The 72,089-nt window shown below is 47.2% G+C and overlaps 1 protein-coding gene across 1 annotated transcript; it reads right to left on the reverse strand.

Annotated features, from left to right (window-relative positions):
* Positions 1–20,667: 20,667 nt before the first annotated feature.
* On the reverse strand, positions 20,668–51,554 carry LOC149369829 (uncharacterized). The gene is made up of 5 exons (XM_089576538.1): positions 51,471–51,554; positions 27,115–27,222; positions 23,744–23,791; positions 21,334–21,478; positions 20,668–20,768 (listed from the first exon to the last, which is right to left on the reverse strand). Exons 1-5 carry the CDS (start codon positions 51,552–51,554, stop codon positions 20,668–20,670), a joined length of 486 nt encoding a protein of 161 aa, XP_089432664.1.
* Positions 51,555–72,089: the final 20,535 nt, after the last annotated feature.

Genomic DNA, 72,089 nt, shown 5'->3' on the forward strand with positions numbered 1-72,089 from the left:
GGGCTGTGTGGAGCGCTTCAGTGGTGGGCTCCGTATTAATATATGCGACCTGGACTTATTTCACGTGCATTGACATACACAGCACACTAGTGCTTTTCTATTTCGCCTCCACTGAAATGCGGCTGTCGTAGTGTGCATCGAAAAAGCGATCATGAGTCAGCGACCAGAAGTCCGGGTGCCGCGGTGCCGAGGCCTTCCTGCCCACGAATAAAAGATTTCGTGATAGACTGCACATGCATCGGTACCTCGTCCGTACCTGTCACAACATGATTCCCGCACAGTCTCGGCGTGCTAGAGGGTGCAAGGGCGGCTACGATCGTCGAGTCGGCGAACTGCTTTTATCCACGCTTCGCGTTGAAGGCGGTCCCGGGCAGCGTTCGGAGAGCGAAAAAATTCGACTTTGCTTCCCTTTACATATAGGGCATTGCAGCCGTATGCAACACATGTCGTAGGCATCGCCAAATGCGTCGTGCTGAGCACCCGAAGGCTGCAGCAAAGCACCGCGCCGCGTAGGAAGCCGGTTTGTTTACACTTCCAGTATGTTTCGCGACACCGCCGCCAGGGGATGGGCGCATGCGCAGTCGCGTCTTGAAAAAGGCGGATTGCTGAAGGATAGCAAGCTGACGTTTAAAACTGCCTGCGATATCGCTAGGAGTATTGAATTGGCCCGCAATGGAAGTCAGGATTTTGAACTCAACGTGGGGCAAGGAATAGTCAGCGCTCTTCACCGAAAGCGAGACGGAGTGAAACGCCCGCCGCGTAGTTGAGAAGAAACTCATGCGGTGCCCGCTGAGGCAAGGGCGACGAAATCGCTTTACTGTTTCCGATGCGGCTTTGAGGATGAAGCATCTATCTGAAAATTTCGGAAGTATCGTTGTCGGTTGTGTAACCGTGTTGGACACTTAGCGAATTTAAGCAGAAACAGAAGTAGTGACTCTGCGAACGCCATAGCTGACGATAGCGATACGTGTGAACTGGTGCTGCACAATATTTATTCATCTGAAAGGCGCATTGGACGTTACGACATGTTTCTGAAGATTGAGCAGAAAAATGATCGCATGTTCGCTGTATCTGTTGTACCAGAAGCAATGTGCAAGAAATACTGGCTCACCCTAACCGAAGAGCCGTGCAGTCTAAAGCTGAAAACTGGAGGCACTCAGCTGCCAGTAACCGGGACGCTAACCGTTTCGGTAGAGCACAATAGTCAGCACAAGCAGCTTCCGTTAATTGTTATGAAGACGAACGAGAATACCTACACTGTGCGGTTGGCACGTGGCAGACTGGCGGCAGTTACGTTAGACTGGTCTAGTGTGCATGAGGTTTTGCTTCGACAAAGTGTCGGCATTGCTTGAAAAGTACGCTAAGGTTTTTGAGCCTGCTCTGGGCCTGATCAAGAACAGCGCGATTAAATTGGGGCTGAAAGAGGATAGTGCATCAGTCTTTTCTAAAGCGCGATCGGTGCAACTTGCGATTAGGGATGCAGTGTCTTCAGAATTGCAGAATCTCGTCGAGGCAGGAGTATTAGTACCTGTTAAGCAGAGTTAGTGTGCGGCGCCCCTAGCGGTCGTGCCTAAACCGATCAACCAGATCAGGGTGTGTGCGGACTTCGAAGTGACGCTAAATCCATGCCTAAGAACGTATAGCTACTCCGTTCCCGTTATGGAGGATCTGCTTGTAAAAATGGCAAGGTGTAAATATTTTATGGTGATTGATTTGTCTACTGCATATTAGCAGCTGGAGGTCCATCCGCAGGCGCAGTCGCTAGTCGTGGTCAACACACACCTGGCATTTTTCAAGTACACGCGTTTACCGTATGGTGTTAAGAGCGCGCCTTCAGTCTTTCAGGCTTTCATGGATGACGTGTTGAAGGGAGTTGGTCGTGTAGCGTGCTATATGGACGACACGCTGATTGCAGGGGCTACATTTGACGAGTGTTTTGATAAAGTGAAAAGTGTGCTGGGATGGTTTCAGGACAGAGGCATACGAGGCATACAGGACAGAGGCATACGGTACCGTCCACGTGCAGACAGACGCCCATATCTTTTTGGAAGAAGCCGAAGCGTAGCATCGTACCTGAAGATATCTGCGCGCCGCCGATTGGACCAGGCGCTGTGACGTCGGTGGGCTTCGGCTACAAAAGCTCGGGGGCGACGTGGACTGCTCTTCACATGGCGGCAGTGGCGTGAGCAGCGCGACCGACACAGAGGCTAACCCAACTCTTTGCTTTTGCTGCAGCCACGCCGGTACCGTCCACGTGCAGACAGACGCCCATATCTTTCTGGAAGAAGCCGAAGCGTAGCATCGTACCTGGAGATATCTGCGCGCCGCCGATTGGACCAGGCGCTGTGACGTCGGTGGGCTTCGGCTACAAAAGCTCGGGGGCGACGTGGACTGCTCTTCACATGGCGGCAGTGGCGTGAGCAGCGCGACCGACACAGAGGCTAACCCAACTCTTTGCTTTTGCTGCAGCCACGCCGGTACCGTCCACGTGCAGACAGACGCCCATATCTTTCTGGAAGAAGCCGAAGCGTAGCATCGTACCTGAAGATATCTGCGCGCCGCCGATTGGACCAGGCGCTGTGACGTCGGTGGGCTTCGGCTACAAAAGCTCGGGGGCGACGTGGACTGCTCTTCACATGGCGGCAGTGGCGTGAGCAGCGCGACCGACACAGAGGCTAACCCAACTCTTTGCTTTTGCTGCAGCCACGCCGGTACCGTCCACGTGCAGACAGACGCCCATATCTTTCTGGAAGAAGCCGAAGCGTAGCATCGTACCTGAAGATATCTGCGCGCCGCCGATTGGACCAGGCGCTGTGACGTCGGTGGGCTTCGGCTACAAAAGCTCGGGGGCGACGTGGACTGCTCTTCACATGGCGGCAGTGGCGTGAGCAGCGCGACCGACACAGAGGCTAACCCAACTCTTTGCTTTTGCTGCAGGTTGGTCATTTTGCTTTACATATTTCTGTAGATTGCAAACTGCCACGCCGCTGCTGCCATTTGTAAACTGCTACCATTGTGATTTTTGCTGCAGCTTGCCTCGCAGTATCATGTCCAAAATCAGCAAGGAACTAGCGCTAGCACTAGATGAAATGAAGAAAGAAATCAGGGCTGAATTTAAGGCTTTCAGGGAATCTCTTGAACGCGATGTTCGCAATGAGCTCAGAGAAATAAAAACCAGCATGTCATTCATTAGTGAGAAATATGACGAGATGAAGGATGACCTCAAGAGCACAGTCGAGGAGAATAAGGAATTGCGCGAACAAAACGCAATTCTAAGAGATCGCTGTGATTCTCTTGCTTCCCAGATCAAATTGTGTGAAGCACGGCTGGTACACTGTGAACAGTACTCGCGGAATGCAAATGTAGAAATCAAAGGGATACCTGTGAGCACAGATGAAAACTTGCTTGAAATTTTGGGAGAACTTGGTGAAAAAGTGGGCGAAAGTGTTTCGCCTTCCGACATTGACGTATGTCATAGGGTAGCTGTTCATGGAAGCAAAACAGAAAAGTACATAGTCGCACAATTTGTGCATCGAAGGAAGCGAGACGCTTTTCTTGAAAAGGCGCGAAAAACGAGGCTGTCATGTACAGACCTTGGTTTCCAGGAGACGGACTCTGTGTACGTGAATGAGCACTTGTGCCCAGATCGCAAGCGCTTGCTGGGGCTTGCTGTCAGTAAGAAGCGTGAGTCACACTGGAAGTTTGTCTGGGTGCGCGGAGGCCAGATCTACGCACGGAAATCTGAGAACAGCACGCTGCTAAAGATAACTAATAGCAGTGAAGTGGCCAAGATGACCTAGGAAGTTATCTTTCATCATGGATTCCTATCACTTGCTTGCTCCAGAACAGTTAAATAAGCTAGCTAGCACAAACGCCTTAAAACTTTTTCACTTGAACTGCCGTTCAATAAATAACAAAGCTGAAGAAATAGAAGCCTTGTTATCTGTTTTTAAATTTTCTTTTGATGTAATTATGTTCACCGAGACCTGGTATCAAGATGACGCAAACTATTTAGTTCTAAGTAACTATACACATTTTGTTCTTAATAGACCTCGGCGCCGGGGTGGCGGTGTGTCGTTGCAGATATTGAACACACAACCTGCAAAAGAAAACAAACAATTCACAGTTTCTACCGCAGATATTGAAATCCTGACAGTTGAAGGTGGGAATGATGTATTTGCCGTTCTGTACCGTCCTCCTGATGGAAATTTGAGAGGGTGCCTGGACGTTCTCGAAAGCCTGTTTGATTACGTAACAACAAACCAGCAAGTATTATTTTTATCGGGTGATTTGAATGTTGATACGCGATGTCATTCAGCAGCACAACAAGAATTCATAAGCCTACTAGATGCATATGGCTTTTTAAATCTTATCGAAGTACCTACACGCATCACGTGCTCCACATCTTCCTGTATCGATATTGTAATCACGAACACCGAAAAATGCGAAACAAAAGCTGGCACAGTACTATCCGACTTAAGTGACCATCTCCCTGTTTTTGCCTACGTCCCAGCCGAACGCCCTTATCAAGTTCCCGCAGCACCCTCTCCACATTTTCGACGCGTTGATATCACCACACTTGACCGTTTTCGTTCGATGTTATATGACACTAGTTGGGACGATGTGCTGTCTTTAAAAGACGTGAATGAGGCGTATGATGCATTTTTGTTCAAAGTTAAAACTGTCTATGATAAATGTTTTCCACTAGTCCGTCCGCGCAAACGCAATCCAAAGAAGCCGTGGGTTACGCAAGAACTGCTGCGCAAAATAAGGACCAAAGAAAAAATGTTTGCGCAATTCATGAAATCACGGGAGCCTTCCAAGCTTGAGAAATATAAGAAATACCGAAACCAGCTGAATAGAGAATTGCGAACTGCTAAGCTAAGCTATTTTAGTAATGCATTTTCGGTGGGGTCCAATAGAAGTGTTCACAACCAGTGGGTCCAACTGAACAAATTACTAAATCGCACCTCAAAAACAACTATTACGACAATAATGAAAGATGGTATACCAATAGGTGGGGAGGAACTGTGTAATGAATTTAATAATTACTTTGTTAACATAACCAAAACGTTATGCTGTCCCTCCGACACACCTGTGGGTTACGCGTATAATACACCATGTATTCCGGAATCCCTGTTCATGTATCCCACTGATGAAGGTGAAATAGTGACAGTGTTTAGGAATCTAAGAAATAGCAGAGCTGAAGATAAAGATGGCTTTCAGGTCAAACCCTTCAAATTTGCAGTTGACATACTAGCTCCAATACTAATGCATATCTATAATCTAGCCATAGAATCTGGCGTGTTTCCAAAAGAAATGCAGGTAGCAAAAGTGGCTGTCATTCACAAAGGTGGTGCTACCTTAGATATGGCTAACTACAGGCCTATTTCCATTCTTCCTATATTATCCAAAGGTCTGGAAAAGATTATTTATGTGAGAATAAATACTTTTCTAGTCAAACATTCAGTTTTATCAGAGAGTCAGTTTGGTTTCAGAAAACAAAGGTCCACGGAAACGGCACTAATTAATCAAAAAGAAATAATAATAAATGCGTTTGAGGAAAAGCTCCTTGTACTAGGAATATTTGTTGATTTTTCCAAAGCATTTGACCTGCTTAATCATGCTTTACTGGTACATAAACTCAATAACTATGGAATTAGAGGTAACAGCTTATCTTTAATTGAATCATATCTGAAATATCGTAAACAAACGGTCTCCCTTAATAACACTATATCAACCTCGCAAGCTATCCTCTCTGGTGTACCACAAGGCAGCATTCTGGGCCCCTTATTATTTAATATTTACATTAATGATATATTTTCTGCTCCCCTTCCTGTCAACATAATAGCGTATGCAGACGACCTCACAATGCTTTCCTCAGGTAACACAGAAAGAGACCTGCTAGAACACGGCAATAAGTTCTTAGAATTCCTGCGTCAATGGTCCTCTAAGAACTACCTAAGGGTAAACATCACGAAGACCAAAGCAATAATATTCCGAGCTAAAAACAGAATGGTGCGTGCAAATTTTGACCTTTGGTTAGGAAACAAAAAAATTGATGTCGTGACAGCTGTGAAATGTCTTGGTGTTGTTTGGACCGAATCACTTAATTGGGATAAACATACTGAGAATATCTGCGCTAAAATAAACAAGATTAATGGCATCCTATGCCGCCAGAGGCACACACTTCCGCCTAGAGTTAAATTATTAATTTACAATGCATTTATATTGCCACATATAACTTATTGTCTCATGGTCTGGGGGACAACAACCAAGCAAAACCAAATGAAAATTCTAATGGCGCAAAAACGAGCAATTAGATTAATAGCTAATGTGCCATGGTGTACTCATACGGCTTCCTACTTTGCAAGGTTCAGTATCATGAAACTCTCAGAGTTATTCCCATTCAAGTTAATCTCTATGTATAAAAATGCTGTTTCAACTAAGAATGATCCCCTCTTATCAAGTTTCAACCTCATTCGTTCGATTCCATCTTATAACACACGGAACAAAATGTCATGGTCCGTACCTTTCTGCCTCACTACATACGGTAAGCAGTCAGTGACGTATAGTCTACCACACTACCTCAATATTCTGCACAAGAACAACATCATACTTGAAAAGACTTCACGGCATAAATTAATAACACTTATTCCTTTGTTTGAATGTGTTTGAATGTGTTCCTTTGTTTGAATTGCATCATTTTGACATCATGATTAGAACATATATATATATATATATATATATATATATATATATATATAGCTTTGTGTATCTTCTTTCTACTTGATTTGTATCTCGGTTGATTATAAATGCGTTTCCTGTACATAAAAATTTTGAGCAGTTTCTTTTGTCCAATAATGTCGAGTGATAACAGAGGCATAACGTCATGCAAATGTTGATGTATATATTTTGTGGCTGTATTTTCTTTTGTGCTTGTGAGTGCGCTCTTCCACTGCGGTTGTGATTAGCTGCCAGGCGATACCGCCGGCAGGGGCGCAGGGTGGCCCTCAAGCTGCACCAACGCAGCTTTTTGCCTTGCGTCCTCTCTCCTCTGTTACTGATGTAACCTTGTGAGAGTTAATAAAGATGTATGTATGTATTGAAGAATGAAACGTGCAAGCTATTTCAAACATCGGTCTCGTACTTGGTGCACATTGTTGACAAAAAAGGGCATATGCCCGTCGGATGAAAAAGTGAAGGCGATAAAGGAAGGGGCGGGCACCAAAGAATGAGGCACATTTTCGAGCCTACCTGGGCTTTATTAACTTTTATTTAAAGTTTGTTCCCTACATGGTCGCAAGGCTGAGGTCATTGTACGACGTTGTAAACCACGGAAAAGGCTTTATGTGGTCACGCGAGGCAGAGCAAGCGTTTCAGGAAAGGGGAATGTGGCCAACGAAAGATAAGGCTTCGACATCCGGCGATCACACCAAGGAGGTAGGGCTTGTGAGTGATGCAACCACGTAAGGTTTGGTTTAGTTTGGTTTATGGGGTTTAACGTCCCAAAGCGACTAAGGCTATCAGAGACGCCGTAGTGGAGGGCTCCGGAAATTTCGACCACCTGGGGTTCTTTAACGTGCACTGACATCGCACAGTACACGGGCCTCGAATTTCTCCTCCAAAGAAATTCAGCCGCCGCGACCGGGATCGCACCCGAGTCTTTCGGGCCAGCAGCCGAGCACCATAGCCACTGAGCCACCGCGGCGGCCAACCACGTAAGGCGTTAGCGCCATTCTGTTTCATAATATTGGTAGAGAAAAAAAAAAGCCAATTGCATATGCGTCGAGGGCGCTGAGCAAAGCAGAGCAAGGTTATGCTCACCTTAAAAAAGAGGCTCCCGCCGTGGTATTTGGGCTGCAGAAGTTTCACAAGTGCCTCTTTGAGCGTAGTTTCATCATTTATTCAGATCACCAGCCATTAGCTAGCCTTCTGCCGTACGGCAAGCCCGTTCCAATAATGTCAGCGGCACGCATGCAACACTGGGCTTTGCTGCTAGTGGCGTACGATTACAAATCGGTGTATTGTAAGGGCAGCGATGTTGAAAACGCTGACGCGCTCTCGCGATTGCCGTACGCGAATGATCACTATATCTCACATTACGTAATTTCTTCTCAGTTGTCAGTGAACTTCCCCTGTCCACGAACGTCATTGGGACGGGGACGAGTACAGATAGTGTGCTATCTAAAGTGTTGATGTACACGATGAGTGGCTGGCCTACACATGTAGCTGACAATGAATTGTCCCCGTACTTGGTTCATCGGCATTAACTGTCCGTAGCCCAGTATTGCGCTACGTGGGGAAATCATCTGATTGTTCCCCACTGCTTCGGCAAACAAGTGTTGGCAGTTTTGCACGAAGGTCACCTCGGAGTTACACGTATGAAAATGCTCGCGCGTAGCTGTCTGGGGGCCTCAGTTAACCGAAGATATTGAGTGTGTTCAGGGTTGCTGTACTTGCCGGTGGACACGAAGGCTCTGCCGAAGGCCCCACTACAAGCTTGGGGTTGACCTAGCCGCAGATGGCAACGACTCTACCTGGATTTCGCATTCACACACAACCAGTGGCTTTTTGTGTTATCGGATGTCCTCTCGAAATGGGTAGTAGTGTTCGCGATGAATTCTACGACAGCTAGGCTGGCTATTGAAAGGTAGGCAGTGTGTTCGCATCGTATGGTCTTCCGGACAAGGTAGTTGCGGACAACGGGCCACAGTTGACTGCGAAGAACTTCACAGAGTTTGTGCTCAAGCACGGAGTCCGTCATAAAATCCTTCTTCCCCATCGTGGCCTTCACTGCTCAAGCATATTTCTCTCTCCTACCCTTTTCAATCTCGCTATGGCCCCCGTCGCCTCCCAGCGAGCTGAAATTCCCGACCTGCATCATATATTTTAGGCCGATGACATCACTCTCTGGTGTTCACCTGGCTCTCCCGGCCACGTACAGGACACCCTGCATCACCATCATCATCCTGAGTACATCCACTGCAGGGCAAAGGTCTCTCCCATGTCTCTCCAGTTAACCCTGTCCTTTGCCAGTTGCGGCCACTGTATCCCCGCAAACTTCTTAATCTCATCCGCCCACCTAACTTTCTGCCGCTCCCTCCTACGCTTGCCTTCTCTTGGAATCCACTCCGTTACCCTTAAAGACCAGCGGTTATCTTGCCTTCGCATTACATGCCCTGCCCACGCCCATTTCGTCCCCGTCCCCGCCTCTTTCTCTATCGCTATAGGTCGGACCCTTCCTGTCCCAACTGCTCCTGTATTTATGGGGACTTGGCCCATTGCCTCTTCTATTGCCCGGCTGCTCAGCAGTCGTGTTCCTACACCCCACCCTCTCTATCCAACACCACCTGGCTTGACTGGCTTGGCGCTAAAGGGGAAGAAGAACAGCGACTTCTGGTCGCCCAGGCGGTCGACATGCTCGGCCTATATATTATGGTCGAATAAACGTCTTCTACTACTACTACTACATGTTATTGTTCACCAATCTCGTCTTTCGGAACGAAGTCCTTCATCACTGAGACAGCAACGATAGGGTTCCACCATCCTTGCACTCGACGTACGCGTAGGCTGCCGCTGTTATCTTCGATCGTGGATGGAGTAAGGAAAAACAAAGAAATGCGCAAAGCACTGTATGACAATAAGTGAACAAGATGAGAGAGCGTCAGCGTATTTTTGCGGCTAACTTTGTCGCCGCATACTCAACTGAACCGCAGGAGAGAAGAAAAACAGGTATCAAAGCAACGCGGTAAAAGGGGGGGGGGGGAGGGTTCTTCTGCATATCATCAACGCGCAGTGACCAGACACAGTGAACAAGTAGTAGATAGAGAAAGAAAGAGGAAACTTTATTGTCAGCAACAGGGCAGTGATGTTCTTGAGTTCTTTAGCTGCTCCGGGTGGCCGGAAGTTTGTCTCTCAGCGACCTCCTGCGCCCTTGTCGTGGCCCTGGACTAACCGTCCGGGTCCAGACTAGCGAGAACAGTTTCCCATTTTTCAAGCGTGGGAGATGTGACTATATCGGACGGAGGCGGATCCTCCGTCCAGTCCCAGCTTATGTGCTCTAAGGTGGCAGGCTCACCGCACAGCTGAGAGTACGGATTTAGCAAATCGGGAAAGATATTGGAATATGTCCGCGGGTTTGGCTGCCTCCGCGCTTGCAGTCGCCGCCACGTGGTAGCCTGTTCGCGGCAGAGCTAAACGCGCGGACGAGGCAGGCTCACTCTAAGCGCGCTGTAATAGCTTGTTATGGCCTGATATGTAATTTGTGTATCGCCCGGCCCTTGGGACATCAGGGTCCGAGGACCCCTAACCGGCTCGGCTGACAAACTCTCGAGCATACTGGTGAGAGGCCCAGTTGCCTGGAACACCCGCGGCGGCTCGGACCCACGCAGGACTCACTTCCTTCCTGCAGTGTGGCATCGTACGAATAGTTTTTTATGCAGTAGCGTAGATGCGTACCCTCGCTCAGTTGCGAAGGGCCGTTTTGGAGTCACTGACAATTGTGCTGGTGCCTTCCTGAACGATCGCTAGTGACATTGTAGCCTGTTCGGCGTCTTGCACTCGCTCCGTGACGCGACATTATTGCACAGCAAGAAATTATGGGGCTAGTTTCTCTAGCCAACTGTAAGGCATGGCAGAGAAGCGGGATTTGCTCACCGCCAGCCTAGTTCACAGGAGCATCACAGCGATCCAGCATGAGATAGAAGGCGCCAAAGCGGATTACACGCTAGTAGAAGTGGTTCCCCGAAAAAAAAGGGGAACCAAGCGTCTTCATCCTTAATGTATACAGCTCTCCTAAAGGCAGGAGCTGGGCTGGACCGCCTCAGGAGTGCGGTAAAGCTTGCGGGTAGGGCGCAGCATGTCGTATTTGGGGACATTAAAGGTGCACTCCAGAGGAATCTGAACTCGTCTTTTTGCCGCGAGAACTCGATCTACACGTTCCGAGCATTCCTAGAAACGTCGACTTATTGCCCTGTGTGGGCGACTTCAATAATTAAATTAAATTAACGTCCGGCTCCCGCCTTTATTTTTTTAATTCTCCCCGTACGGTAGGCGGAGTCGACCGAAGCGTGGAGTGCCTTTCAGCCAGCTCTGTGGAGGCGTTGCTTTCGCTTTATTTTGTTTTTTATGTTTCCGTGAATAAATGGTTTCATTCGCAGGTAATATAGCCGCAAAATAAACACGCAGAAATAAAAATTCGCGCGGACAATTTTCTTCTACGGATTACTACGTATTACTCCGCCGATGGCAGAGCGGCAAGCTGCCACGGGACTGGGTGAAAGGCACTCCACGCGTTGGTCCATTCCGCCCACCGTACGGGGTGGATTAAAAAAGAAAGGCGGGAGCCGGACGTTAATTTGATTTAATTATGGAAATCAGGCACACAGGGCAATAAATCGAAATTTTTAAGAATGCTCGGAATGGGTAGATTGAGTTCCCGCGGCAAAAAGATGGGTTCAGATTCCTCTTCACTGCACCTTAAACGCGCGACATCTGGCGTGGATATATCTAAAAGTCGACCCGAAGGGCGCAGAGCTGTTGAAAATCATTGAAGACCCTAGCTTAACCATCTTGAACGACCCATAGCAACCAACCCATATAGGCAATGGTGCTAGTAAAGATATGAGCCCCGACCTCACGGTGACGAGGAACCTTCAGAGGGCTGAGTGGCTCAGTACCGGAGTGCCATTGGGCAGCAACCACTACGTCGTCTCTTTTATCTTCGACACTTCGGCACTCGCGTGCGCGTGGCCGCGCTGGTCAGGGGCTGGGCGAGTGTTGTCGACCCAGGAGTCGCGCGGGAGCGCTTCTCCGAAGCCTGGCGTACGGCACGGGCTGAGCGGCAGTGCTAGACGTCCTTCCCACATAGGGCCTGCCTTTATCCTCTTAATTGCAGAACTCTCAAGGAATAAAATAAAATAAAATAAAATCTGAGAGAAAGCCTGCACCAAACCAGAGGTTATCGGAGGCGAACAAATTGGAAATAAAGAAAATGGGCCAATGCTGAAGAGAAAATTTAGGAAAAACCGAATACGAGAGAAAAAAAAGGCACGAATGATTGCCGGAAAAAAGTGATTTTAGGGCAAGACGCCCCTGAAGGATCCAGAATTAAGAAGCACGAAGGGAAATGAAGCGTGGATGGGTCCAGCGGGCCCAGATCCTTCAGAGAGGCTCGAAGGCGGCCAGGAGGAGGGAAGGTGAGGGGATCTGTAGGATGAAATAAGAGAGAAAAAAAGAAAGGAAAGATAAAAGAAGAAAAATAAGGAGATGATCGGCTTAAGAAAGCAAAAGGGGTACATAAAAAACGGGAAATAGAAAAGTGAATCAAGATAAATGAGAAAAAGACAGGCAAGGAAGCAAAGAAAATGAACTAGCGAAATTAAAAATAGCCAGACAAGTAAAAAATTAAAAATATAAGAGCTAGAAGAAAGAAAAGAGAAAGCAAAAATAAACTGAAAGCAAACAAAAAGAACAAAAATAAACATAAAAAAGGGAAAACCAAACAAAAGAAAACAGAGACTGCGTGTGCACGCAAGGCGAGCAAATAGCAAGATCCACGTGCCATTCACACGCCCGTGAGGCAGGAGCAGAGCCACGGCCCACCGAAATTGGCCATATGGCGCCTACGAGCCATCCGGGCGGGAATAAACACGAGAAACAGGTGAAAGAAAAGAACAAACGGGAACAGCAACGCGAATAAGCAAAGCATGAGACCGATACATAATAGAAAAATCTTCCGCAGCGCGAAAGAAACAGGGACCACAACAGAGAACTCAGAGAAATCGATGTCAAAATAAACTTCACTTCACTTCACAAGCACGACAGGAGGAGCGCTGCAGTTCCAACTGATAGTTTATTGAAAAACCAAAACTTATGTACAGTCTTGCTGATCATCTTGTGGAAATCAATGAGTTTTCCAAAACTGCTATTTCATTATCATGCACGACTAAAGATAGTGCGCTGATACATTGACTGCCTGCTAATGCGAAATGGTTTCCCTCCACAATCTCTCTTTCGACTTGGTCGTTCCCGCGCTCACGAAATTTGGTTTTTCGAATTATGGGTTTGCATTTGCAGTCACGACAATGTATGGCATGTTGGCCACTCTTCCCTTCCTACCCGTGAAGCCCGTCCCATTTTGCGGAATAAAGTTTTATACTAGTACTATTTCCTACACTGTCAGCGTCGAAAGTCTCCGGCATTGAAACCAGATGGATTTCATCACCCCGTGTGTCCACCGAAGACCCCTTTCCACTAAGTGGGCATGGGTCTCCTTGGCCCTCTTCCGACGTCCTCGTCTGAGAAACAATGGATGGTCGTTGAGGCCTACTACATGACGCGGCGCGCTAAGACTATGTCCCTAGCCAAAGGCACTGCTGCTGAAGTGGCGCATTTCTGCGTCCACTATATTCGCTTGCGTCATGTAGTCCCCGCAGTTGTTGTCATTACCCGGGCGACGGCTTTCACGGCCCGCTTAAACCTCTACGTGATGACTCTGAGACACTCCAGCCATCTACGTGCTACGCCGTATCACCCGCCGACAAACTGGTTGGTAGAGCGCTTCAACCGCACACGAGCCGACAATCTTACTATATACCTTGACGTAGAGCGTCGAACTTGGGACACCATTATGCGGTACGTAACGTTTGCGTACAACACCGCCCTGCAGGAGACAACCCGACTGACCCCCTTTCAGCTTGTCTTTGGTCGGCAGGTGACCACTGTGTTAGATGCTGTGTTGCCCGTCTACCTCTACTGCGACTCTGACGCTTACCTCGACGTAGACACTTCATTCACAGTTCTGAAGAAGCGCGCAACTGTCCCGCCGGTCAATCAACCGCCAACAGGAGACTGATGCCGCTAGGTATAACCTCGGATGCCGCTTTGTCAGTTAAGCGCCCGTCGACTTGATGCGAATTCGGGCACCTGTTTGTCGCCGCGGACTTTCTGAAAAGTTGCTGGGCAGATACTTCAGCCCTTACGAAGTGGTGCGCAGCGTCAGCAATGTGACGTATGCAGTTGCTCCGGCCCGCCAGTCTTGCTCCCCGCGATGGTTGCACCGTACTGAAATCGTGCACATTGTTCGCATGAAGCCTTACAGTGACACACCAGCTGAGTGAACTGCGGTTAACTGCAGCAGCGGCGTGTCCTTTTGCTGCATTTTCTGTGCTAGCCGGATGTCGATGCTGCAGATGAGGCGGGCATTGATACATGCCATTGTAGAAGAAGGAGTAGCGCATGCATTAGTAAACGCAGAAATTGGTTGCCTCTCGCTCGCGCGCTCGGACAATTTGGGACCACCGCAGTTTTATGCGAATCATATTACTAGAGCTACACTACAGCCCGTCGAGCTACCATTGACCACGTGACCACGAGACACCACGTGATAACATGACGTCACAGCAGAGGAGAGATGGGCTGCCCGCTCGCGCGGTCGGCCGCGGCGGTGGAGGCTCCACATCAGAGGCGCGGCGGCTGACCACGTGACAACATGACGTCACAGCAGAGGAGAGATGGGCTGCCGGCTCGCGCGGTCGGCCGCGGCGGTGGAGGCTCCACATCAGAGGCGCTGCAGCTGACCACGTGACGCTACAGCAGCGGTCTAAAGCTGTGCTTACCTCGCTCTCCGGGCACTTACGAGGCGGCCGGGTGTTGGGATGCCGCCTAGAAGCAGGGCTGATTTGAACGAGAAGCGAAAGCTTCAGCGTGCCACAGAGACCGATGAAGAGCGGGATGAACGTCTGGCTAAGCGGCGTGCTCAATATGCGGCACGCCGACAACGTTCTACAACAACTGAAGAAAAAAGCGAGGAACTTTACCAAGCCTAGTCATCAATATGCTTCGCATCTGACTAGGCTTAACCTTAGCTAAGCCTCAGCCATTTTTTTCGGTTATGCTGCGGTAGTTCTCCTGCGGGTTGTACGTTACAGTATCGATTACTATTAACAACCGTCCAGGAAAGCGTTTTAGAAGTGAGTAGGTGCACAGCATGGTCCCATGAAGAATAAGAAAAATTCACGTGATCCAATCCGCGTTAAGAAAGCACGGCGCTCGCTGTGGTTTGCATGACTAGTCTACATTTGGTTGCGTATAGTCAAGCGGGCCAGTTGTTTCGTCTCACAATCCAGACCACGGTTCTCTCCGCCCCTTAACTGCCTTGCACAGTGCTGGCACGCGATTTCCGAAAGACGGAGGAGGGAGTCACAGTGAAGAGATATGCAGATGGAAAAAGAGCCAGCCACTAGCAGGAATGGGACCAGTTTACTCAGCTTCTTGCTTTTCGCCGAAATTGCGGACGCCAGCCTGATGGTTCGCCGCCATCACTTTGTAGATGTCTATCTCCACGTTACTTCATGAAATTATGTGCAGTGCATCTGCAACTTGCCCCTCAAACCCAGTGCTTCTTGTTATTTTTCTGTTGTTCATTCACTTCGAACCATCCACAGCGCAACGTTTGGCATATACTTCAAGCGTCCCTGTTCTGGTTGCCTGCTGTTTCCAAAGCAGACATCCGTTTCGTTTTTGGGGCCTACTGCAGTGCATTTTCGCCGCGGTGAAAGGAAATGAAACATTGCCAATTCATTTCAACGCATTTTGTTGTCTTAACTAATTTTCTATTAAGACCATTTTTCTTGAAGCGTCGTATCGATGGTGACTTTGCGTAGCGCTTTTTCCTGATGTAGAAAATACGAAGTGTTTGTATTGGATAATCTCTTCAATTAAAATCGAGCCGGAACGCAAGGGATTTAAAAAAGAAAACCATAAGTGTGAGCGAATGTATTCGATGGAAATGGCCTGGTCGTCTGTTGTTCGTGGAAATGAATTTTTCTGTTTTACTATTCAGACGCATTCTTAAGTTGCGGCCTGGAGTTTCAGCTGTTAGCACGTGCCGAGGCTTATCTCACGTTTCACGTAAACACAGAGCGCCATTGGAATGAATGCTTGAGACCTAGGCAGATTTCATTCTTCGACAGCATGCTTCAAAGAGTAGGAATACTTCGTTTCTCACATCATAGCGAAAAATTTCCATTTATAACTACGTGCGGTTTATATTTCAGTCATTAGCCATATTCTTTCACGTCTTTTAATGTGCAGCTTTAAAATACTTGACATTCCTACATTTTTTCTCGACAGCGGTAAGTACATTGCCCTGCCAAAGAGGTTCCGCCTTTTTTCAAACCCTGAAAACCATTAGCCGGAACTCTCTCCGTAAGGTGCTACTGTATTCGATATTTTTCCTCGTCAATATCCTACTGTTGTATCTGCGTGTTTAATCAGGCTTTTTGTTTCTATTGAACGCTGGTGAACAGAGAATTCAACCCCCGGCTGGTAGAGGAGCCGGGGTTTGCTTAAAGATAAGAAAATGTTTCTCCTTTGCTGTCTGTGGTCTCCTTTCTTAAAAAAAAATATTCTGCATTTTCTTTTGACATGAGTTTATTACATGAGATCACATTGAAACTGCCCATCACTGGACGGTAGCAGTCTGAAAAGGTTGACTTCCAAGAAGGTGTCCCTTCGAATGACACCACAGAGCTTAGGTAAACCTCAGAGCGCAAATGTTCATGCTGCTCACCACAAGCACAAAACAGAGGAGGTTTGATAAAACACGCCTTGAAACGCAGCTTTTAGAACCAATCGGCCTCGGATTCACGTCGATGGCGTGCGCCCACGGATCTGGATGAAGAGATCAATCTGGTAAACCGAGCAGGGCAGACGACAGCCGGTGCATGATCCCAGAGCTTAAGGTCGCTCGCCAACAGGGGAAACTTCTTTTTGAAGGAAACAAATTTGTTCACCCCTTATCATGATCACGCAACCACCGGCTCTTCTCGCTCCCTTTCACGTCATAGTATGAGGAGCGCCCACCTGGTGTAGGAGTCGTGAATGCAACACGCCTCATGCTGCCTTCGTCATTACCGGGTTTGGTGGGCGAGTCCGCTACACGCGGGGAAATGAAAATGAGGAAAACAACAGGGCTCGTCCCCTTGAGCTGCTTTGATCCACCTTAACTATCAACCAACTTTGACTCAACCTGGACGTTATTAGCCCACAAGCCGAGGACATAAAATCAGGGAATTCACCTATCTCGTTTGAATGCCTAATCAGAAGACACACTTCCCTCTTTGAAAATTTTCACCGAATTCGGCAACATAGTGAAGCGCGTGCAGCGATATAGAGCTTAGTACGCCGTCCAATAAAGAAGTCATCAGCCCATATTCCCATATTTTTATCACGATGAACCGTGCATACAACATGAAAGTAATGTTTTGAATCAGCACAAGGCGAACATACGCTCTAATAAAAAAATAACACATATTCTTATCATATAATCTGTTATAATTTGCCACGGTAACTTTACGATCAAGGCAGAACGCAAACGGCACACGTCCACTGTGCCTTGTGATTGCATGTAACGATTCCCAGATTGTCTAGCGCCCGTAAATAAACCGCCTCCCTGTCTCATCCTTCTTTCACTCTCTCTCACGTGGTCCGCTCTATTTTTAAGGGGTTCGTAGAGAGAGAGATTGTTGATGTGCCTTTGCCTTCCTGATACCCAATTTTCAACCCCCCCCCTCCCTCCTTCAAGTGCGCCATAGCAGCCATCACCGAATTCTTTTGCGTTGCTTTATCAGTTATCACCAACCAAACGCGGCCCCCTTGCCGCACCATTGAGATTTGTACCAGTGATTATTCTTTTCTTTTCAGAAATTGGACCACGTCTTTTCACAATAAAAGATGTCTTTGGGAGAACAATGACGATGTGCAATGCAGAGATCCTGGTTCTTGCAAAGATGATATCACTCAACAAAGTGCAAGCGGTAAGGTGTTGCTTGTAATCCACTTGAATCAAGCTGAACTCTCAAGACGCTCCTGTATTATAGAAAAGGGCAACTACGAGGACGCCAGAGCTTGGTATAATGGGTTAGGCAATAAAACACTATGCGTTAAGAAGGGACAAATGCTTATTTTTCTTCCCTACGCAGTGAGCTGGTATTCTTGGAGATTAACATGCATTTCGCAAATTGAAATGTAGAGCTTGCTCTAGTAGCTTAGTTCTCACTTTTTCGCGGTGTCGTCGCCTTCGCTGTCTTTATCCGTTGCATATGCCTCCCAGCGAACGAACGCACCAGCGTAGGAAAACTGCCAACCACATATAGCGCTGTGGCCTCAGTTCCCAAGGGAAAGCTAATTTCGGCAACAGAGTTCACACCGGACGAGCAAGCCAAAGCAATGATGCAGAGTATACTGCCCTCGGTACGATCGACTCAATCATTTCTGCACTACTGCGGCTATCTCCGTCTACGATCGTGTTTAGCAGCGCTCATTGTAACTCTTTCATGACATAAACAGGATTGCTGTCGCGTTATGCGTGGCGTCAGTTTTGTGTTAATCATTTCTTGAACCATCTATCGCTGTGCACTTTTAGTCCAATGAGGGTAAGCGGCTGTAATTCAGTTTTAAATTACTAGCCGATGGCCCTCAAACATTTAATCCGGAAACATTCGCCGCGTGGCGGTTGAGAATCTACGTCAACCAATGTGTACGCCCTAAAAAGTAGAGTGAAGAATTTTCTAAGCGCAAGATGAAATGCGGCGGCAGTGCTTTAAGAAAATTTATAAGCACGTCGATGGCTAAATTTTTGTAGCGCAGGCCGACAGATTGCCATTTACTATTAAGTTTTCGAAAATGGCAACATACAAGGAGAACACTTTCATGCTGCGGGCTGGGCATCGCTCTGATGAGTATGAAAACGCTAACGCTAAGAGGCGAAATAAGACAGTGCGCGGGGCAAACTCAGACCACCCTCCAGAAGAACCGAATTATTCAGCTTTGCAATGTATAATCACTAAGGAAGCTCCGTGTGCCCCTCCACGATCCTCGCGACCAATTTGGCTTGACAACAGCTATATTCAGACGCAAATTGGGCCTATTTTCTATCAGTGCCTGCTTCAAAACTTCTTTGCTGTTGAGCCCGGCTTTACAGGCAGCCTGAGGTCGCTGTATTTTTGAATTTTCTGCCGTCTTCGCGAAGTTTTTTCTGTTAGTGTCATAGCTGTCCCAAGGAGCACAAATTGATTGGGTCCACAGTGGCAGAAGAGTGACGGAAATTGGCATGAATACTGGGCCCACATCAGCATCTGAGTAATCCGAGACTTTTTCCAACAATGGTCCTTCATTCATGCCAAGATTAGGCGTATATTCAGGCAGTCTAGCTACCAGCAATGACAATTCATTCACGCCTGGGTTGGGCCTATGTTCAGCCAGTCTATCCACAATGCACCAACGTTCGTGTCAAGACTGTGCCCATATTAAGCCAATCTATTAATTGTGGCCCGACATTCGCGCCAATAGTATGCCCACATTCAGCCGGTCTGTCAATAAGGGCTCGGCGTTCGCGCCAGGACTACGCCGATTTTTAGCCAGTATCACTAATGGCCCCAGGTTCGCTCTGACTTGTGCCCACTTCTCCAGCCTTGATCTAGCTTTTAGAGGCGGAATATCAATTGCAAGGCCAGTGGGACATTGTACGCGATCGGGGGTCCCACGTAGATTTATACCACACCTCTTGCTGGCAAACAACAATGCAGACATATTACGCTTGTTTTCCACCAGCCGGAGCTTGCATATGTAACATTTTACATATAAGCAGTTAGCGGGCATACAAAAAGAAAGAACGGATTCAAGGGAAAAAATTTATTGCATCTACGGTGCCAGTACATCGTGAGATGCACTGTGCCTGGAGCCGCTGAATCAATGAGTCCTAGCGGCACTAATCGTTGCACTCCTCTTCTAAGGGAACTTTTGCAGTGCCTTGAAACAAATTCCTCGCCAAGCTCTTGCTCGATGATCTGGCTGTACATCGAAGCAGCAAAGAGATGCATGATGCGATCATCAGTGTAAGTACAACCATCGCAGAAAAATGACAAGAAATGAAATAACACACTAAATTTAGTGGCGCGCAATGTGCGAGAAGGTACTCGCAACACATGTTGATAGTATAATTTCTAAATGATGCTGAATATAAATCCCCAGAATGATTGCAAAATGTGGAATTGAATTTACCAACTTTTTTTCGGCCCTATGGCTAATTTCTAGTCCTAATTGGCCGTGTCACACTTTGAAATACATATTAAAAGTCACAAAACGAGATATATATATATATATAGTGTTTAATACCAACCAATCTATTTTTATATTTCCTATCAAAATTACGTGTCTATTGCGAGCTGGTTGTTTCCCTTTTCGTTCCTGCAAAGTATGGCGCAGGTGGTAGCATCTCCTCCCCACTGAACAGCTTTTAGCAAGTTTTTTTTTCTGTATGAAATATTGTCACGTTGGTAATCAGCGGCTGAGGGTCCACAGCGGGTCAACAGACGTGCGCTTCCAGATCACTCTGATGATGATGATGATGATGTCCTCGGGCTGAATGGCACATACCCACGGCGGGGGTTTGGCCAGATCACTTTCACACACACACTTCCTCTTCTTCTTGAGAGGCGCTTCCGTCTGCACGAGCGCTGGCATCAATATATTATTCCATGCAAAGAGGGCTTGCACAGTTTTGCGAAATGCGCTGAACGTAGGAGACCGAATACACTTTTTTTTAAAGTAGGCAGATTATCGATGCCGGTTCGAATGCATGTAACAGGGGAGACAGAACTCTTACTTGAAAACCACACGAAAGCACTCTTCTGATAGTCCATGGGTGATTAATTCAGAGACAACATGGATGGGGACCAGGAATTCCTCATTTTCTTGTACGCCTGCAAGTGGCCAAGGCAAAGGGACACGGCACGGAAATATTATACGTGGCCACCCTATTGAAAATATTGAGCGTGAATTCTGCGTGCCTATCTTTGCGTGTTTATTGCCACGCAAAATGCGACGATTGAACGAGGTCGCAGAACGCGAGACATATTTCACATTATTTGCGCAAGCTGAGCAAGCTCGCAAACGCGAGACATCTCTCACATAAGTGCGCAAGCCGCGTAAGGCTCGTACAGCAGGAGACATCCTCGCGTAATATGCGCAAGCCGGGTGAGGCTTCCAGAATGTCCGAGAGCCAAGGGTGAGTCCCAGAATGTTCAAGAGCCGAGTCTGGCTCACAGAGCACTAGACATTGTCTAATGGAGTTACCATCATGATGCCGATAATACCTTGTATGGCTGCAAGGCTACTACATCACTGCTCAACACGGTACGCTAATGTACTGCATTAAGGCCTCCTCATCTGTCTGTCACTGCCTCATTCAGCATGCATGTTGTGAGATAACAAGCTTTGCAGAAACGGTGCTTCGTGGGATGGTTCTCATATGTGTAGCATGCTTGCAAAAGGACATAGATAAGGTCACCTTAACTGGCTTTATTAATGCCACATCCCTCATGATGGGTGCCACACAGTGGCTAAACAATTTCTTCAGTTTCTCCAAGTCCAGCAGGTTGGCGTCTTGATACAGGTTCTCACTATGCAGCACCTGCAAAAAGGTAGGAGTATATGCAAAAAAATTCAGTTAATCTGTTTTCTGGAAATTCGAGAAAAGGGCACAAGTACTTCTTCCATTAATGAACTAATGATGATTTCGAAAAGTTTCAGGTTTGAAATATAGACACTGGAAAACCCGACTCAAGCACGCAGACTGCTCAGCATCAAACCTGCACAAAATCTAATAACCGTGTCACACAGGCATTTTGAAGGCTTTCAAATGGCTATTAACTCAGTGGCACTTGAATACAGCTAAATGGGCATTTCCAATAGCCACTGAGTCCCTAGAACAGTGTGGACATCTATTAAGATTTTGAAGGCTTTTCAGTGGTAGAAATTTGCACTCAGACATGGAGCACTCGCAACTATACACGAAGGAATAAAATCAAAGCAATTTAATCGCTCAAAGAATACTCAACATGAAATGTACAACTTATTTCACTAAAAAAAAGAAGGCTAGCCACAAAACACTGCAACAAGCATATTATTACTGTTGCCAATAGCACAAAAACAATGAATACCACCTTTTCAAAACTGTGTGAGCGCTACAACAGCTTCCCAGCAAAATTATCAACTGTGACAGTGGCGCCACAGCAGCTTGGTGCCAGATGATGAAATATCTCTACGGCGATCAAGTATTCTGTGTAGCAGTGGCATAACTCCCGAGTTGAAGTGCAAATCTCGAAGCTCAATCTCCCACATCAACTGTTATCTTTAAATACATATTTAAATTCATTGGAGCGTGCTGCAGAAGTAGGTGGTCAGATCATTCGAGAGGATACCTGCAAGCTATCTCAGGAGACGAAAGATCTGATGAAGAAACGCCAAAGCATGAGGACGTCTAACTTCAGAGATAGAATAGAACTAGGAGAGCTATTGAAGTTATTTATAAGTGCAAGGTAGCCAACATAAGAAAGTTTAACATGGAGAAAACCTAGCATGCTCTAAAGCATGGAGGTAGCCTAAAATCAGTGAAGAGAAAACTAATCACAGATAAAAACCAGATGTATGCGCTAAAAGACAAAGAGGGCAATGTCATAAGCAATATGGATAAGATAGTTAAAGTAGCCGAAGAGTTCTGCACAAATCTCTACAGTAGTGAATGTAATCAGAACGTTACGGAGAGAGGCAGTAGAGCATAGCAATGGGACATCCCGCCAGTAACGAGGGAGGAAGTAAAGAAAGCCTCAGGAGCAATGCAAAGGGGCAAAGCAGCTGGTGAGGATCAGGTAACAGCAGATTTGTTGAAGGACGGAGGAGAGATTGTGCTAGAGAAACTAGCCACCCTGTACACGCTTGCCTCGTGACCACGAGCGTATCAGGAGCTTGGAAGAATGCGAACATTATTTTAATTCATAAGAAAGAAGATGTCAAGGACTTGAAGATTTACAGACCGATCAGCTTACTATCGATTGCCTACAAGGTATTTACTAAGGTAATCACTAATAGAGTCAGGACAACCTTCGAATTCAATCAACCAAATGATCAGGCAGGCTTTCGTAAAAGATACTCAACAAGAGACCACATTCATGCAATCAATCAGGTGATAGAGAAATGGGCAGAATATAACCAACCCCAATATATAGCCTTCATTGACTACCAGACAGCAACTGACTCGGTGGAACCACAGCTGCCATGCAGGCACTGTGGAATCAGGGTGTAGAAGAGTGTTATGTGAAAATATTGGAAGATATTTATAACGACTGCACAGCTACCATAGTTCTCCATAAGGTCAGCAATAAAATTCCTCTATATTCCGAGTTTTCTAACACCACCATCATTTTTTGGCACCGTGACCATATCATACAAGAATGTGAGACCTACTGCATACCTAAAGAAAATATGTGTGTAAGCCAAGCATCAGCCGTTGTATGCAAAAAGAAGTCTAAGTGAAAAAGATTCGATGTAAATTAGAGAAAGCCTTGCCATTTTTGTACTGCTTCTATGACTGCTTGCTGGATTTTTTTCTTTAGTTGGAAGCATTCTTCCATCCCTTATCTCTATACACTATTCCTCTGCCAAATGACTGAGTAACCCAAATAGCAATTCCTAAGTAGGGAGGGGGCCTTCCACAGTGACCACACAGGGGCCTTCAAGTTCTTGCAGCAATCAAAACATCCCTTTGTAACACTGGCCTTGAATGCACCACTATACTTTTGTGGCAGGCCAAATACTTATACAATTTATGTTTTAAAACCACACAGAAATCCACAACTGCCATTATGAAAACAACCTAGTAATGTAACCATAAGCGTACCTGGCCAGCATGATCAGCATGGAAAGGCGCACAGCTTGTGAGCAGCTCCTAAAATGAAAGCAAATTCACATGATTAATTGCAATTTCCACAGAGACATTCTTGAAAAATCATGTTTTTGCACCACTCAGCCTCAAGCCTGCCTTATTGCTCCTGCAGCAATGAGGCAAATCTGAGCACAGCTTGGGGTGAGCTGGTGGTATCACATTACGCACCTGACACTACGTGCATCAATCCATTTGTATGATAGAATTTCAGAATGGCGAAAAGACACACACACAGGAAAAAATGGTGGGTGGATGAGATTAAGAAGTTTGTGGGGATACAGTGGCCGCAAGTGGCAAAGGACAGGGTTAATTGGAGAGACATGGGAGAGGCTTTGCCCTGCAGTGGGTGTAGTCAGGCTGCTGCTGCTGCTGCTGCTGCTGCTGATGATGATGATGATGACAGCCTGAGCACACCTACAAAGTAAAACTGTGATCTCGACCCAGCAGCACTTTACTGTGTTGAAAGAGAACAGGTACAATTGAATTACTGCATTACCTTGTTATTATCATTAAAAACTACAGGGCTCTAAGGACTTCCTAATTTACATCGAAACGAATGGGTTACAGTGAACTTTCACGGATTACACTAACAGGCACTGAAAATCCAACACAGCTGCCCAAGAGAATATTAGGCAGCCGCGCTAGCCTTCTTTTGCACTATGCTACCTGATACCAGATTAAAATTCCAGAGCAATTTACTCATACTCTAGCACTGGGATACCTTATGTCCTAGACTGATGCAGCTGTCTTACTAAAGGCAGAGAAGCTTTCAGTGTGGGTCATGTGTGCTGTGGCGTGAACACATGCACAGCATCGCCTGCTACCATTCAAGTCCTCTGTGTACACAAATGCAGGTGCAATAGAAAACCCACATCACAAATTTGGCTAGTCTGGTCGGCCAAGCATGGGCCAGCTGATAGCACGAAGCAGCAGGTGCGACACATACCATCATCATCAGCCTGACTAGGCCCACTGCAGGGCAAAGGACTCACCCATGTCTCCACATTAACCCTGTCCTTTGCTAGGTGTGGCCACCATATCCCCGCAAACTTCTTAATCTCATCCGCCCATCTAACTTTCTGCCGCCCCCTGCTACGCTTGACTTCTCTTGGAATCCACTCCATTACCCTTAAGGACCAGCGGTTATGTTGTCTTCCCATTACAAGCCCCGCCCAGGCCCTTTTCTTCCTCTTAATTTCAAGTAGCATGTCATTAACCCGCGTTTGTTCCCTCACCCACTCCGCCCCCTTTTGGTCTCTTAATGTTAGACTTATCATTTTTCTTTCCATAGCTCACTTTGCTGTCCTTATCGTTTGGCACGTGTTTTTTTCTTTGTAATAAGGCATAAAGTATTATACACGGATTACCACATGGCATCCTCCTATGACCGCTAAATAATTTATAATCAAATTTCTTTCTCCTGCTGTATTTGTTTCGGTTTCAACAGCTGAATGATGGCTGTGACGTCAAAGCTAGGTTATTGGTCACGTGAGGCATGAAAAACTGCAATACAATTGGTACTTCTGGCTCTTAAGGAATGCTGGCGTCAGCGCTGTAGCGAATTAAAATGATGAAGCAGCGATTATAAGTGCAGTTTTCCCATGCCTCACGTGACCTATAACCTCTCTTTGATGTCATAGCCATAGTCAAATTGTTCACCGAAACAGGATGGCAGAAAAAGTTGATTATAAATTATTTAGCGGTCTCACGCGAATACCAGATGGTGATTCATGCATAGTAGTGTCTTCCGCACCATTATAGAGAAGAAAACATGCCACCAAGATTAGGTGTCTATACTCTCTTAAGCTGAACTCTCTTCATTAGCCTCCAAGTTTCTGTCCCAAAAGTGAGAAACATGCAGGCTAAAGAAAAGATTTCAGCTTAAGTACCAAAGTGGCTCTAATCACACGATGAAGCGGAAAAACTCTCGACACTTGAACAGAGAACAAATAGGAATTCCAACAAAATTTTAGATTCTTGTAAGGCTATCAAGCATTTCTGAATATTGTAAACTGCACTTTCACACATACAGTACGCATGTATGCCAAGCTCACATTCAGTAGCTCTGTTTACCGGCAGTAATTATCACGGTCTGAGCTCAGTTACAGATTTAAAACCAGCCAAAAGATGCAACACAGGAAAAGAGAAGAAAACAGGTTGGACTATCAATTGAATTTTTTGTAAAGGAAAAGAAGGCTCGCATGAAGATGCGCCACACATGACCCACACCAGCGAAAGGCAGGACAACAAATAACTGTCACTGATATACAAGCACGTCATCTAAAAGAGAAAATTCTTTCCGTTGAAGATTGACTAATGGCTTCGCTACTCATACAGCCGTTGCCTTGGAGATATGCATCAAATACCTTACAGATTTGTTTACCACTTCTATACACCACTGAAGTGTCACAGAAATCAGGCGTACACTCTGATGGGTCATCTTATGATTTACACTCACGACATTGGCACTGTAGTGCCAGATTAGAAGCTGCCTTCCCCCTAACAAATTAGTGCTCACTCAGGAACACATTAAAGACACCTGCACATATCCCTGAAGTAGTTTCTTGCACAAGCTAGCGGAATGTGATAAACCACTTCCTGCAAGTCCTGAACCTAGTTTTATGGGATACCATACTGCTATCCCGGTTTTAACAGCAGCGCAAAGGCCATCAACACAATGATTGGCGCAAAAATTACATTTAAAAATTTTCCCGCCACTCGATTTGAACTCATGAAGTCTACACAAAGGACTCCATGATAACCGTTCTGAGGTGAATGGCAGTTCAGCCTAGCCTCTGGAATCTGTGCCAAAAAAAAACGGAGCCAGCGCATCGCAATTTACTTCCGAAATCAGCCGGTGCTGATGAAAATTGTATGTTTTGCTTTCTCTGGCTTATAAAGCTCCACTTTCAGAAAAAGTGTCGTCTTTGTGGTTAGGATGCGGAACTTCATCATCACAGGTCAACTTCAGCTTGCCATCAGTGTCCCTTTAATGCCTAAAAGTTGAACAATAGCTCCATTCATAGAGGAGGGCTGTGCATAAATTTCGACCACCAAAGATTCTTTAACATGCACTGACATTGCATAACACACGAGCAAATATGCATTTCGCCTTGTCGAAACGAAGCCACCACAATTCAATCCCGCGTCTTTGGGCTCAGTAGCCGAACACCAATGCAGTAGGCCACAGCAGCAGGTGAAAAACAAAAGAGAGCCCTTAATAGGCAACCTAACTTGCGAAAATCAACATAACGAGGGGTCACACAAGTAGCAGTGGACTAGGAAAATAAAAGCTACTTGTGTCGGAAGATGTCTTCAGTGCTTACCTCAAAAGCCTGCTTGCTTGCTGGGCATCCTAGCACCAAGTGAAAGGCTGGCACAGCCATACTGGAGAGCTTGGAAGAGGCATTGCATGTAAAGCTATGTGGAGATTGCTGCAAGGTAAAAAGACACATTTAACAGCAGCACAGTGCAAAAAATGGACTAGAATCAAGCATGTAAGGCAAAGTGCAAGGCACAAAAAGGAGCCGGTCGCAGAATGGAACAAAACTGTTTAACCACATTTCGAAGTGGGCCAGGCAACAAGAAATTCATAACCACGGCAGTCATTCACAAGCTAGCCTCAGACGAGACATCACTTGCATATCGATATCCAGCATCGTTTCTACAATACATGCCACCATTCAAAAGAACAGACCACAGCAGAACGATATTTTCAGTAGAAGGCTGGTTTGCTTCAAATTCTGCATGCGTCCCTCAATTTGAAATCTGGCATGATTAGCACTGATTTCACATTCTCACAGGTATGATGAATTAATAGTGCCAATTGCAGAAAAACCACACTTTTTCCTTTAACATCAAATAAGGTATTGGAGAGGTACCTCAGCATATTTAAGTCAAAGTCAGATTTATTTGCGCCATTGGTTATAATCATGAAACAATCAAGTTTATTCTTCGTACATATTAAAGGCTCAATTACCCTTAAATTTCACTGCAACTTCGGGATTTAGGGCAAATGGAGCTAGGGCACCTGTGTGCATTTTGCAGTTGTTTGTACCATTTCAGCTCCGAGCCAAAGTATGAAAAAGCGAATGCCAAAATAGAGGCGGAAAACTTCAGAGCAATTTGTTTTTATCTCACCGTTCTGCTATTCAAGGCTCGACTACACTGGCTCGGCTATAAGTACGAACGCAGCTGGATCATATGCAGCTTCGTACCTTAAATACACAATTTATAAAAGTACAAGTGAAATACAAGTGAAAGAGGAGGAAGCTCAATCCTAACGCATACAGCTGAATCGCAGTCTACTAGTTAAACTGCTCGAGCGCTGTTACTTCAATTACAGCGTAACATGCGGCGAGAATGTAAAGCCCGGGCCGAAGATCTATTGGTGGGCACATATTCCATTCTCGGCGAGAGATGAATGGCAGTACGGCGGCAGTACGGCGCCGATATCGTGCACCCCGCGATCGGATCAGCTGTGCATATTTTCATGGCATACTGACCATGACCGTGTGACCACTGACACTACACGCGCATTCATGCCCGTGTGCCGCCAGCAAACAACCTTTCAGCGCTGCGTGCTGCCGCGATAGGCACTGCGTCTTCGCGTCTCTGTACTAGCTGTGTTGACGTGGCCAGTTGTGCGCAAAGGCTTTGAAATAATGAACAGGTTCGAAGAAAATTAACTTACCCCCAAGATGCGAGATGTCACCCGGGTAGTGGTCTCCCACCAGCTGCTCCGCCATGGAGGAAATGAGCCCCACTGTCAGCATAGCGTTTCCAGTGGAGGCGCGCAAAGGACGACGCGCTATCCGTCGAGCCCGCTGACGCACGCTATAAACACAGGTTTACTCAGCACCTTACCACGTTTTCGTACATCGCACCAGCGAATTTCACTGCTGTCGGCACATCACATATCGGAAGAGTGACAAATGCTCATGCCAGCGACGGTTCATGCCCTCGGCACCACAAAGGACCACGACAAACGTAGTAACGCTGACCGCCATGCTGTCCCTCCCCAGACGCTGCGTTCGTTGGCTAGCGCTTCGGCCAGTTCCGGCTTCCTTCGGCCCGTTTAGAAAGGCATCGCCTCCAGGCATTCCTCCAGGTCGTCTCTTTCGGGCTCTATGCTTTTGGGCAATGCGATAGCAAAGGACTAAAACAAAATGAAACTTTCGTTACAAAAATAATTAAGTTCTTGTGCACATATTAGCATTAAAAACTTGAGAAATTTGTGACGCATGGACGCATTAATATGCGTGTCGGTACATTCGTGCGTGCGTGCGTGCGTGCGTGCGTGAGTGGGCATGGTCTAGCGCGTCAAATCCAAAGCCTATCCGACATGCTGCATGGTTTCTGAGATCACCGCCGTGAGCTTCGCTTGTTTTCTTGTGCTGCTGCTGGGCGGTCTTGCGCGCCGCTGTTACTGTGCTGGAATCGCAAAAGAAGAAGGATTACCGGTGTGTGCTGCCGGTGGGCGCGCTCTCATCCAAGAGTGGTAGTTAAGCGATCCGTCGGGGCTTATGTGTTATGGATGTCTGGTCGACAACGATAATGAGGTCAGCAGTGCGGTGCCGTCGTTTGATGAGTCGAACCTTTCGGCCTATTGCACTGCTAACTTCGTTGCAAAAATGCCTGGCTCATAAGCAGCGACAGTGGCCATTGTTTCTGTGGTGTGTTTCGATTACAAGACGGCGCCCTTCTACAGTGTGGCTTCCTTGGAAACTTAGTCGGCGGTGTGCCTGCAACGCCTGTCGCTGTCAGCTCAAACTGCCCGCCTGCGAGCGCTGCCTTCTTTTGCGATGTGAACGGTGACGGGACACTTACTGCCTGTGGCCGGAGCTTATAGCAAAAGCGAAGAGTGTTTTCTGTGAAGGTTTGACGAAGTGCGTGTGTCAGTCTGGACCCTTAGCAAGTCATACGAGATGCGACATGCAAAAGTGGTCCACCAGTCGCTTCAGCAGAAAGGAGTGCGGATGTTTTTTACGTTACTTCAATCGAGAACTGCCCATGCAAATATTTCAACTCGTCTCTTGCCTAAACAGCATAGTAAAGAAGCTAAAGCAACAAAACTGCTGTTTCCATGCTGTATATTGATTCCGCACTCGTGCTAGAGGTGGGAAATATGTAGCAGTTATTGGCGGAGTTACAGCCTATGAAGCACGTGCAGCTTCATGTAATTGCAGGTTAGGATATGCGCCTTACATGGTATTGACTTTGTAACCAGACATAGCCATCTGTCAACTAAAAGAAATTTTCTTGCTATAGGATTCAGCAGCATTATGTATGCTTCTGGACACTGAATACCGGGTGCGTCACCTCTCTTGAAAGCACTCAGATTTGTGTACTTATCAGTATGTTTGAGATGAGAAAATTTTATCAGCTTCTTTTCTTTATTTTATAATTAGCTACACAGCATGTCGCAAAAAAAAATGTTTTAAGGAAAAGTATTTCAGTTTAGAGTAGAACAGTTCAACAAAGTTGTTTTGGGCATTCTGGTAACTTCAAGATGGTATCTGATGGTTGCATACAGACGCGCAAGTCAAACCTCAAAGGGCATCAAAATTAACAGTACCGCTGAGCTTATCCTTTCGTGCTTTTTATGTGTGTGTAGATCACCTGGGGAAGTTCAGTATTGTATGTTGGATTTCATAGTTCTGCTACAATTTTTATCTTCGTTTCTACACATGAAACATGACTGAACTTGATTACATTCCCCAAGCAAATACCTGACGCCTTACAAGCGTTCCTTACTGTGCACAGTTGTCCCAGTGCATTATATCCACTCATGTGCAGCACACTGTTGTGTTGCTCTTGGTCTCCGAATGTGACTCTCAGCAATATGATGGAATCATAGTCCATCCAGATGGTCTTTGTGGTAGTGCAAATTTCAAAACAGATTGAAGAAGAATGAAGAGTGTGATACTTCGTCATGCATCATGCAATGCTGGTGCTAATCGGGCAACATGTGTGGTATATATACTTCGCACATTTGAGATTCATTGGATTTGTTCTGGAGCCATACTGGGAATTAATTAATCGATCTGTGATTTGTCACTGAAATTGAGAGAGGGCACTAATTTCTGAACTTTTGACACCAACTGTGAATTCAAAACTGTCTTTTCGTGTAGGCTTACATGGCCTTTTTACGTGTATGTAAATTTATGCTAATGACTTTGGAAATTGCTTTGGAAATGGTTTTGGAAATTGCCTCGTAACATTCCTGTTACAGCTCACAATTCGCTTTCTGCACGTCATGTTTGATTGAACCTGATTATATCCCCAAGCTTGTTTGTTGCACCTAACAAACACTGTTGCCCTTTCAGAGTTATTCCATTGATTGACTCCTTTCGAGTGCAAGCAACAAATGGTTGTGTTGCTTCTGATTTCGAAATATGGCTGTCTGCATGACGGGCAACAACATAAGTGCTCTGGATGGCTTTCATTATGTATCTATAAGATATCTGTAACTTTCAGAATTGGTTAAAGGAAGAACTGAAGGATGCTGTAAGAGTCATTAGCAGCTTGTTTTTTACATTATTTTACAATGAACTTGCAATGTTGACAAGTTCTTGCTCAGTGTGCATGTTGTCATGTACAGGTCCCTGCAGTATCGAAGGGAAGCATTTTGCACTAAAAGATAATTTTTTAGTTATTTGTTTGCTGAAGTTGAAAATGATTAATGGGTACTTATGCCAAGACGAAAATTATAAAACAGCAAAACGTGAGCTTATTGCTCATTATTGAGAAGTAATCATTAACTGAATGCTCGAACTTTGTTTGCTTTCACCCTAAATGGGCCTTTACAGTCTCGACAAGTTGCTACTAAGCAAGCAAACGCACACATGGCCACATGCAGCCTCACTGAGCTTGCTCAGTATGCACATAAGCACGCACAGCTTCGGCAAGCCCCTCTCAGCACGCAGATGTCCACGTACAGAGAGTTCTCCACGAGAGTCCACGATTTTTTACACGCAAAGAGTGTGCGTGAACGTCTATCAGCTCACAGTACGCGCATATGTACACACAGGACGCACAGAATGCGTACAGGTAACGCACAATTTCTGCGCATTCGTGTGCAAAATGAACGTGATCGTACAAAAATCACTGTTCTCGTGCAAACTCACGCAGAGTTTTTTCAATAGGGCAGAGAACCGCTGCAGTGGAAGAATAAGCGCTTCTGATACTCATCTTGCACAAACGATAGACGACCGAAGTCGTAATGAACGCAACACGAGTCGGGCCACACAACACTCAGAGACGGTGATTGAAGATGTAGTCAACGTTCGTTAAGTCCATTTCGTCAAAGCTGAAAAATAAAGTTCTCACCATTCTGTGCACTCCTTTGCGCTAGACATTTCGCTGTGAGAGTTGGCATCCAGAAATCGTGCCAGTGTTTTGTCGCTTTCTCTTTTCCTGCCGGAGAAAAAAAAAGGTCGGCGCTGAGCCAAAGTGGCAATTACGCCAAGAACCATATTCATTTCCGAACGCATTTCAAGGTAAAAGTAAGGTGGTACTCACAAATAGAATCTTGCAGGCCAGGCTCCTCAATTTATTTGTTTTTTTTAAGGTGAGCATCGTGTGGGTGAGGCGTTGTATTGCGATGATGCTCGTCTCTGTGTTTGCCGAGAGCGGGAGATGAAATCGTATTTCATATCTTCTCAGGCTGTGAATAAGTAAGCGCTCTCAACACACTGCGCAGAAATCTTTTAAGAAGAATCTGAGCGATTAAACTTCGGTATAAGCTGCCGACGGCATCTACAAATTTTGCAATGAACTGCGGCTGGCTCAAGGTAGTAACATCGTATCATATTTTATCGGCATTGGTCACGATCGCATGAAACTTGACAGTTGGCAGCGCTCCAATTGCGCCGTCTATTAAGCGTAAGCCTTTACACTTTCAAAAAATATATTTTCGAACTGAAATATCGAACAGGGCCTCTGAAGAGCAAGCATCTTGCCTTGCAGCCGAACTATAGGCACCCTGATGCCATCCGGGACAGCAGCAGACTTCAGGGTTTGATTCTCGGGCGTAGAGGAAAACCCTTGAGGCACCTCCCGATACAAAAGGACGCGAAGGGACAGTAGAAGGGTTCTCCTAACCGCAAAAAAATTTATAGCCCAAGAGGTGACATCCCCTTGCCTTGATTCTTTTCCTAAAGCTGGTAATTGCGCATAAAGTTAATGTTAGTCGCTTTGTCCCCAAACGTCATTGCTAATTGTGTGAACACTTTGCTAGCCAAAGAAAGGCTGCGTTCTGATTTTCACCTATTTTGGAGTACTATTTGTTAAGGCCGGAAGTTTTACTCTCAGTTCTGTGTATTGTCACACTAATGAATGCGTTCCTCCACAGACCACTTTCCTGATCTGCAAAGCTGTGAACACCTGCAGAGAATCAATTCCACCTCACAACGGGTCTTCTGTGTTGGCTAGTTTAATGGCATGTACATCTCTGTGATACTTTTTGCTCAAGCCCTTGTGCTATGTGCGGGAAATATCTAGAACTTAATGCATAGCATACCTACGTCCAAGGCAGACTTTGGAATGCGCTTACTAATTGGGCAAAAGTAACTGTCGTGCGTGTGTTTTCTCATACCAAGGAAGGAAATCTGATGGAGTTCAAAGAGTATATTGTGATACGTTGAGAGGCACACTGCGCCTCTCACCGAAGATACTGAGCACCACGTAGTCAGTAAAAGGTTGCTCCGAACGGCAGACTTCTTTTGTTGAATCTTTTGTGCGTGACAGCGTAACTTTTATTCCACGCGGAGTATAACCTTTGTTAACTGTCCCACTAGCGGAATCGTCTACGAAAAGAAATTGGAAACAAACTGAAGTAAACGAGAGAACCTCAAAACAACAGACATTCATTGAACACAGCTAGGCGAGAGATCAACCTAGTCTACTGGTGACTAGTCTACTGGTGAAGGAGGTTCATAATTGACTTAAATTTAGGTATCCAGCTTTAATCAATCAAGATGGCACTGGCCTATAAGCTAACATTTATGGTCCTACTTGTACATTTCCTTAGGTAGCTACAAATTACGACGTGGGTTAGCTAGCCAGGGTACTGGCAAGCTTCCTCGGGAGACAACTCAAGTAAATAAAAGATAGGCCATGAAATACTTCTGCCACATGAATTAGATAAATCTAAAAGTGTTAAACAACCAATTGGAGCAAAGTTAACCACACGCACATAATAAGAAATGATACAGACGGCAAAAGGCAGATGCATGTAGTCAGAAGGCAGGAGGAGAATGTCATTACCACATCAGATGAGATAGTTTAATGCGCAAAGCAATTCGAATTGCATCAGTAGAACCGCCCACTGATGCAGCTGTAACAATGAAAAATCGGGGAAGATGACGTCGATACTCTATGGGCCCCGGAAGAGAAAGTGAAGGTAATTTTATAAGAAAACGAATGCGAAAAGCGGCACCGAAACATGGAAAAATTGGGGCTGCCTTGAGGGTGGGCATAGCAAATGTGCAGAAAAAAAATGCAAAGGAATAATTCTAGTTCTTCAGGAGATTGTATTTACCGCCAGCAAGAAAAACTTCAAACATCATTATAATCTAGAAGAAAGTGCACCGTGAAGATTTAAAGAACTATTGACCTATGAACTAGTGATTCCACTGTATTCCCTAATATAACGCTTATTAGAATTAGACAAATCTTATACATATTTAGTGTATGGCCAACAGTACAACAAGGTCTAAAAGAGGGCACCTCTTGCCAGTACCTCTCAACTGTGAACTGCCTCATGAGAAATGGCTCTTCCCATGGTTTCAAATGCCACTGCCCGAATCCTAAGCCCGTCTCCCACAAAGCTATGGTGCTCGCTCTATAGGGAGGGGAAATCGGAACGAAGCTAGTTTTGCTTCCCCTCTCACTTGCGACCTGCAATCGCCTTTTCGCACAAGTGCTTGCAGAAAATCAAGCCTACCATAGCCACGAGACAGATTTTGATAAGCTAAAAATAAAGCACTACTCCCGCCATTTGTTCGAATTGACGTGACAATCAGCGTCGCGCATATTGCGCGGCTACTTTGCTGTGTATCAGCTTTACGCAGTATGCGCCTGTATTTATAATGATAGACACAGTTCAATGTTTGGAGGAGATCTATATCAATGAGATAGATATGAAAACATTCAACACAAAGGCTTCTGAGGTGCTACGTACTTTTCAGAGCCCCATACAACACGTTTTTGAGACGCGAGTAGCCTGCGGCGTGTGATAAATGCGATCTAAGTTCATAGCTGGGCTCTGTAGTTATAGAAAGCGGCGCAGCAGGAAATGCCGAGATCACTACAGTTATCACTACATGGTCCGCCAGGTCCAAAAGCTATATTTATGGAGTTTAAAATCCTAATATAAGGGAATTATATTGCGTCATTATCATTAGACGTTGAGCAGTATGTACTGCCCAGTTTTCAAAAATACCGTCCGCATGAGAACGTGTCATTGACTTCTGGCGAATGACGGGCCGATGTGCGGCAGAAGAGTCGGTATCTGGGCCAAATGGTATGCACTAACTACGAATCGCGCCGTATAGGAGCGTCGACAGAGGCGCCTGAATCCATTCCAGACACTGACGGCCAATCATATCACCGCTAAACTCGAAGTATAGTTCAATCTTCTTTGGCGAGAAACTTTTTGCAAGCACTCATGATAGAACGGCGGATACGTATCCACACAGAAACTAGGAGCAAAATAGCCCACATACAAATTTAAATGGTATCAGCGGATGAAAAGGACATTTTTTCTCAAGCGGCCTTTTCGGTTCTAAGCGCTTGGAAGCTTTATACAGAGTAAAGAGCCATCTGTGATTATGTTTCTCGGCCAAGCTGGTTTTGTTTTTTTAATGAAATCATTGTTAACCACCATTGAAGGAGAGAGTTTTCATTTTGCGTGGGTTAAAACTGACTCTTTTTGCCTTTCAGCTTCATTACTGCACACAAGGTCGCGTCGAAAACCTGGTATGCCCTCTCTTTGCTGAATAATTGTTTTGGTGTTGAAGAGATCCCTGGATTATATCGCAAAAGAAAACATAACACAAACTTCTGACAAATCGCAAAAGCAAATGAACCTTTACCATACAGAGAGACACATAACTCTCCGTTGCCTGCGTGGTATTTACTGAGGCATATCTAACATAATCACTGCTATCTTACACTTCAATAAACCACTGACCACGGAGGCTATAGTAAAAGCTGCTGGACTAAACACCGTATACACACTAACAATTAGGTGATAGAGAAATGAGCAGAATATATCCGACCCCAATATATGGCCTTCGTAGTTTGACGAGAAACCACTTGAGTCAGTTCAAACATGAGCAGTAATACAGGCAATATGGAATCATTGTGCGGAACAGTTTCGTGTAATATACTGGACGATAGCGATTACGGCAGCACATCCATTACAGTCGCGTATAAAGACAGCAATAAAATTTCAATAACGAAGTGCGCCAAGCACGGAGACATAATCTCTCTAACGCTCTTCACTGCCTGTTTACAAGCAGTATTCAGAGACCTGGATTTATAACACTTGGAAAAAAAGATAATAGCAAATTCCTCTGGAATGTGCGATTCTCTACTTCTATTTCGCTGCTAAGTGAGAGCAGATGAATTGCGAAGCTTGATTATTAATGGGTCTAATAATTAATAAGCAGAAAAATGAATTAATGTTCAACAGCCTGAGAAGCAAACAGCAGCGTATCATTGGCAGCGAGGTGCTGGAGCTGGTAAGGGAAAGTGCAGGTAGTGGCCACAGAACAGTTGAGTACATCTCAAGAGAAAACAATATAACACCAGGATTTTACCTGTATTCATCCATAGGGTAGATATATGGACTGTAGCGAAAAGGGTTGAACTTCAATTCAGGACAAAGCAGAAGCCTGTGGCAATGAAAATGTTAGGTATAATGGCGAGAGAAAGCAAGAAAAAAATGGGACTGAGAACAAACGTGGGTAAATGAAATTCCATCCGAATTCAAGAACTCGGCTTTGATGGGGCATGTAATAGGAAGGAGAGATATTCGATTGTCGTTAGAGGTAATGGACTGAATCCAAATAGAAGCTAACGCTAGCAGGAATGGCAGAAAGTTAGGCGGTCAGATGAGGTTATGAAGTCTGCGAGGAGTCGGTGGGCGCGGCTGGCACATGACTGAGTAAAGTGAAGAAACCTGGGTGCCGCTTTGTCCTTTAGCGGAAGCACGCATGCTGTGGATGATGATCATTATGATGATGATGACCTCAAATGAAAAACGCAAAATATACAAACAGCCAATTTCTGGAGGCAATAGCAGCAAAATGCTTGATTGCCAGCAGAGTGGTTTCTTTATGGTTCCAGTTTTTGTCCATTAGAAGTAAAATGGTAGCCTGACAACCAGGGAAACACTTTTTGGTGCCATCGTATTGTTGGCACTTGCTATGCCTAATCAGACCGGCTAGTTTGATCTAAAGTAAAGGCCTTTAAGGAAAAAGATCACCGCTTTTTGAAAGCTCCAAAACGATTTTCACCGATGTAATTTGAATACTGCGACTGGTTATGGTCCCTTTGCTTTTCCTCTCAATGTCAAGAAAAAGCGAATTAACTTAAATAGCGAGGATCAAATTTTTACTTTTCACTTTTCTGTCAGACTGCAATGGCACCCTATAAGCGCGATGAAAATGTATCTGTCCTTTTTTACAGAAGTATCCGTCACATACCCGGATGCTGCATGCTATGAATGAAAATTATTTATTTGGACCCAAGAATTTACTTATTCTGCGCGCTAATTTTCTGCTGGAAATTATAACTGATCTTCCTTGTTCCCGGATTAGTTATTTGTGTATTAGCTCTTCTTCTCCTCCTCTAAGTGCCACATACGTTCCTTTCTTTCCTCAGGGTTTGTTATGCATTCAAAGGAGACAGAGGGTACTGAGGCTGTCGGCCTGAGCTGTTTATGAAAAGTGTTACAAGGTAAAATGAAGTAAAGAAAGCACGTGCGTAAATAACTAGCATGATGATTATGAGTAAAATTTTATTTAGGGTATTGTTTGCTCAGAACGAATACCCCACACTATACCACTTTAGGCTGTCCATCATATATGCAGGCACTAAACTAAAAAAAGCGTAAAGTAGAAAATTGTATCGGACTTGTGAATAGGCTCTCAATCGCTAACATGCCATTAAAAAATTGTAGAGGACCTTAAAGCCTGCCTTAAGGGTAGGACACGATAGCTTAATGGATTATAGCTCGTATTTGCAAAATTGGTCATTCTCTGATTAACATTCATAGGTCCCTGGGAATCCCCCTAGCACTCCTGGATGAGTGGTGTAGCTGTGAAGCGATGTGCCACTGCCGTTAGATCGCATTCGCTGCAACCGGACCGACAAATCGTTAGTTTAACGGCCGCCGGACACTGTGCACAGGTTCCTCGCAATCCTTTGGGCAAGTTGTGATTACGCCACAAGGTTAAGGGACCTACGTCACCCACCTGCCTCCTAGGTTGCTTCTCTGCGAATTTTTAGTGGATTTTTCTTGCACGTCCGATTACACCGACGCCGACGACGGATTTTATGCGGCCCAAGTTCTGTAACGCTATCCCAATAATAGCCGTCATCATTCATCGCATATTGGTGAAACACCAGCGCAATGCACATCGCCGTAAAGAGCTCCAAGCTGCGTTCAGATGAAGCCGCAAAGGTGCACTGTGTAACACAGTCATAAATGAAACCGCCTTTTTCTGGAACTGTTAACATCTGAAGACAAACTACAAGTCCGCAAGCTGAGCAATTTCATACATTGAAGACGGTAACTTATCGAACTAGTTTGCGGTATCATTGACTAATATTTCGTCTTCTCTTTTATGATAAAACAAATTACCCCAAAACTGCAGCATAGTTGATGGTTCCTCGAGGTATATATTTGAGGTGAATATTGCCGTCAAATTTGGACAACTGCCGCTGCAGAACACTGCTGTAGCACATACGCAAATTCTGCCATGGATCAAGCAGATATGGCAACCGATGTTCAGGCATTAGTCCTAAAAGATCTCAATGCCTTCAGTTTGACACCTTAATATTTTGGAGGTCGCCTAAAAGGGGACCACGGCCAGATTTATAAGGAGCTAGACTTGGCGAACAAGGGAGAGCAGTGGAGCGGCGGTGGCAGCGTCCGGCCGTGGATACGTTCCGAGCGTTCTAACTAACGCGCGCCCACCACTTCGTCTTGATTACGCCGTGTGCTGAAGCATATTGTTGACGAAGCATGTTCTTGTTGTAAGAATACGAGTGTGGTATAGATTAGAAATCTGATGTTGGTTGGGGCTGCGTAAAATTTAGGTCTCAGATATACGAGCATGCGATTAAATTTTTTAGGGATGAACTCAATGTGCGCGTGCAAGCTAAGGTTAGACGTAGTATGAATTCCGAGGTAATTATATCTTTCAACTGGTTCAACACCATTAAGGCTATGTACGGGCAAATCACTATTAACAGTAGAAATGCGCATAGGTTTGCACTTTTCAGCATTCAGTGTCATCTTTCAGGTTTTACATCATGATACGATAGCGTTAAGGTCAGTCTGGATCATGTGCTTGTCACGATAGTTTGTTATTTCCTGAAAAAGAACACAGTCATTAGCAAAAAGATGTACGGAAGAAGAAAGATTACTGCATAAGTAATTGATAAATATAAGAAAAAGCAGGGGCCCTAGGACGATGCTTTCGGGAACGCCGGAAAGAACAGGGTGAACGGTGTTAACACGATTCAGTTAACACGATGATGTCAGCGCAACACGCACTTATCGCACAGGAAAGTTCTGTACGTCTGTTGATGACACTTCGGATATTACTAAATAAAACACGTTTCCCCTAACCAGGACTCGATGCAGCGCGGAAAGACGAATGCGCGTATTGGGTTATCGGCTTGGTGCGTTCTGTGTTAATCTGAAATGTTTTATGGTTGACAGTGTCGTACAAGTAGTATCTGTCGTTCACGACCAATTGCTGTAATTTAGCTTAAAATATGGGGGGCCGGCCTCTTTGTTATTGTTTTTTTTTTGCATTTGACAATTTCCCTCTGGTTTTGAAATTCATGCCTTTTCTTTAGGGAAGACTTCGGGGTCTACATATTGCCACGTATCATTGTAATGTCCGTTCGTTCGCGCAAGGCCGCACGAAAGGGGTGTTATCATATTTGTTTGTGACGCGAGAAGCTACCGGACTAATCTCGATTGATCATAGCCACGAAGAGCGGCATCTACGTGTTTCCAGATTACTCTAGATGACCTCAACCTGTTATCTCGAAGTTTCCTTGCCGGCTTTAAATTGAACGATGCCGCGAGCAGCGGGCATTCGTAGTTCGACGACTGACAAGCACGTTTCTTGCTTACGCCGCCGCCGAGTGATTCAGTTCTTTTGCGGGCGCAAGTCAGCCCAAATAAAGAGCTTCGTTTCCAAGTCTTGTTGTTTTCGTGACCGCTGGACTGCCGTCACTACAGCGTGACAATATATTGACAGGGCGCTAAGAATTTTTTTTTTCCGTTTGGTCCCATGTTTTATGGTCATTGTCATCCTCGATGCCATGAAACCCTAAATTATTTCTACGACTCTGGTCTTCTAATTCATGAATTCTTGCCTGGAAACAGTTGATTGTGTATGCGAACATCGATAATGCTGCTTTACTTAGGTAATGGTAACCTATAAGTAAGTAGCCTCTGAATAGGTACGTAAAGGCCGGTAAGTTAAGGTCAACAGTTCAGGAAGGCCGCCGTGCAGGAGAAACAAGATAAGGCGGTTGAGCCTGCCTGCTTTCTCAACGGGCGAGGGGTGCAGATATATGAGAGTGATGGCGAAGGCAGCAGGCGTGAAAAGTTACTCAAGAACTGTCGGCGAGATGCTCGTGAAGCAGTCGGGAGATCAGCCTGTGGGTTTGGCAGTTTGCTCGGGGTTGACCGGAAGATGGGCCAGCGGCCGGATTTGCGTCCGTGTGATGTGCTTCGCCCCAGCCAATGCGGTAAAGGTACCACCTGTGGAGACGACGGCGCAGGCGCTGAAGACGGCAAAACAACGTCAAGGGAAGCAAACCCGGAGCGAGCAACAGGTGAGTTCAACCTGATATGAAGCCCGTGACCGCTTTATACTGGAAGTGGTGGCTGGAACCGCAGAACGCAAGTCCGGTACTTTGGCGTCAGAATGAGCGGGACGGGACGCCTTGGTGCTGAGACCACAAGCTGCGTTTCCCGGGACATGCTGTTCTGCTCGGAGGTCTTACGCACAGCACCGCCTTCGGAGGCTATCAGATTTTCCACGGAGGCAGAGCCACTGGCTGAGTCGTCTCATGTCTAATCAGCTGTGGGCGCAGCAAGACAAGTTTGGAATACAAGCGACGGCCAAGTGGGCGTCGCGTTCTGCGGGGTTTCGCCAGTGAGAGATGACCAAGGTGGTGGTAAGCAGCCGTGCTCGACAAGAAGACTGTCGCGGAGAACCTGCAATTCGCTGGGTGCCCGGCCATACGCAGATCCAAAGGCGCGCACATGACAGTTGTCGGTGCAGGAGGTGTGCAGACCTCGTTTCAAGAAAACCTGATGTGTCTTGACATGGCACAGCCCACCGGAGATGCCGGAGAAAAGTGTCAAGGAGACGTCCAGTGGCTGCTCCGATGGCATGTGTGTCGATGGAGACCGTGAAGTAGAGAACAGGACTGGTGATAAGCCGGACTGTCGCAGCAGCCTAAGTGGGACACACGCGTCATAGAGCGGCAGCGGGAAGACTCAAAGAAGTATGCTTGAATGGCCGCGCGCAGTTCATTGTAAGAGCAGCATCTCAAGACAAAACAGGCCATGCGTAGCAAGAGGACGGGCGTGAGGATGTCGCAGAGTATTGCGTGTTGGAAGCACTGCATGGTGATATCGTTCAGGTAAAGCACAGCCTCCAGGTGAGGCAACTGTCCACCGACACCTTGGGACGTGAACGCCGGAAGCGGTGGGTCGAAGTCCGGATCCGGCGTGCTTGCCATCCTGGAACACCGTTCATGGAGAAGGTGCGGCTGAAGGTCGAGCTTCACATAACCCGATAAACCGGTTTGACCTCATGATGTACCACCTTCCTACTAAAATTACAGTAAAATCTTTTGAGCACTCGTTGACCTGTTAATTGTTATGTAGGGGAAAAATGCCGTTGCGGTGACTAATTCTTTTTGGTGTTTAGTGCGAACACGAAAGACGCGTGCACATATTCGGTCACAGTGGTCTAGAAGCACGAGTAGCCTGCGATGTCTGTGCACGCTCATGAAAGCCCGGTGGTCGTAATTACCCGGTCTTCGCCAGAGCGACTTTCCTTTTAGCCAGAGTGTGAGGCGTTAAAGCCCATAAAGCAAACCAGTCAAAAATGAGGAAGGCACAGGGACTATAGATTGTCATAAGCATGGATGCTATCTCGGCATATTTCTGGGGAAAGTACAAAGAAATGGGGCTCATGCTGGACGAGGCGAAAATAAAAAGAAGATACGGCTCAACCAAGCCCACGTCTCAGCTTCACAAGCTTAAGCCAATGGCGGTTGTAGTGATGACAGACGTTTTTCCAGAAGTTAGAACCCCTCTGAAAAATTGCAGCATTATTCAGTTCTGAAGCATATCTACCAGATTCCATACTCGGCCGTTCGACCTTCCCAACTACCACTCCTTCTATTTGGTGCACAAAAACAGTGCATTTATTTTAAAGAAGTCCACCTAAAATGCTTTATAAACATTTTCACTGCCTGGCGTCGCCTTCTCGTGCGCCCAAACTGGTCTAATTTCTGGCACCTGTGGCAACAAATTCTCCAAAATGTCTCTCTACGCTGTTTCACTGTCTTTTTCAAACAGAACGGGCCTTTATATACACAACTACGACTGCCGAAAGAATTTTCTGTCGCAACTTCCAACTTCTCGGTAAGATTTGTCAATCACCTCATGTGAATATAACACTGAATAAAAAAAATTACGATTGTTTGCGTTTTGAAAGTGCAACGTTGATCCAAACGACAAATAAATATCGTCACACCTGATGCGAACAGACCATCTTTCGTGTGCAGTGGAGAAGTCCTGAGTCGCGGATCGATGTTAAGAAGATATTAACTCGCCCCCAAAAAGTTTTTCTGTTCTAATGAAAGCTATATCATGACAGAGAGGCATAAAACTCTAAATTCTAGATAATTCTCCTTAAGCGGTCTGAGAACACGCCTGTAGCGTATACTTACCTGGTTCCATGGTGCGTTTTCAGCAACTGCACTTAGCTTCACTCTAGGAGCATCAAATATATGTTAATGTTTTTTAATACACGATGATACCTTTAATATAGAGCACTTATTTGGTGTAAATATGAATTGGAGTAGTAGTTTTCAAAACACACGCATTTTTAAGACATTCCAATTTGGCTCTTTTAGTTAAAGCGCAACATGTTCAGTACGTTCCCTATGCATAAAGGCTATAAATTTTCAGTGGCCCAGCAGGGGTCCAGCAGCCCTGCCTGGGACAGTGCGCCAAATGGCACAGTCACACGAGGGATTTTTCGAACGGTTGGACCTTCACTAAATGCTGACCAAAAGTTTTCAGGATAGTCGGCAAACCTGAGACTAGTTTCTAAGCGTACAGGAAGCGCAGCAAATTAGGAGGTGGCGGAAAGTTTTTTGCGCTCTGATTACTTTAATATTAAATAGCGTGTTAAAGGCATTCATGTATTCCTTCTCTGCCATACGGATCAATTCTCCCATGTCCTTGAAGAACAAAGAATATTACACAGAGAACCGATCATACCCTCGGTCAACACTTAGCGTTCGTTCGTTGTAAGAACCAAGTAATAAGTATTGATAATAGTAATGCCCACTGGACTGTTTCAACCGGCGCCGTATTATTCTTCTGTTTCAGCGGTGCCTTAGGAACGTCAACGTCACATCCCTTCCTATCGGTGATTTGATAGATGGAGCAGCATTTGCAAGGAAAGCTGTTTTATCATATGGATAAAAGCGAAGGGCAGAATTCTTTTGCCGGCCCTGCAACGTTGTTCTGTATTCAAGTTCTTGCATTGCACCTGAATGAAATTAAAGGCGCCCTGCTTTATTCATGAAAATAAAACTCCCCTGATTGCTGATTTGATTCTTGACTATTAAAGGAAGCCTTTTGGATGTCTCTCTCGTGGAGTTCACTTCATGTGAGACAATCTCTTTGCGGGAAAAATCCGCCACTGAACTGGCTGTTATAGTAACATGGTTGACCTATTCACATGACTTATGTTCGTACATCTCAGTTACTACACTTAAATGTGGTAATTACCTTATGAAGACCCATATTGAACTACTCGAAAAATGATTCCAGTTTTATGCCTTAGTAGAAGAGCCCAATCTTGCGCCGCCAGTCGGGTGGTGATATATATGCGTCTGAGATTGGAGTGATTAAAAGCTTTCCATACCAGGCTGCGGTTGTGTTCAAACATTCTGCTAGAGGCTTCACAAGGAACCTATTAACAGCTTTGTGAATTCTGCAAGCCAGCTTAACAGGACAACTTTTTCTAACCGAAGCTGTTCGCAGGCTCATTTATGCTCCCTGGTTTCCCTATAAAAAATGCCCCTACATGATATTCTTGTTCATAAAAGAGATGGTCTGCTCTCTAATGTTCGCATTAAAAGAAATTTTTAACTGTGTTTCTCAGTTGTACATGTTGGAAATATATATGGACTCAGCAACACATACATTCCAAACTGACTTTTATATTTAAAATATAAATTTGAATTAGAAAATGTATTGAAAGATATAGGTATTTATTTCTATTTCACTTCCGATTTCAAATGCTGAAACTTTCTCATTTTATATATCCAACTTGTGAGCGTTAATTTTTAATGGTATTTTATATTCAAGTATAATTTTGGTTTCAAAATTAGGATTCTTCAACTGAAATGTTATATCATCTTTTACTTCAAATAAATCCATATTTGAACATGTGTTTGCATTTTAGATAACATAAATCATCTTTAAACAAATTTCAAGTGGCTGGAAGAAACAGCCAAGGGCGCAGCCATTGTTTTAAGATGTTTTAAGGAGGCTCCCATAAAGAATGCCGCTGGAAAAAAAAATCACATTTTTGCGCAATTATTAAGCGTTCCGTGTGAGAGCATCTATGGAAAGAAAATTATAGGTGTAACGTTAAGAGACCGAAAGCGGCCAGAGTGGGTGAGGGGAAAAAACGTGGGTTAAAGACATCCTAGTCGAAATCACTAACAAGAAATGGGCTTTGGTCGGGGATGTAATGCAAAAGCAAGATAACAGCTGGGCCTAAACGGCAACGGATTAGATTCCAAGAGAAGGAGAGCGTAGCAGGGGGCGGCGGTAAATCAGGTGGGCGGATGAGGGTAAGAAGTTTCCTGGGATAGGGTGGTTGCAGCAGCAAAAGGCAGAGTTAGTTGGGGAGACATGGGAGTGGCCTTTGCCCTGCAGTGGGCGTATTCAGGCTGCTGCTGCTGCTGATGATGATGTGAGAAGATTGGAAGTGGTTCGCATTTTCGTGCATCTACGAAAGCACTCCGCCGATCCAGGAAACGCATGGCACAGTACTAAAATTCCCTCCACGCCGCGTTTCTTGAAACTAGCGAGTAAACCCGTCAGTTCAAAAAATGATGGAATAAGTTCTTTGTAAAATCCTGAGCATGACCTAAACAAATACCAAAGGTGCTAGCACCTGGCAAGATTCTGAGTGTTTGTCATCACTGGAACATATAAATGAGCTATCCAAGTCTCAAAATCAAGATGGATTTTAAAATCTTGTACATGCAGGATCTGTTCTGAAAGTAGTAGGACTGATTTTTTTATTCGGAATTTATTCATGAGAATAGTACAAACGATTAGAATTTTTCAAGGTAGCACCCTTCCGCACCAACACGCTGCTGCCTATGAGTTTTAAAGTTTTTGTACGCCTCCAGGAACGCCTGGACCGGAACGCTGTTTAGCTCCCTCGTCACGGACTGTTGAACCACCTCTACCGATTAGTGATGTTTCCCCTTGAGCGTCGATTTTATTTTCGGGAATCGAAAAAAGTCTGGCGGGGCCAAGTCGGGGCTGTAGGGGGGCTGAGGCAGCGTTGCCGCCTTATGCTGGGCAAAAAATCGGGGTCCTCATTCAGATTATGAAGAAGATCCTGACAGATCGCTTTTCGGTTGGCCTTTTGCACCTCTGACAACACTCCTGGCACCAACTCCGCCCACACTTCTGTCTTGATATCAAAAACTTCGGTTTGAGGAATGCTCAAGTCATCAGCAATCATCGGTATACTCATGCTACTATCACTGTTCAGAAAATGTTTCACTCGCTACGCATTTTCGTTGGTCTTGCTGGTCGAAGGGCATCCAGAACGGTCGTCGTCTTCCACTTGTTACTTATCTTCTCGGAACAGCTTGTGCCACTCAAAAAACACCTGATCTACCCATGGAAGCGTTACCGTAGGCCTCCTTAATCATGTCGTGAGTCTCTTTGACCGTTTTACAAAGATTTACACAAAATTTGATCGCGTATCGCTGATCCAGTAAACGCCCCATGATTCTGCGTGCCGAGACGTTTCGATAGGGGTACACAGTACAAGTGACCTGCTCTCTTCAACGGCCGAGAGCCGACTGTCGATTTTCCCCAGCATTCCTAATATCCCCCTTCAACGATCCTGCACGCGCAGACCGCCTCTCGTCCGCTCGTTCGCCCAGGAAAAACCAGTCCTACTACTTTCAGAACAGACTCTGTATGATGACGCCTAATGTGATATTAGGTTCAGACCCATGGTTAGAGACTGCTACAATTTAGGGACGAGGTCTTATATGTTTGCATGCTATCAATAACATCGCGAAGGTCGTTGCATAGGCGTTTTTTAATTTGTTCAGGAAAAATATCATTTCACGCATCATAAATATTTAAATCGGTGAAATGAAGGCAGTGTGGGCCCAAATCAGATTGCAAAATGGAAACATGGTGTCGGTGTGTCCTTTCTGTGGGGCTTCAGGTACTCTAGGTGATGTCTTCTGCAAATTTAAACAGCCATTAGTAACAATAAACAATCTCTGTTTGGTCATTGGTGCGGATTTCAATCTCCTCGCAATAGATTGGTTTAGGTTTATGGAGGTTTAATGTCTCAGAGCGACTCAGGCTATGAGGGACGCCGTTGTGAAGGGCACCAGAAATTTCCACCACCCAGGGTTCATTAACGTCCACTGACATCGTACAGTATACGGGCCTCTAAAATTTCGCCGCCATCAAAATTCGACCGCCGCGGCCGTAATCGAACTCGCGTCTTTCGGGTCAGCAGCCGAGCGCCATAACCACGAAGACACCACGGCGGCCTCCGCGAAACAAATTGGCCACAGGAGACCCTTCACTGAATATTAATGAAAAGTAAAGAAAGGGAATGTGGTCTTGTAGCTCTTCACTAACTCAATTGGCCTCGAACCCAACGTGGAAGCAGTGATTTAGACCCGTTGCTGACTGACCAAACTGCGGCAGCAGGGTCAACTTTGGTGTTGCCAGGTACAAACGACCACATGGTGGTCATGACCGACATGAACTTAGAGCATATAAGTTTAGCAAATAACCAACAGCGCCGCACATATACGTTCGCGAAAGCACGCACGCCAGATATCTCGTGTTCACTTCATAGATGGATGTGTTTCAAGCGTTACCTGAATCTGGAAGTGTTCCGGAATTATAGAACACACTAAAAAAACCTATTTCAACTGCGTGACGAATATGTGCTGTATTTAATACTGACCTTGCGGCACAGCAAAAGTAAAGCTTGTTGTGCCTGAACCGTGATTCCGCTGGCCTCTCTGGAAACCAGAGACGTACGCCCACCGTCGCGCAAAGCAGGTCCGGACTCGCCGCCTTGGCACAGCTCGCAACGAGTCATCCTGGCTCACCGGCGCAGACTCTTCCTCCTTCTCATTAACGTCGGCTCGAGCCAATCCGATCGTCGCCTGTGGCGTGACCTTATTGGAGCAGAGGAACGCCGGGCTGCCACAACGGTCACCGGCGGCTGTAAGAAGAGAACCGCGCTGAGACGCTGCAGGGGAGGTGTGGTGGAGGTTGCAGCCTGCTGGCTTCGTCCGTCTATCTGTTTTTTCAGCCAGCGTCAGCTCCCGCGGACGCGGTTGTTGCGACGCGCGTCTTTACTCTCTGTTTTTCTCTTCCTCTTATCCTTCAACTCTCTTCTATGTGCACGTGGCAGCGGTGGTGGCTCGGCTGGAGCCAGTTGGCAGGCCCGTGCACTTTCCTTTTCATCCTTCTCTCAGTCGCAACCAACCGAGACGCAGCAGGGAGAGCCTTCAGCCGCTTATCTGTTTTTTTCAGACAGCGTCCGCTTCGGCGGACGCGGTTGTTTCTGCGATGCGCGTATTTTATTTTCCTTCCTTGTCTTTTCTTTTACATCTTTTAACTCTCCTCTATCTGCACATCGCAGCGGTAGTGGCTCGGCTCGAGCCAGTAGGCAGGTCCGTGCAATTTTCTTTTCATCCTTCTCTCAAACGCAACTACAGCAACAGACGCCACAGTTGTTGCGACTGAGACAAGAATGAAAAAAATGGCTGTGGCTTGGTTAATCCCGGTAATTGCGAAAGCAATATCCGTAGCTAAGCCATGGTTCAGCTGGTAGTGTAGTTGGTGGTGGCGCTTGTGGCTAGACTTGTGGTGATGGATCGGTTATACATTCCATTCCAATCCAATCCAATTCAATATACTAATATGGTAGCTACCGGCCTCTCTACGCGACGGGATGAAAGTGAAACTAGTACTGTTTTCGCAATAAAAGAAAGTGCACGGGCCTGCCAACTGGCTCCAGCCGAGCCACCACCGCTGCCACGTGCAGATAGAGGAGAGTTAAAAGATCAGAGGAAAGAGAAAAAGGAGAGAAAAGACGCGCGTCGCAGCAACAACCGCGTCCGCCGAAGCGGACGCTAGCTAAACAGATAAGCGGCCGTAGCCGCGCTTCGTCACCACCTACTTGAGCGGTGGTGGCTCGGCTGGGGCCAGTTGGCAGGCCCGTGCACTTTCCTTTTCATTCTTCTCTCAGTCACAACAACAACAACACGAGACGCAGCAGCAGACGGGCAGCAGACGCGCCATCCTGCCAGAGAGACGCTCTCCGCAGGGCCTCGTCCTAGCCCGTTGTGCTCACGGCCCTTGCACATATCTTGTAAAAAGCCTTGTAAATACAGTATATAAACGTCAGTTCACTCACCGCCGCATCGACTGTTCTTCGCTAACGTCTGTTCAACAGAGGCAGCAGACAGAGACGCTCCATGTCGCAACAGTGGTGGCAGCGGTGGGATGCACCAAAATCCCAATAGTGGGTGGGAGCTGTGGGATCGACCGGCGTCAGCTACCTCGCCGCGGTGAGTGCCTGATCTTTTCCCCTCAATTCGCCAGACTGCTCTAGCACACGTGATTGTAGTCTTGAGTAAGGCTGTGTGTGTGTAGCACTGTAGATACCTTTCTTGTTTCAAACGAAGTAGGAGTGCTTTGAAGTGAAAGCTAGTGCAGAGGGAGTTAACAAGGCTTTGTTGTAAAGAATTGCTTGTGCGTTTCATACTAGTAGTGCTATAGTAGTGTTAGCAAGAAGTGGCCGGATTCTTTTCGAATAAAGAAAACTGATTTATTTTAAGACTTAAGGATACAAGAATGAGATAACTGGATTATTGATACGTAGGAGGTTCGGCGGATCTGCAGAGTTGGGAGGGCCTCGCCGATGCGTCTCGTATCGTCGGCGCCTCTCGGTCATCTCTCTTCCCAAGAGGCAGCGGTGGGGCTTTTATAGCCTGAGGAACGGTGGCCCCTCAGAACTGGCCAATCCAAAGGCAGCACTCGACGGCAGTCCGAAAGGACCAACCAGCGACCGCGCGGCCAACTGCTTCAAATTTTGCCGCGCGCGGTGGCGTCCGGGAGAGGAGGAAACAGCGCCTCGCTGTCTGGCCTCTTGCGACAAGTCCAGGCGTGTTGCTTGAAGATGCTTCTCCTTAGGACTCCGCTGCCGTAAGGCGCAGCATCGTGGATTGTCAAGGGACGCTCGTAGGAGAAAGTTAGGATGCGGAGCGCCTCGTGGTCGCTGAGCAGGAGCGTTAAATGTCCTGTGCTGGCGTGCTGGGACCGCGTGGCTCGTAAGAAATGTGAATGCTGACACGGCCTTTCCAAAATTTGCGCCTGTCCTCAGGCGCACGTTGACGACAGCAATTCTTGGGCGTGCTGGGCGTTCTTCCCCGCGTATCTTGTGGCTTGCGTCCAGCTCGTTCGAATACGCCTTCGCTTCCATCTGGGGAGACGATGCGACTTGTGCGAAGTGCCGTGTTTGTCTCGTTCGTAACGTTTCTTGGTCCAGGGAGTCGGGCTTGTTGGATCGTTCCGCATCCTGCCGTGCTTTCGTCGCGGCGCTGGCTTTATGGATGAGCCAGCTCGTCTTGGCAATGGCTTCTGCATTGTAGTAACTGTAGCAGGTGCGAAAGCTGCGCCGTGTCGTTGGAGGCACGTCTCGTGGCCAACTCGTGTCGGTAGTGGCTGCTGCACCGTAATATCCGTGGCAGGGGCGCGGGGTCCGTCGTATCGTGGGGAGCCCGTTGCGTGGCTCGATCTCGGTGACACCGGCTGCTGCACCGTAGTGCCCGTGGCAGGGGCGCGGGGTTCGTCGTGTCGTTGGGAACCCTTTTCGTGGCCCGCTTGCGGCGGCACCGTGTGCTGCACCGTAGTGTCCGTGGCAGGGGCGCGGGGTCCGTCGTGTCGTTGGGAGCCCGTTTCGTTATCTGCTTGCTGTGACACCGGCTGCTGCACCGAAGTGTCCGTGGCAGGGGCGCGGGGTCCGTCGTGTCGTTGGGAGCCCTTCTCGTGGCCCGCTTGCGGCGGCACCATAGTGTCCGTGGCAGGGGCGCGGGGTCCGTCGTGTCGTTGGGAGCCCTTTTCGTGGTCCGCTTGCGGCGGCACCGTGTGCTGCACCGTAGTGTCCGTGGCAGGGGCGCGGGGTCCGTCGTGTCGTTGGGAGCCCTTTTCGTGGCCCGCTTGCGGCGGCACCGTGTGCTGCACCGTAGTGTCCGTGGCAGGGGCGCGGGGTCCGTCGTGTCGTTGGGAGCCCTTTTCGTGGCCCGCTTGCGGTGACACCGGCTGCTACACCGAAGTGTCCGTGGCAGGGGCGCGGGGTCCGTCGTGTCGTTGGGAACCCTTTTCGTGGCCCGCTTGCGGCGGCACCGTGTGCTGCACCGTAGCGTCCGTGGCAGGGGCGCGGGGTCCGTCGTGTCGTTGGGAGCCCGTTTCGTGGCCCGCTTGCGGCGGCACCGTGTGCTGCACCGTAGTGTCCGTGGCAGGGGCGCGGGGTCCGTCGTGTCGTTGGGAGCCCTTTTCGTTACCGGCCCGTGTCGACAGTGGCTGCTGGTCCGTGCTGTCACTCGTATGGTGTGACACTTGTCGTTGAGCATGAAGCCTCCGCAGATGATCTCTCTCGGCCAGCAGTCTCTCGAATTCCGCCCTCTCGGCTTGGCGGCGAGCGTTGTCGTCCATGATCCGCGTCACGAGGTCGTCCTTGCGGCCGCTGCACGAAAGTCCTCGGGATAGGAGCTCTTCCACCAGTTGCCATTTCTTCAAGGTGGTCAGTGCGTTGCGTCATGCCGATGCCAGAAGGGACAGAATGAGCGGGGACTCCAAGCTCACCGTCGGCGTTCTGCTGGGCTCCACGTTGTCGACTCGGTCTTCGTTCAGGGGTGACGCCTCTGTAGATCCTGTCGGCTGCGCCATGTTAGCAAGACGTGGCCGGATTCTTTTCGAATAAAGAAAACTGATTTATTTTAAGACTTAAGGATACAAGAATGAGATAACTGGATTATTGATACGTAGGAGGTTCGGCGGATCTGCAGAGTTGGGAGGGCCTCACCGATGCATCTCGTATCGTCGGCGCCTCTCGGTCATCTCTCTCCCCAAGCGGCAGCGGTGGGGCTTTTATAGCCTGAGGAACGGTGGCCCCTCAGAACTGGCCAATCCAAAGGCAGCACTCGACGGCAGTCCGAAAGGACCAACCAGCGACCGCGCGGCCAACTGCTCCAAATTTTGCCGCGCGCGGTGGCGTCCGGGAGAGGAGGAAACAGCGCCTCGCTGTCTGGCCTCTTGCGACAAGTCCAGGCGTGTTGCTTGAAGATGCTTCTCCTTAGGACTCCGCTGCCGTAAGGCGCAGCATCGTGGATTGTCAAGGGACGCTCGTAGGAGAAAGTTAGGATGCGGAACGCCTCGTGGTCGCTGAGCAGGAGCGTTAAATGTCCTGTGCTGGCGTGCTGGGACCGCGTGGCTCGTAAGAAATGTGAATGCTGACACGGCCTTTCCAAAATTTGCGCCTGTCCTCAGGCGCACGTTGTCGACAGCAATTCTTGGGCGTGCTGGGCGTTCTTCTCCGCGTATCTTGTGGCTTGCGTCCAGCTCGTTCGAATACGCCTTCGCTTCCATCTGGGGAGACGATGCGACTTGTGCGAAGTGCCGTGTTTGTCTCGTTCGTAACGTTTCTTGGTCCAGGGAGTCGGGCTTGTTGGATCGTTAAGCATCCTGCCGTGCTTTCGTCGCGGCGCTGGCTTTATGGATGAGCCAGCTCGTCTTGGCAATGGCTTCTGCATTGTAGTAACTGTAGCAGGTGCGAAAGCTGCGCCGTGTCGTTGGAGGCACGTCTCGTGGCCAACTCGTGTCGGTAGTGGCTGCTGCACCGTAATATCCGTGGCAGGGGCGCGGGGTCCGTCGTATCGTGGGGAGCCCGTTGCGTGGCTCGATCTCGGTGACACCGGCTGCTGCACCGTAGTGCCCGTGGCAGGGGCGCGGGGTTCGTCGTGTCGTTGGGAACCCTTTTCGTGGCCCGCTTGCGGCGGCACCGTGTGCTGCACCGTAGTGTCCGTGGCAGGGGCGCGGGGTCCGTCGTGTCGTTGGGAGCCCGTTTCGTTATCTGCTTGCTGTGACACCGGCTGCTGCACCGAAGTGTCCGTGGCAGGGGCGCGGGGTCCGTCGTGTCGTTGGGAGCCCTTTTCGTGGCCCGCTTGCGGCGGCACCGTAGTGTCCGTGGCAGGGGCGCGGGGTCCGTCGTGTCGTTGGGAGCCCTTTTCGTGGTCCGCTTGCGGCGGCACCGTGTGCTGCACCGTAGTGTCCGTGGCAGGGGCGCGGGGTCCGTCGTGTCGTTGGGAGCCCTTTTCGTGGCCCGCTTGCGGCGGCACCGTGTGCTGCACCGTAGTGTCCGTGGCAGGGGCGCGGGGTCCGTCGTGTCGTTGGGAGCCCTTTTCGTGGCCCGCTTGCGGTGACACCGGCTGCTACACCGAAGTGTCCGTGGCAGGGGCGCGGGGTCCGTCGTGTCGTTGGGAACCCTTTTCGTGGCCCGCTTGCGGCGGCACCGTGTGCTGCACCGTAGTGTCCGTGGCAGGGGCGCCGGGTCCGTCGTGTCGTTGGGAGCCCTTTTCGTTATCTCCTTGCGGTGACACCGGCTGCTGCACCGTAGCGTCCGTGGCAGGGGCGCGGGGTCCGTCGTGTCGTTGGGAGCCCGTTTCGTGGCCCGCTTGCGGCGGCACCGTGTGCTGCACCGTAGTGTCCGTGGCAGGGGCGCGGGGTCCGTCGTGTCGTTGGGAGCCCTTTTCGTTACCGGCCCGTGTCGACAGTGGCTGCTGGTCCGTGCTGTCACTCGTATCGTGTGACACTTGTCGTTGAGCATGAAGCCTCCGCAGATGATCTCTCTCGCCCAGCAGTCTCTCGAATTCCGCCCTCTCGGCTTGGCGGCGAGCGTTGTCGTCCATGATCCGCGTCACGAGGTCGTCCTTGCGGCCGCTGCATGAAAGTCCTCGGCATCGGAGCTCTGCCACCAGTTGCCATTTCTTCAAGGTGGTCAGTGCGTTGCGTCATGCCGATGCCAGAAGGGACAGAATGAGCGGGGACTCCAAGCTCACCGTCGGCGTTCTGCTGGGCTCCACGTTGTCGACTCGGTCTTCGTTCAGGGGTGACGCCTCTGTAGATCCTGTCGGCTGCGCCATGTTAGCAAGACGTGGCCGGATTCTTTTCGAATAAAGAAAACTGATTTATTTTAAGACTTAAGGATACAAGAATGAGATAACTGGATTATTGATACGTAGGAGGTTCGGCGGATCTGCAGAGTTGGGAGGGCCTCGCCGATGCGTCTCGTATCGTCGGCGCCTCTCGGTCATCTCTCTTCCCAAGAGGCAGCGGTGGGGATTTTATAGCCTGAGGAACGGTGGCGCCTCAGAACTGGCCAATCCAAAGGCAGCACTCGACGGCAGTCCGAAAGGACCAACCAGCGAGCGCGCGGCCAACCGCTTCAAATTTTGCCGCGCGTGGTGGCGTCCGGGAGAGGATGAAACGGCGCCTCGCTGTCTGGCCTCTTGCGACAAGTACAGGCGTGTTGCTTGAAGATGCTTCTCCTTAGGACTCCGCTGCCGTAAGGCGCAGCATCGTGGATTGTCAAGGGACGCTCGTAGGAGAAAGTTAGGATGCGGAGCGCCTCGTGGGCGCTTAGCAGGAGCGTTAAATGTCCTGTGCTGGCGTGTTGGGACCGCGTGGCTCGTAAGAAATGTGAATGCTGAGAGTAGTGAACGGGAAGGGAATTCTAAGCAAAGGGCAAACAGCAAGAGGCTATTGCGTGCGATGGAGAACCTTAAAGTGAAGGAACTCATCGAAATTGCAAAAAGTTGGGCATTGATTTGGGCCCCACCAAACGAAAGCATGCGATTCTTGAGATCATGCGGGCAGAGGAAGTAACGGCTGAAGAAGCCAATGAGGCCTTTTCTGAGATCAACGAACACAGTGAGCGCGAAGACGCAGAGCGACAGCGACAAGAACGCCGTGAGCGCGAGGCGAAAGGAGGGGTGGAACGTGAGGCCAATGGACGCTTTGATCGCGAGGACAAAGAAAGCAGTTGGTGCGAAGAGGCAGAAAACGGAAGCAGCTTGCGATAAAACGGCGTGCTCGCGTTAGGAAACTTATGGACCTACAGCTTGAAGCGCATCAGATTAGTTTGGAGAGAAGTGAAACATCCGTTGTGCATGAGTCCAACGGCCTGCAGCCGAGAAACAGGCCACGGCCCTTCGTGATCGCCGAAGATATGGCGAAGTATTTGGCGGAGTTTGAGCGCGTCTGCGAGAGAAACGCGTTCAGCGGTATAGTTGGGCACAGGTGTTGGTAGCCCTTCTGCCCAGCGAAGCGTATGACGTTGTCAAGCGCCTGTTGGATGGCGGATTGGCGGACTACGATAAGGTGAAAGGCTTTTGAGGCGAAAGCCTTTAATGCCTCATACTGCCGTTAGCAGACTCGTCGGGAGCCGTGTCGACAGATGCGTCGGCAGCCGTGTCGGCAGACGCGTCGGCAACCGTGTCGACAGACGCGTCGGCAGGCGCGTCTGCAGCCGTGTCGGCAGATTTGTCCGCCTTTCGGCGTCACTGCTTAAAAAGAAACTGCGCCGAGGGTGGGAATCGAACCAGGGCACAGACGCTACCACTCCGCCACGAAGGCTCAAGGTTCGACCATGAATAAAGGCGCATCTAGTGAATGCATGGGTTTTATGAATAAAACACAAGGAATAAAGTAAACAAAAGGCAAAATGGAAAATAAAAAAGAAAATAAACCAACATAAAAACAAAATAGAAATCATATATGAAAATACAAATAAAAACAATAAAAATAAGACAAGGAACAAAAATTTAAAATAAAAACAAAATATGAAAACAAAAAAGTAAATAAAAACAAACAGTGCGCCAGGAAACGCTTTCTCTTTGCAGCACTTTAGAGAGCCAAAGTGCCCGCTGAATTTTTATACTGATGAGATATGACTCGTCACCGGCGGACCTTTGACAAAGGTATCAGCGCGAACAGAATAGCACTGAATCGTTTTACGATTTTCCTTACCAGTTTAAAGCCGACATTTTAGAATATCTCGAAAATGCGGAAGGTTCGAACGATCGTGGCACAGAGCTAGAGTGCGTAGCTATGGAGCAACCCTGCCAGTGCGGCACAGAGGAATGTAGTCCGTACCTGGCAGATGTGACTGCTGCTGTAACAGTGGTAGATGCCCCGCATTCGCGAACTGAGGAAACCTCTCTATCTTCGGATAACGTAGCCACAGCATCGGACGACGCAGTTACAGAGGTCTCGCCCATTGAGATTGCAGTGGAGTTGAAGGAAACTGGATCTCCTAGCGTGTCAAAAGCAGGAGGAGTTGCAGCAGGCATGGCAGAGAGGATGTTCCGCTGAACATTAATGAAAAGGCCAGTGCCAGTGCTAGCGAAGACAAAGTGGATGACACACCGTGTTGTGCATTGTGCTCAGCAGAAACGGAGAAACCTGACACTTTCGGTGAACGGATTCGGACGCATATAGAGTTTGCGGACGCTAAGTTGGACGCTAGTGTTTACGGCGGTGGATGCAAAACGCGTCTCGTGCTTTCACAGCGCTGTGAGCTTAGTCACATTTAAGAAAACAGCTGGGCCCGTATTACGGAACTGTCAAATCAAAAACTCGTCAAAAACTTGTCAAAAAGCCCCGCCGTAGCCGCGCTTCTATTGGTCGGCCGTGGCCGGCGGCCATGTTGCTTTCTTGCGTCATGGGTGGCTAGCGTTTACGTCACGGACATGACAGAAGTGGTGACGTTGCACACCTAATTATGCAGGCGCATTTTGACTATTTTTTTGACGGTTTCGAGGCGGTCAAAATTGGACCCTTCCGTTTTTGACAGAAAAATGGCAGCGGCGGCAGCGGCGTCGTATGTGGCTGAGGCGGCTGCGGCGACGCGAGCAACGGCGAAGGAGGGCGCACGAAGACGCGTTTGACTTGCCGGACGAGCTGTTCCGACGCCTTTTTCGACTGGAGAAGCAGACTGCGGTGTGGCTGTGCGACGAACTCGCCGATGAATCCGCCTTTTTCACGACGCGACTGCGCATGCGCCCAGCCCCTGGCGGCGGTGTCGCGAAACATACTGGAAGTGTAAAGAAACCGGCCTCCTACGCGGCGGCGCGCTTTGCTGCAGCCTTCGGCCGCTCAGCACGACGCATTTGGCGATGCCTACGACATGTGTTGCATACGGCTGCAATGCCCAATATGTAAAGGGAGACAAAGTCGAATTTTTTCGCTCTGCGAACGCTTCCCGGGACCGCCTTCGACGCGAAGCGTGGATAAAAGCAGTTCGCCGGCTCGAAGATCGTGGCCGCCCTTGGGCACCGCCAAGAACGTTAAAACTGAGCGGGAATCACTTTGTGACAGGTACGGACTAGTTGCCGCGGTTAAATGCGTGTGCAGTCTATCACGAAATCTTTTATTCGTGGGCAGGAAGGCCTTGGCACCACGGCACCCAGACTTCCGGTCGCTGATCTCAAGATCGCGATTTGGATGCACATCACAACAGCCGCATTTCAGTGGAGGCGAAATACAAAAGCACTAGTGTGCTGCGTATGTCAATGCACGTGAAATAAGTCCAAGTCGCATATATTAATACGGAGCCCTATACTGAAGCGTTCCACACAGCCCATGTGTCGGACGTTCAAATCCACGTATAGTGCCATGGCGTGCGCTCATCGCAGGCAACTGTTTTTCAAGAAACTAGCAAAGGTGCACTGCGGCGGTAACCTCACACGCTACTAGTTTGTCACCAAAAATGGCTTTAGGTTTGTAACCCTGTGGGGTAAAAAGTGAATCGGGTATATTCAAGTTACCTCCAAAAGTTTTGCAGCACGCACATCCGTACGGATCTCTACGGACGGGCGGAAGGTGGAACTGAAGAAAAAATACAGGACACTCGAGGCAAAAATGTGGCCATTTCATCTGTTCCTACATTAAAACACTGCAAACGGGAATCGCACACCAGCAAGCACATACGAGTTTGCACATTCAATATCGCGACTGTATGCAGATCGGCCTCCATGCAACTAAGCTGCGGCACGTTTTGATAAAGCTAAACGGCACTACCACCAATAAATGGGAAATGATCTGGGATATTTCATTGAACATTATGTTCCGAATGTAGCCTTCATCTTCGAAGCGGCGGCCCTTGCTTAGCTGGCGATCGTATCGCATGCCGGATGATCGGAGATACTGAAGAATTTGCTCTTCGATGGGCACAGCAGCCTGCCTCGGACTTCGCACCCAGCCATCAGTCAGCCGTAGAAATTCTCCAGATATCAGGCGCTGCCCAGGACACGCCATCGTCGACAGATTCTAACAAAACGGGCTCCGCAGCGGCACTGAGTCCGGCCGGGTTGGGCGCGCAGTACCCTTCCAGTGAGCTTCCAGCGTTGTACGCAAGGTGGCAGCACAGGAAAATGAAAAAGGCCGATTGGGAAGTTTGCGTGCGAGTGCGCGGTCGGTGCAGCGGTGGGTGCTGTGTGCACAGTGGTTATTTGCGACCGGCGGCTTTCATGCAAGCTTCGGCAGCCGACGTCACATCTGTGCCAGAGCTACATAAAATAAAACATACCTATGCTAGCAAAGAGCTTTATTTTACCCTGAAAATCGCACTTCGTGGTCGTCTTCTGTTTACCGGTCGAGGAAAAAGAAACAGACGACCACACATCACATACAACGCTTCACGCTTTGACACTTTTGTCATCGATCGTAAGAGCAGAACAACACAGACCTTAACAAGTTGGCTTCGTCGATTTTTCCGCACATAGATCAACCGCACAGTACCTTGATTTTCGACGCCACGTAAGAAAACAGTATCAAGGCGTGGAACAGCTATTTCCGTGCAAAGCGGCTTGTTGACGTTTTACCGCCGTCTGCGCACCCCCGCGGCAGCAAAAGTTACCCACAAGGAAATTTAATAGCCTAACTTCTTGCGCTTCTTGTTTTTCATTATATTTTTAGCTTTAAACATCATTGTATGGCAAAATAAAATAATAATTATTTTTATCGTTGTGCATTTCTTTGCTCTTTTAGCAAACATTTAGCAAACGGTCCCTCGTCGTGCAGACAAATGCTTCGGGGCGCCGCTCTGCTGAAATTGGCTGATTCATCGTTGCGTCATTTTTGCGTCAAGCGTCGACGTCACATCGTTTCGTAATTTTGACGTCACTGTCAATAACTTTTGACAGAATTTTGACAATGTTCCGTAATACGGTCCCTGCAGTAGCGGAAACGCCGCAACTGAGTGCAAGGCAGACCGTCATCTGCAATAGGCTGGAACGCGTCAGGAGCATGACGAGAGCTGCATGCCAGCACTCATGTCGGGAGAGAACGCTGGTTCGTTTGCGTCTGAAGACGCTAAGGTGCTGGACGGCAGTGAGCTTCAGAACCATCCAGACGACATGGGGTTTGTAGACGTCATTCTATTCGAGAAGGATGAGGACGGATGTGCACTCAGGGATGCTGAGGAGAAAGAGCGCAGGTTTGAGGAATTTAGTAAAGGCGCCAAAGACAGACGTGAGACAGGTAGCGCACGTGAATCGGCTGACGATGAGAGTGGTATTGTCAGACAGCAGCAACTTAGGCGACGGAAGCAGCATGCGCTTCCACAAGAGAAAATTAAAGGAAAGCTCAAAATAGAAACCTGCAACCTGAAGGAAAGGAACCGCCAGTTATGGAAAGTGAACTGTCACCACAAGGTGATGAACAAACAAGAGAAACGGTGGTGCTGCCGAAAGGAGAGAAAAGGCAAGCACGAGAAAGAGAGTTGCCACTGAAAGATGAAAGGCAGGCATAAGAAAAAGTGGTGCCTCCGAAAAGAGAGAAAGGGCACGCGCGCAGAAACGCGTTGCCTCAATGGGAAGCCCCAGCGTCACCAGCAAAGTGACTGCAGCAAAGTCCGTCTGCTGAGACAGGAAATATATCTGTGACGTACACAATAGATCACTATAAGCGGCATAATGCAGGTTTTTTCACCTAATATTTTACACCAATTTTTAAATAGGCATGTTTATTTAGAAGAGCTCGTTTTAGACATAGCTTTGTCAGCTGTTCAGTACATGGGAATACGCCTCAGAAATGCTAACTAGCAGGCTCGTGAACTAATATTGAATAGTTAAATTTTGAACTATTACTGTTAGGCTTCTTAATTATTGACAGGCATGTAAAATTCCTGTTTAAAATTCTAGCAAAAGTGTTGCTGGATTTTACGCTGGTTATGTTGGAGAAAATGGTGGGCCGATTGGAAGGGTTGGTTTCTATATTGGGTGTTGTTGGAGTTTATGGGAGGTATGCTGGATGCGCTAATGGCGGCGTTGGGCCTTGTTGGATGCAGTGGAAATTGTGTTGGCTGCACTGGCACTTCGAGTACACAATATTGTGCTAAATGGAAACCACACTGGACACTTCAGTGAACACGATGTGACGTGGTGGGCATGGTGGTATCCATCGTGGTTATCTTGATAGGGCTTGGCAGGCAACACTGGACAATTTGGAAACCACGGTGTGAGCCTATGGATGTGTAACTACTTGTTGGGCATGGCACAAACCTTGGCTGCATTTGACTGGCCGATGCTGGGCAGCAGATACTGCATGCATGTGCTTGTATGGTTGACAAAATGAAACTCATAAACGCACTAATAATCTCAGTGGGTCAAATCCATCAAAGGTACACTTGGCACTTTATGCTGTTAGAACAAAAACTGCATGACAAAATTCTTTTTTTTACACGTGCATATGTTCACTTCACAATTTCAAAAATATTTCAAAACGAATGACTTATACACCGAGGCTTAGAATATCATTAGTAAAATATTTTTGAAAAAGCTTAACTTCATTTTTTACAAAATAATATATTGCATGTTTACAGAGCCCTGCAAGCCTGAATCCAAACACTCAGTTTCATTCCTAACATTTTATTGAGCGTGATTTTCTAGACATTTCTAATTCAATTAACAAATTGTTAAGCACATAACTGGCCACACAGCTGCTTTGTACAAGGGTTCTGAATACAAATATATACACAGAATATTTCTAGAAGGTTGATTACACTGCACGCTTATACACGCAGCTTGGTACATAATTATCAGTACAACACTGGTTTTCAAAGCATAAATGCATATATATATATATATATATATATATATATATATATATATATATATATATGCGCCACCGCGGTGGCTCAGTGCTTATGGTGCTCGGCTGCTGACCCAAAAGACGCGGGTTCGATCCCGGCCGCGGCGGTTGAATTTCTTTGGAGGAGAAATTCCAGAGGCCCGTGTACTGTTGCGATGTCAGTGCACGTTAAAGAACCCCAGGTGGTCGAAATTTCTGGAGCCCTCCAATATACATATATGTATATATATATATATATATATATATATATATATATATATATATATACCCAGTCAAAAATTCCTTCAGCCTATCGGTCTGAAGGCTGAAGGAACCCGTAATTTGGGCCTGTTGGGCCTGTTGGTGATGGGCCTGTCGGGCCTGTTGTTGATGGACCTGATGGTGATGGACCTGGTGGTGATGGACCTGTCGGTGTCAGACCTGTTGGTTCTAATGGCGTCGGCCTGTTGGCACAGATCCTGCTTGCACGTATCGGGATAGTGTTAGGCCTAATGAGGGACGCCAGTCCTAATGGCGCACCATAGATAAGTTTTTTTCATCACTCAGAAATGTGTGGTGCACATTGCGCATGATAACATAGCTTCTTCGATTAGTGCATCGCAAGCTGTTGCAAAAAGGCAGCGCCTGCTACTAATAATATTTTCCAATTAAGCTGGCCAAAAGGGTCTGTAATGCCCTACGATATATATACTGACAACCAGATTTAGGGCAAACGAAAGCTTTATTATAAAATAGAAACCTGTAAAGAGGAAGATGATCAGCAGTCAGAGCAGCAGAACCGAGGCGAGGCGCGAGATGAGAAGACGACGATCGGCAGCTGAAGCAGCAGAGCCGACGCGCGGCGCGAGACGAGAGCGTGAACTGTTCCGGGACCGGACCTGTCCTTGCCCGCTCTAACCGGCCTTCACAACTGTCAATAAAGGCCGTTACATCTTGGCGGAGGTGCGGGGTAGCGGAGAGGCGTCTTTTCGGGTGATTTTGTTGAGGCGCCAGTAGTCAACGCAAAAGCGGATAGAGCCGTCTTTCTTGGTGACAAGGACGACGGGGGAAGCCCAAGGACTGTGTGATGGTTGTATGACGCCACGCTGCAGCATATCATTGACCTGGGTGTCGATAACCTGGCGTTCGGTGGCCGAGACGCGATATGGGCGTTGGCGCAACGGCGAATGGGCACCAGTGTCGATCCGATGGGTAACAGCTGAAGTGCGACCAAAACGGTGGTGAGAGAAGTCAAACGATGACCGAAACTTATCTAGCAGGGCCGCAAGCTGGGTCTTTTCCGGTGGCGAAAGATTTGTGTCGATTGAGCCCACAAAGACGGCCTCGGGAACGGGTTGAGGAGACGGTGAGGAGGAAGTAAGTGAAGACACTTGCAGGCGGCAGGAGTCGTCCTCAGAAGGGTCCCAGGCGACGACGGAAGCGAAAGGCTGGACACATCCCAAGCATTCACCACGAAGAAGAGTGGAGGGGCACAGGAATGGATTCGTCAGGGGCAAGGCGCTGCAGCCGGCTGAGACGGCAAGCACGGCGAATGGCAGGGGTAGACAGTGGCGAGAAGCAGAGGAGTCGGACGGGATGAAGATGACAGGGCCGTTGGATCCAGAGTCGCAATGAACAGAGGCGAGCACAGCAGAGCACGGCGGGATCATGACGTCATCAGCCACAGTCAGCTTGGAGCACAAGTTAGTGGAAGCGTTCACAGAGTCGTCGCCGAAGGGAAGAAGGGCGACTTCGGAACGAGCGCAGTCGATGACAACGTCATGTTGGGAGAGAAAGTCCCAGCCTAAGATGACGTCGTGAGACGGCCATGGGAAGACGATGAATTCAACAATATACAGAACGTCCTGAATAGTAACTCGGGCTGTACATGCCCCCAAAGGCGCAATAAGTTGCGAATTAGCGGCGCGAAGCATAAAACTATATAGCGGAGTCATCACTTTTCGTAACTGGCGGCACAATTTCTCACTTAGTACAGATACAGCAGCACTGGTGGCTGCTGTATCTCTTTGTATTTCGCGGGCTTTCTTTTAAGTCAAATAAAAGAAGCTGTATCAGTGGTACTTGGCTGCAAACACGGCAAACGGTTATTTTTCAAAGGGATCTACAACTCCTGCATTGACACTTTCTTCCTGTAGGCAATAATTAAAAAGTTAGCTAATTAGTCTCTGCTAATTAATCATGTTTGCATAATCAAAAAAATACTACAGACTAGGACACGCGACTGGCAACAACCCTCAGTTGGTCTCACTCGGCTAGGGATCATCCTCTTTTTTACAAGCTTCGTTACTTTTAGCTGGGACACCCTGTATATGTGCTTCTTGTATATTAACTGCTAGGTTACACAGCCGCTCATGCAATATCATGGTAATTTGTGATTCGAGCGATTCATGATTGATCAGTGACAGGCGATTTCGAGAGGATTTGAAGAGGAATAACAAGAGGAAGACGAAGAATACAAAGAGGAAGATTAGCGCTCCACACGCAGAAAATCTAACACCACGGGTATAGGAAAAAATCAGCTGTGGTTTAGCTTCGGTTAAGCCTGGTGAGAAGCAGTAGTTTCACGTAGCTACGTGCGGCAAAGTCCAAAGAAACAACAATCTTTCAACAAGCCGAGAAACTAGAAACAAACAAAGCTTTGCAAAGCGCAGCCACATGAAGCTACCGCTTCTCGCCATGTTTAATCAGAGCTAAACCACAGCTAATTTTTTCTTCACCTATCCTTGTTTCTTTGTAATTGTGCTGCTAGTGTTAGTGTGGCTGGCGCGATTGATTTTGTCCTTCCGCACCTCATCACATCTTTTGTGACTTCTGGATGCACACAGCAGTGGCAACAAAGAGGACGAGGGCTAGCCTCCGCTGGAACCAACCATTATGTTGGCTGTAGCGGCATTAGACATTCTCAGAAAGTATGTTTGCAACGATCGCAACAGCCACATAGCCCCGTAAATTCTGGAGAAATGAGTAGTCCTCACCGGACGTAAGAAAATGCAGCAGACAATGCTGCATGATTTTTTCAAGTGCCAGCACTGCAATAAATGTGTTTAGTTCTTCATTCCTGTCATTTTTAAATTTGTCCTACTTCCTGCCTCTAATGTTTCCTCGCTCTTGCATTTTTTTTTTGTAGCAAGAGCTATTGGTCGCAAAGTAGCATTTGCACTGCGGCGGTGGTCACACCGTGGTCACACCGCTTCTTGCGCCGCTGCCTAGCAACCGTTGCCAGATGGAGCCGCGCCATCTGGTGCAACGTCAGAGGAGGAGGAGAGCCAGAGATAGCAGTAGGCCAGCAAGAGACCTCCCAGGTCTACGTATGCATTCACTGGACACCCAGAAATCACGCACAAGGGACCGGGAACAGGACTGCCCACGAGGCTGCTGGCGCGCAGCTAGAGGAAGACCGTCGGCATTGCCTTAACGTGAGCCGACCAACTCGGACCACCCTTATTGTTCTCCCATCCCGCTCATAATACCTGACTCTATCATCACACGCCTTTAACAAGAGCAGAGGGGTTTGTCGTGGGACTTTGTCCCAGACATTACTCCATCCATTCCTTCTGGACTTTCTCGCCCGGCCCAAGTTCTCGCTCACAAGGTGCGAGCCGGTGCAGCGTACACCCCGGACATCCCGAGTCGATGGCACCGAACCAGGATCGGCTGCCCCGATTGCCCTGCTGACTCTGTTGATTTGCACCACCTGATCTGGACCTGTCCTGGCACTGCGAGCCTCTGCGCCTGCTACACCTCTGCCTACCACATCCAGACATACGATGACTGGACGGCCCCCAGTACCGACGCCAAGCGCAAGCTCAGTGCCCTGCTAGACTTCATGTCAGAGACCGACACCCTCACCTTCACCTAACCAACCCACTTCCCCCTTGGGCCTGAGGTCATCCTTGTGATTAAAGATTTATGAATGAATGAGCAGCGGCCTGTATAAGAGGGCGGTTCGTTGAAGCTGTTGTGGCCAGAGATGGAGAGCGAGTCGGAGAGGCTGAAACAAACCAAGCTTAGCTGTTGGAACGAAACAAGGCAAAGGCGACGAGACCGAGGAAGAACATGCAGAACGTCTGAATAAGCGATGCCGTGAAGATTCAGCTCGACGAGTTCGCCTAGCCTCTGAAGGTCCATTACCTCTCGCTACGTATGTCTGGCATAGCTGAGCTAAGCCACAGCCAATTTTTTTTAGTCCCGTGAGGAGTACATCAGCAGGGTTATGCTGTATTAAAACTTGTAGAAACATTAATACTATGAGAAACACATCTCAGTGAAGAGTTGATCGGCTGCTACACTAACAGTAGTAAAGCTTTTTGACGGGCTAGTTGGTACATATTCATATTTGAAAGGGTGTGCGCTAAAAAAGACGTACACAGGAAAAAGATAGAGACGACAGGAAAGAAGCGCAACTTCCAACTTTAATGACGACAAAAGAAGCCAGGCGCACATATATATCCGCTGATAAACAGATATGAGCTGCGTGATGGAGCGTGACCCCATCAACCAAACATAAGACAGCGCAAAAAATGCACATCTAAGTGACATTAAAAGAAACACAAGAAAGTGAACATATCAAACACCTGCCGAGGTAAGGTAAAAAAGTGGGATTCGTATCGGCTGACAACAATGCATAACAACATGGGAAAACAGAGCTGTATGAAAGATGACACTGAAAAAGAGGATAACACCATAAAAAAGGCTAACAACATGACGAAATTTTTAACAAAGAACAAGTGAAAGATGGAGATAAAAACCGTGTAAAGGGTGGTAAATAAAGGCACATTGGAACATCTAAAAGGACACTAAAACATAGAGAGGCGAACGGGTTAATAGTCTAGATGTACCCATCCAGAAAGGCAAGTTCATTTCTAGACAGGTTAATGGAAGGCGTGCTAACGCACTTGTCTTTCCTGAGGTGAATAAAAAAGGCCTCGATTACTTCTCTTTCTGTCTTGTCCTGAGCCTTAGCTAGAAACTTGGTTTCATTAAACTTGGGGTAGCAGTTCTGGTAACTGCTGCAGTGTAACGGAAGGTTACCTCCAGACCTGTTCTTCATGGTGACGTTGTGCCTGCGGGCGCGCTCATTGAAACATTTCCCGGTTTGACCCACATACACTTTGCCGCACGTCAAGGGAATCTCGTACACAACATTGGCAGTGCATTGTGTGTACACGGTTTGATGCTTGATATTACAGGCCTTCTTAACACGCTTCCTGGTCACCATCGGACATAATTTCGCCAGTTTGCAAGTAGCCGAAAAAACCAGCCTAACCCCGTGACGAGACGCAACTTTCTTTAAATTGTGTGAAAGACCATGCAGGTAAGGTATAACCTGCACAGGTTTCCGTTCTGTTTGATGTTTAGCATGCTCCGAGGCGGTCAAAGGAGCTGAGACCGGATGCCTCGAAATATTCTTTTCAGGTAAAACGCATAAGCCTGCTTGTCCACCACGTGCCATTTTGTCTGAAAGGGATACGTGGCAAAAAGTTGTGGGTGACTTCCTTCGGTGCCAACTGGACAGAATAGCTGGCGCTTACCCTTACCGCGTTCGAAGCTCAAAGGAAGTGGTGCAGGTACTGGAGTGAGGCAAGGTATCGGCCACAACTGGTTTTTCAATTGACGTTGAGGACTTATTTTACTCTGTGCCTCACGACGGGTTGTTGGATGCTGTTCGTGAACATTTGGAAGAATTTGGCGAAGTCAGGTTTCAAAATTCTGCTGGTGTCACAACTGAAAAATTTCTGGACCTACTATTGTTTTATTTGGATTCCACTGTTATTTGCTTCCAGGATGAGTTTTACTTGCAAAAAGCCGGAATTTGTATAGGTTCCTCAGTCGCACCGGTCATATGCGAAATTTTTCTGGCGTCATTTGACCGGCGCCTTGAAGCTAGCTTGAAGGACACAGGGATAACACGTATTTTCAGATACGTCGACGATTATCTTGTCCTTCTTAACGCACCTTCATACTGTGCTGCTGATACACTTGTAGTCCAAATTCTCACTACCTTCTGTTCTTCATCGAGGGGTCTAAAATTCACGCATGAACGAGCAGATCATGATCGACTCCAGTTTCTTGACTTACAGCTTATTTTTACAAATGATCATGTGTGTTGGTCTTATCAGCCGCACTCAAAGAAGTCACTTTTGCCCTATGATAGTGCCCACTCCAAGCTGGTAAAGCTTGGCATAGTATCTCTTTGCATGCAATCTGCATTAGAAAAATCCTGCGGCCACAAGATAGGTGAAAGTTTCCAGTGCCAGATCGACCGAATTTCTGCTGCAGGTTACCCTGCAAATCTGGTCACGAACATGTCTGAAAACCTTTTGCAAAAAATTAAAAACTCGGAGCATGCTAAACATCAAACAGAACGGAAACCTGTGCAGGTTATAGGTACCTTACCTGCATGGTCTTTCACACAATTTAAAGAAAGTTGCGTCTCGTCACGGGGTTAGGCTGGTTTTTTCGGCTACTTGCAAACTGGCGAAATTATGTCCGATGGTGACCAGGAAGCGTGTTAAGAAGGCCTGTAATATCAAGCATCAAACCGTGTACACACAATGCACTGCCAATGTTGTGTACGAGATTCCCTTGACGTGCGGCAAAGTGTATGTGGGTCAAACCGGGAAATGTTTCAATGAGCGCGCCCGCAGGCACAACGTCACCATGAAGAACAGGTCTGGAGGTAACCTTCCGTTACACTGCAGCAGTTGCCAGAACTGCTACCCCAAGTTTAATGAAACCAAGTTTCTAGCTAAGGCTCAGGACAAGACAGAAAGAGAAGTAATCGAGGCCTTTTTTATTCACCTCAGGAAAGACAAGTGCGTTAGCACGCCTTCCATTAACCTGTCTAGAAATGAAATTGCCTTTCTGGATGGGTACATCTAGACTATTAACCCGTTCACCTCTCTATGTTTTAGTGTCCTTTTAGATGTTCCAATGTGCCTTTATTTACCACCCTTTACACGGTTTTTATCTCCATCTTTCACTTGTTCTTTGTTAAAAATTTCGTCATGTTGTTAGCCTTTTTTATGGTGTTATCCTCTTTTTCAGTGTCATCTTTCATACAGCTCTGTTTTCCCATGTTGTTATGCATTGTTGTCAGCCGATACGAATCCCACTTTTTTACCTTACCTCGGCAGGTGTTTGATATGTTCACTTTCTTGTGTTTCTTTTAATGTCACTTAGATGTGCATTTTTTGCGCTGTCTTATGTTTGGTTGATGGGGTCACGCTCCATCACGCAGCTCATATCTGTTTATCAGCGGATATATATGTGCGCCTGGCTTCTTTTGTCGTCTCTATCTTTTTCCTGTGTACGTCTTTTTTAGCGCACACCCTTTCAAACTACACTAACACTGATGGCTAAAAAGATAACTGGTGAAATAATGAGGGCTAAGTGACAAGTGACAACCGTGGCCGCAGTGGCTCAGTGGTTATAACGCTTGGCTGCTGACCCAAATGACGAGAGTTCGATCCAGCTGCGGCAATGGAATTTCGATGGAGGCGAAGTTCCAGGGGCCCGTGTGCTGTGCGATGTCAGTGCACGTTAAAGAACCTCAGCTGGTCGAAATTTCCGGAGCCCTCCACTACCACGTCCCTCATAGCCCGAGTCGCTTTGGGACGTTGAACCCCCATAAACGAGCCTTAAAGACACAGCAGAACACTGCGGAGCGAGAGCAGTTCAGAAAAATCGCATATCCTGCCAAAAATGAAAGGGGCAGTACAGCAAGCCTCATAGGCAATGCAAAAAGAAAAAAAAAGACGTCAGGTTCAATTAACTGCGCATCTGCTGAAGGACAGCAGGAACACTGTGCCAGAAAACTTTTCAACCTGTACACGGTACAACGCCTAACAACTGTGAATGTACCAGACAACCAGAATAATGCTAATATATTTTGTTAATTCACAAGAAAGGGGATGTCAATCAATTAAAAAGCTTTTAATTATTAGATAACTATGGGAAAGAAACATGAAGCTTAATGAAAAGGCTTGAAATGCAACTGAAGGCAGGACGGCAAGCTATCGAAAGGTATAGATGTAATCACACAGTAGAGTAGGAGAGCGACACAAAGTAGAGATAAAAAGTACAGAAAGAAATGAGGCCTGGGAAGGGTATGTAACCAATTTCAAGAAAGGTCAATGTAGCACATACAGTCAAAGTTAGGGGCACAGCAGAGATGGTGGAAGGATGAGAGTAGAAGTTTCAGGGGATAAGGCGCCCTCAAGTGGCACAGGACAGGGTTAACAGGCGCTCATTGGACAAATCCTTTGTTTGCAGTGAACAGTTTCTTAGGCCGATTTGATTATGAAAAATAAAAAATGGCATGCATCACAAGAAGGTTCGCTCACCAAACTCGTCTGGCCCACTGCCACTCGCCCCATCGATGGATGTCATTGCTGGGGCCAGTTCTGTGAATTAGGTTTAGTTAGAGTTCATGTCCTTACACCAAAATGCACATCAAAGGTACTATATTCACACAACGGATGAGGTCGCAAAAAGATCTCTAGCATCACCTCAAGTAAAGGCAGTGTCCGCAAGCTGAAAGCATTCACACGAGATGAAAACAGCAGATCTTGTCCTAATAGAAAAAAAACGCCCTCCTCTTTCCATCTGCAGACACCAATTGGTTGGCGTCAATTCGTGACGTCAAGCCACATAATGCACAGTTCACCCTCAAGATTTGCAATTCAGTCCACCGTGCGAATTCACCTTAAGATGACTTCCAAGAGCACTTACTTTAAGCTCTAAGATATACATGCATGGTGACACCTACAACATGCAATTTGATGAAGTAGCTTAGCTAAGAAAAAAGGGATGAGCAGCACACATGTGAGCTACTCAGGAACAAGAACCAGAGCTAATGTTTTAAACAGTTACTAGGCACATTACCATAGCATGAAAATGCACACACACCTCTCAACTGGCATGTTAGAAATACAAAACACTTCAGTAAACTATCTACACAACAATAGCACACCTTGCAAACATACACCACCTGGACTTTGTGTTTCCCAAATATAAGACATTCATTTTGTGCACAAAATTGCAACAAATAAACAAAGTAGCAGTGCCACCTAATTGGCCATTTAGAAACAAGGAGCAGAGGTATTATGAACAGCAGAGTTAGTTGTTGGCCTGGTTAGCATCACTGATTTAAGTTCATAGTTTTCCAGCCCTACGGAACACACACACATACATGAGCCGCCACGGCAGTTCAGTGGTTATGGTGCTCGGCTGCTGGCCTGTTAAGACACGGGTTCTATCCTGGCCGCGGTGGTTGCATTTCGATGGAGGCAAAATGCTACAGGCCCGTAAATGCAAACTGCATGCAGGAGATCTAAAGAATGAGGACAGGTTCCAAACTTGTCAAGCACTGCAGTGATTGTACAGAGATTTTCAAGTGTGAAGATTCTTAGCAGAAGCAAGCCACTTGTGAAGGGACAGAGACGCATCATATTAAAAAAGCTGGTTCACAATGTGCGAGCAATACTTCAGTTGTATCATATAACACAGAAATGATGTTTCTTTCATAGTTTTGATGCTAAAGGTGTAATAAGTTTGTTTTTTTCCTGCTCCGCTGGTCTGAAGGCATTTAAGCAGTGTCTGCGCCGTTAAATAACCAGTTGTCAGTGAGTGCTGTGTTTTATCCTTCTTCCCAACTTCAGTAAAACGGCAAGTTGAAGAAAACAGCGCAGCAACAGGCACAAGAAAGAAGATGGGACAGGTGCTGACTAGCAACTGAAGGTTTATTGAAAAGGAACACATAAAATATACTCTCTTCACAACCAAGAGCGTGCATGAGCTGCGCGAACAACACTGATAAGCTATCAACTTCAGTCATGGTGGTCAAGATTCAACAGTTCACAGCCATGAACGGCCATCCGTCCTTGTTAATGATTGTGAACTATTGTATCCTGACCACCATGACTGAAGTTGACAGGTTATCAGTGTTGTTTGCGCAGCTCATGCACGCTCTTGGTTGCGAAGAGAGTATATTTTATGCATTCCTTTTCAATAAACCTTCAGTTGCTAGTCAGCACCTGTCTCATCTTCTCTCTTGTCCCTGTTGCTGCGCTGTTTTCTTCAAGTATCCTTCTTCCCTTCTTTGGTCATGCACCGTTGCACTGGAAAACTACAAATTTAAAGTACTCTCAACATTTGCCTGAACAATTTAGCACGTCTAAAATATGCTTATCTTCTGGTAGCCTCCAGCTGCTCACGATGATGGTCTCTTCTAATCCATGATCTGACAAGCAAAGCTGCATCCCTGCAAAAAAAAGAAAGAACCAAAAATTTCCTAATATAAGCATCTTGGTGGGCACAGGTCTAATAACAAATCTTTTACAATCCTCAATGAGCACAGACATTGGACAGCTCTGTACAAAGAACTTATGTCCAGTCATTTGGCTCAAACCAAAATAGTGAGAAAAAAATCCGCCCTTCCCTGGCAGCGCGAGCATATTTTAACAGCCTGAGCAACAAATTGTTCTGAAAGTGGCTAAAAAATGCATTCATTACATAAAAGACATCGACTATTCATGCCACCTAAAATTCCTCCAAAGCAAGCAAATAATGTACAAACAAAAATTCTCATTCCCGCACCTCACAGCATTGGCCAGTGCTGCTGTCTCGCTTGAATCCTGCCTTACAAGCGGACCTACTGGTGTCAGCCATGGGGACGGCCATTCAATTGCTTAAACCCACAAGGGCGTTTGTAGATGAAGGCGTAGCCGGCTGGAGGTGGTTGCTCATCACTCCCTTTGTCTTCCCTCAATTGTACCATGGCGGGTGGCCGACAAAGTAAACTGAGCGAAGAGGGCAGGCCCAGCCTATAGTCTTTTTCAGCCTCACTGCTGTGCACAATTTGAAAGGCATAGTTGCTAACGGCCGATTCTACGTGGGCTACACAAGCTAGATCACAAACTGATGATGGGTGCAGGGGTCAAGTGGATGCAGCTAGCACAGGAAAGGGCTAATTTGGGGAATATGGGAGAGGCTGTTGCCCTGCTGCGAGTATAGTCCGGCTGATGATGATGAAGGATGATTGAATTCCAATGAATATTTCACTTTTCTTACCCTTGGTGCAAATCGCTGCACAGTCCCATAAATGTTGGTTATAAGAGTATACATCTGATTAAGAATGAGAGGGCAAATACTACACTACTGGCATGATGCAGCAGCGTCAGTGTTAAGTGAAAGAATAAATTCTGGTTCCTTGCTTACAATGTCGCTGGATCTATGCTATCTTCCAGTAGAATGCATGAGAACTGGTGTAAT

Source organism: Amblyomma mixtum, chromosome 1, assembly GCF_055824585.1.
Source record: "Amblyomma mixtum isolate Tamu chromosome 1, ASM5582458v1, whole genome shotgun sequence".
Lineage (NCBI taxonomy): Eukaryota > Metazoa > Arthropoda > Arachnida > Ixodida > Ixodidae > Amblyomma > Amblyomma mixtum.

What these genes read in the sequence shown, in the direction of transcription:
- LOC149369829 (XM_089576538.1), bottom strand. Translation starts at nt 51,554, where the DNA reads ATGGCGCAGCCGACAGGATCTACAGAGGCGTCACCCCTGAACGAAGAC. An exon ending in CAAGCAAGCAGGCTTTTGAG is followed by an intron (nt 23,792 to 27,114) that starts GTAAGCACTGAA and finishes CTTTCATTTTAG; the next exon opens with GAGCTGCTCACAAGCTGTGC. An exon ending in GACCTTATCTATGTCCTTTT is followed by an intron (nt 20,769 to 21,333) that starts GCAAGCATGCTA and finishes GGCCACTTGCAG; the next exon opens with GCGTACAAGAAAATGAGGAA.